This window comes from Carassius carassius, chromosome 23, assembly GCF_963082965.1.
Source record: "Carassius carassius chromosome 23, fCarCar2.1, whole genome shotgun sequence".
In the NCBI taxonomy this organism is placed as follows: Eukaryota; Metazoa; Chordata; class Actinopteri; order Cypriniformes; family Cyprinidae; genus Carassius; species Carassius carassius.
Genome location: NC_081777.1, coordinates 8,435,885 through 8,507,973, shown reverse-complemented (window position 1 = coordinate 8,507,973; position 72,089 = coordinate 8,435,885).

Here is a 72,089-nt window from a genome sequence, read left to right as displayed (position 1 = left end):
TTGTAGGGACATTTGGTTACCATAATTTAGGGAATACTAGGTATACACACACATATGCTCAGTCTGTACTGATTCAGTGACCGGGGGCTCATGAACATGTGATCTGTGTGTCCCAGATTGTGTTTGCAGAGGTCACCCACGGACAAAACATCCTCTCTCGTGAATTCCACTTTATGAACAGCTACTAAACCTTTATCTGGGTTGACCGTTGACTTCTGGGATGTGGAAGTTTTGAATGGATCTTTGTTATTTCAAGAATGTGACTTAATTAGCTTGTATGATAAAAGATATAAAGTATGCAGCTATGTTTTCTGACTTGTGCATTACACAGACATAATCATAAACACCACTGCAGAGTATTTTTAAATGTGTGAAAATGGCTCTGTTGCTGTCTTGCTGCACTGTTTGCGAGAGAGCTTAAGTGCATGCATGTTATACAGTATATGATAACAAGAATGACACTGAGAGGGAATGACAGTCATGTGCTGCAGCCTACAGCGCAGATCACCCTTGGTCTTTTGACACAGGGGATTCCTCTACACACACTGCATGACAAAGATACACATTAGGCCTCTGGTACATCAGTATTTCAGTAGCCTCTCCCGCTCTCCACTCATTTTGAATCATAATCTTTATCCAGTATCCATTGCTGGTAAATGCTATGTTGCACTCCAGGCTGTGTATGTGTGAAAAGCACAGTTTTCTTCTTTTGAAGAGTCTTCAGAGAAGAAGTATGAACATAAACATTAGATTTCTAATATTTTGCCTAATTCATTAAAATGTTAAAATGTTAAGATCAGTGCAAACATATTTGTTACTGACCCTCATCTGAAAAACGCAATCAGTTTGCTAATAACAATTTATACGCAGAGATGTCATAGTTCCCTTTTTGAACTCTCATGAAATGAACTCCTTGTTTAGTCTAAGTTCATCTCACTGAAGACATTAGTGAATGAACTCTATGATTGAGAGTAACTGTGATTAACTCCAGTCTGATTTAATCTCTCACAGTTGGTGTAGAGAAACCCATTTACACTAAACTCATGTGATCTACTGACCTACAGCACACAAAGCCACAGAGATCTGAGTGACTGTGGAGGTTTGGTGTGGTTTCTCTGTTCCTCTGAGATAGTGGATAAGTTGTTGGGTTGATGAAAAGCCTATTGTAAAGCACATTTTAACCCAATGATATTTGATGGTCTATCACACATCCGCTCTTACACTGTTTCTGCACTTGGTTTGATTTCCTTCTACAGGTCTATTTGGACTCTAACTCTGATTTCAGATGGCTTTCAAAACCAACCAAATGAACCAAACCCTTTATTGTTGGTCATTATTATTTTTTCTATGCCTGTGTGTCATCTAACAGAATTTTCAGAGGAGGAGAGAGTTATTATATTTCAATGACATTTTTATTTTCTTTTTAGAATATGATGCATTTAGACGATGCACAGAGTAAGACCAATAACATTTATTTATAGGTTGCATTTTTATTTCATGTTTATTTCAGACTAAACAGGTTTAATTATTGTGTATTGTGTATTTAATAATAGTCTTGTCAGAGCCAATTGATTCTCCCCAGCCGCCATATGACCGACCTTCAAATATGGTTGAAATAAGGTCAGTTCTTGTTTCAGTTTTGAAAAGAGGATCACCCTTATCTCATAACTCTCATCAAATCACAGGTCACATCAGCCTGATAAAGAAGTGCAATAATATGAGCGTACTCTTTCTCATTTTAGAAGTGCTTGTGGGAAAACAGATTGGCTGCCAGAGAAGTTTGCACTCTTATGCCCAATAAATACTTTCATGATTTAATTCATACCTAAAGAAGGGCTAATTCTTAATCCCTCAGAGTGACAAACACAGTCCACATTAAACCAGATATAACATTAACATTAACATTAACTGCTTCAGGTTTTGTAGCTGTTGTTTCCCATCACACACTCTGAATTATTCACAGGTTTATTATCAAACCTGCTGATGCGACTGGATTAGAACCATATGTCTCTACACAGAAATGCAATCAAATAAAACAATTCATTAGCCCTGCTCCAGGCATCACAGATGTGCTGCCAATGTGAAAACTGTTGCAAACAGACAGCTGCCTTGTACCTAATTTTGACCAAATTCTAAAGAATGGCAATGTTGCATGTGTAATTCATAAATAATACATTAATCACAAATAAGAATGCATTACAAAAATGTATATAATAGGGTGGATAGACTCAAGAAAAATTATGATTGTAAATAGGCTAGAATTGTTGAAGCTCTAAGACTGGCAAGAGTGGCTTCCTAATCTTCAATACTTATCTTGCTGGATCTGTCTGCTGCTTTTGACACGGTTAACCCCCATATTCTCCTGTCAACCCAATTGGCAAAGGGCATCTCAGGAGCTACACTCCAGTGGTTTGAGTCTTGCCTCTCAGATAGGTCCTTCAAATTATCTTTGAGGGGTGAGGTGTCCCAACATATTTCTACTGTTGTGCCTCAGGGCTCAGGTTTTGTACCACATCTCTTCTCTGTTGACATGGCATCACTACGTTCTGTCATTCAGGTACAAATACTTGTTAGGGGAGACCCAGAATAATCAGAAATGTGATGCATCTATAGGATGAAACTGATTCGTCTACAAGTCTCAACATTGAATATTCGCAGAGTTGTTATGTCTGATTAACTACTGGTTTTCTCTGAATAAGTTAATATACAACCTATTATAATGTAAATAAGATACTGTATAATGCTGTGAATAAGAATCTGAAAATAAAGAAATTTTAATAAATATATTTTAATAAATATTTGAACTTGTATGTATGTATATATATATATATATATATATATATATATATATATATATATATATATATATATATATATATATATATATATATATATATATATATATATATATATATATATATATATAGTACAGACCAAAAGTTTGGACACACCTTCTCATTCAAAGAGTTTTCTTTATTTTCATGACTATGAAAATTGTAGAGTCACACTGAAGGCATCAAGGGCTATTTGACCAAGAAGGAGAGTGATGGGGTGCTGCGCCAGATGACTTGGCCTCCACAGTCACCGGACCTGAACCCAATCGAGATGGTTTAGGGGTGAGCTGGACCGCAGGCAGAAGGCAAAAGGGCCAACAAGTGCAAAGCATCTCTCGGGGAACTCCTTCAAGACTGTTGGAAGACAGTTCATAGTCATTCATAGTTTCCCCAAGAGATGCTTAGCACTTGTTGGCCCTTTTGCCTTCTGTCTGCGGTCCAGCTCACCCCTAAACCATCTCGATTGGGTTCACGTCCGGTGACTGTGGAGGCCAGGTCATCTGGCGCAGCACCCCATCACTCTCCTTCTTGGTCAAATAAACCTTGATGCCTTCAGTGTGACTCAACAATTTTCATAGTCATGAAAATAAAGAAAACTCTTTGAATGAGAAGGTGTCCAAACTTTTGGTCTGTACTGTGTGTTTTGCTTTGGTACAGAGAACCATAAATTTTCACTGTTATCAGTACTAAATACAGACAATTTGGTACCGTGTCAACATTCTTGGTTAAACATTTTTTTGTTTGTTTGTTTGTTTCTGTTTTGCATGTTTAATAGACCACAGTTCAATAGTGTGTTCTCTGATTGGTGGATCACGCTTCAGGGATTATGGATATAGTTCTTCATTAGGAATTTGTCAAATGAACTCAATTCTTCAAAAAAAAAAAAAAAAAAAAAAAAAAAAAACGAAACGAAATCACACAAAGTATAAATTATTTTTGAGCTCATGGTGGGTCTATCATTAAAAGTTTACACGTTGTCATTAAAAATACATTTCTCAACTGAGAAAATAAATGTGTTTTTTGCTTACTAATGCTATTGTGAGTTGCTGACCATAAGCAGCATTTCGAAGCAGTCACATGAATGGCTACATGTCGACATGCACAGCAATCTACAGCCAGTCTTGCATGTCTGTGTATGGATTTGGCCTCATGCCTTCAGCTACTGAGATCTCCATTGACTGCTCCTCACTGACAGGTTTCTGGATAAGAGTTCCAACAGAGATCAGTGTTCTGTCATAATTACACTTTGCTTTTGCCGTTAATATGAGCTGTATTTTACAGCCAGCATGAAATGAAATTTTACTTGCTGTTTCTTTTTAAGAATTAATGAAATTTGCTTGTAAAGAATTGTTCCTGTAAAGAACATCTAAAGATTTTTAGTGTACATTTTAACTTAGTAATAGTACTGAACAAAATTTTTTAATAAAATACTTTTATTTCAAAGTATACTTTAAATCATTGTTTTATTAATTTTTTAATATGCTTTAAAAAGTACAGTAAACACTATACTAAAGACTTCGACACTGTAAAGCGCATGTAAAATATTTGATTATCATTTTAACAGTTTTTTTGTTGTTGTTGTTGTTGTTGTTATTAGTATAATTCGCTTGTACTAAATTGCAACTTCATCATTACACATGGAATTACAAATATGTTTAAATACAGTATGACATACAAGTTTTAAAATAAATGAAATTAAAGTATCCAGTTAAACCCAAAGGCCAGAATCCTGTAATTGTTTTAGTATCTGATCTTGTTGATCTGAGAGCAAACAAATCTGTGTGCACCCTAACTGTGCTGCAATTTAAACATTGCTCATAAGGTAAAAGTCCTCTGCTAAATGTCAAGGAACTAAGAAACAAATCATTCCTTTGTTCTTTGGACCACTCGGATCTTCAGTGCACCTCAAAATGCAAGATACTTAACTGTTACACAACAAAGACTACATGACACATTTCTGAACGCATCAAAATAAAATAAAAATCATGTGTGGAACGGAAAATAAAAACATACATTTTGTTCTGTTCCTCACACAATGGCTTCAGAAGACTAATATAGCAGACCATATTCCTCACACAATGGCTTCAGAACACTAGTATAAGCAGACCATAAAAGGTTCTCTAAAAGTACTAGATTGCCTACAATTTTTTCAGCTTCTATGACACATAATAAGCATTAAGTTGGAAGTCGTCCATCTGCAGGGTGTATGACCTAGATCTATGTTTAAAAGCAATGGTTCTAAGTGAGCTTTCTGTGTTAAGAGCCACTGAAAATGGAGTGAGACATCTCTTATATTTTATTTAGGTTCCTCTGTTGGGCAAACCACAAACCCCGAACCGTCAGCTCTCTGATGTACTGTATTACATTTAACAAATATGTTCTGTATGGTAGTTTTATCACTTTTCATTGACAATACATTTGTGTATGGGACAAGCCTGTACTAGATTCATCTTAAATACCTTCCAAACCTATATTACCCAAATTCTCACTGCTACTACGGACAAATGTCTTCATATATACTGTTATAATGCAGATAAGCATATCTAAAACCAGTGAAGTGCACCTTGACCATCTCATAGATTGCTTTACTCCCTGTTTGCCACCAGAGGGCGCCATGACACTGTTTATCACAAACACCCTCAGAGAGAGAGAGAGAGAGAGAGAGAGAGAGAGAGAGAGAGAGAGAGAGAGAGAGAGAGAGAATGATAAACAATATGATTAGAATAAAGAGTTTAATTATTTAAAGAATGGAATGGTTTATAAACTTAACAAATTAACTATGAACATTCTTTCTATAGCACTTATTAATCTTATTTAATGCTAATTTCTTCATTTGCTAACAAATGTCTGTTAACATTAGTTAATGCACTGTGAACTAACATGAACTAACCACGAACAACTGTTTTTTTTTTTTTTTTAAATACACTAATAAAGGTTAACACTTGTATTTGCTGCAAAAATATATCGGTCGTAGTTCATTTTAACATCAAGTATAACAAATGAGACCTAAATGAAACCTGTTACCATTAATAACTAGGCTATATCGTTTTGATGAATGATCAGTGTGTTGGTAAATGTTCAGTTGTTTATGAATGCTTAGCTGATTATCAATCATCAGTGTGTTTAATGACTGTTCAGTGTTATGGATTTATGTGTCGCCTGAACTCTGGCTAGAGAAATCCACACACACACACACACACACACACACACACACACACACACACACACACACACACACACACACACACAACAAGATTAAATTAACCTACCATATGCTACTGTGCATTTCTACATTTTACATATGCTGTTCTCTCTCTCTCCCTGGGTCAAAACAGCATTCTTAGGTTTAACTAATTTCACTTATTATAAACTTAATAATACATTTAAATTTTCTCATAAATAACATGTTATTACAGTTTTTTACAATCACTTTGCTACTATATTCAGAACCTTGATGTCATTTTTCAATACTCTAGACACAAAACTCAAAACGGTTATCACTTGTAACACAGGCTGTCTAATGTTCAAAACATTGCCTTGCGCATACACATCTTTAAAGAAATCTTGCACTTGCACAATCATTGGTTCAAAACACAAATTTACTGGCAAATACCATTGAAACATAACTATAGATCACCCACACACAAGCAACCGATAGTTTCACTGTGTCATTGTTTGTACAATCATTAAATATTGTAGAACAAAATAGGTGATACAGGTTTTATTATGGTACTACATGTACAGTAAATGCATCTCTGTAAAAGTACTGCAGTAGTAGAGAAAATACTACAGACACAGTGGAATCATTGAACAAAGTTTGTAATATATTGATGCAAAACACTACAGTACAATCACACCATAGGTTTATTTGAATCAAAGCAAAAATAGTTAGCTATGAAATAGAAAAGAAAAGACAGTACTGTAAAACATCAAATGCAGTGTTCCTCAACTTGCTTGCTTGTATTGTAAGAAACAAAACAGGAGTGATTACTGTACTTCTACATTGTCATCAACTCTGTGTTGTGGATTTGGCCACAGGTTCTCATCTACATCACAATGGATGTTTTCATTAGCCAAACATCTTGGAAAAAACATTCGGGCATGGCGAATCCAGGCCTGACACTGGTCTGCTGTGATGTCATTGCAGGCTGTTGCTGCCGCTGTCTTGGTCCGTGGCCTGGTCCTCTGCCACGTTCCCCCACACCTCTCAAACGAGGCCCACGACAACCTCTCAGAAGTGGTCCCTGTCCTCCGCCACGTTCCCCCACACCTCTCAAACGAGGCCCACGACCACCTCTCAGAAGGGGTGCCTGTCCTCCGCCACGTTCCCCCACACCTCTCAAACGAGGCCCACGACCACCTCTCAGAAGTGGTCCCTGTCCTCCGCCACGTTCCCCCACACCTCTCAAACGAGGCCCACGACCACCTCTCAGAAGGGGTGCCTGTCCTCCGCCACGTTCCCCCACACCTCTCAAACGAGGCCCACGACCACCTCTCAGAAGTGGTCCCTGTCCTCCGCCACGTTCCCCCACACCTCTCAAACGAGGCCCACGACCACCTCTCAGAAGTGGTCCCTGTCCTCCGCCACGTTCCCCCACACCTCTCAAACGAGGTCCACGACCACCTCTCAGAAGTGGTCCCTGTCCTCCGCCACGTTCCCCCACACCTCTCAAACGAGGCCCACGACCACCTCTCAGAAGGGGTGCCTGTCCTCCGCCACGTTCCCCCACACCTCTCAAACGAGGCCCACGACCACCTCTCAGAAGTGGTCCCTGTCCTCCGCCACGTTCCCCCACACCTCTCAAACGAGGCCCACGACCACCTCTCAGAAGTGGTCCCTGTCCTCCGCCACGTTCCCCCACACCTCTCAAACGAGGCCCACGACCACCTCTCAGAAGGGGTCCCTGTCCTCTGCCATTCCTTTGACCAACACGTCTTCCTCGTCTTCCTCCCACCACTGCTTGACCTCCATTGTGACCTGGATCACCTGCTGGCTCCATGTTACGTATCACCATGCTCTTGCAATTGGATCCCAATCAACTCTTCACTATATACTCATTCCACAATGCATCTATACAGTGCAGTACTGTCAATACTGTAAATAGTCTGAAAAGGTGGTACAGTATTTGGGGCCATAGACACAGTGTCTGATGAAGCATTATGATAAAATATTAGGCTACATCCATGGATATTGTAGTCTAATTGGTTCATGCTCCGCGCTAATTGGTGACAATGAATCTCGTTATCTTGAAACGTTCATGATTTACAGTAAACATGGAAGATTGTTTGTCTGTTTCCTTACAACTATGCATTAAGAGTAATGCAACAGTTACTTATCATTTTGAGCAGTTGTATCAATTGATAGTTAGAACATTGTAAGGAAATGAATAGACACTCATTTGAAATGTAATGTGTGAATTGCCTTTTAAAATATAGGAGCACTTTGATGTTAAGTTGTGTCATATTGAACAGGTGATTTTTGTTGAATGAACAAATGATCTAAGTTTTATGTGGATTGTATCCAAGCAATTGAGAAAAGGGTTAGAGTTTTGAAAAAAATTGCATTTTGATCATTGGTTGTGAGTTTTGTGTCTAGAGTTGTGAAAAATGACATCAAGGTTCTGAAAATAGTAACAAAGTGATTGTAAAAAACTGTAAGTGTCTGAAATATTACATTTATTTCACACTTAGATGCTATAGGTACACTCTTTAAAAAAAGGGTGCTTCAAAAGGTTCTTCAAGCCATACCAGAAGATCCATTTTTGGTTCCAGAAAGAACTATTAAGTCAAAGGTTCTTTAAGGAACCATCTCTTTCTTACCTTTTTTATAATCTGAAGAACCTTCTTTTGCCACAAAGAACCTTTTTGAAACATAAAGCTTCTACAGATGCGAAAGAATGTTTCTTTATGGAACCATTTATACAAAAAGGTTCTTCTATGGCATCTTGAAGCACCTTTATTTTTAAGAGTGTTTATTGTTTTAATAAACACTATTTTTTTAAAGTATTTTAAAGCATGACAAAAGATTAAAACAGTGTTTTAAAATTTACTCTAAAACATTTAATCTGACATTATTAAAAAGTCTCCTTTTAAAAGTATTTATGTGTGTTAAAACAGTCACATGTATTTATTTCAATAATATTATATTACCAACAAGTACCTATACTTTTAAGATTTGAAGTGCATTACATGGACATTCAATATAACTGTGTTTATTTTTGACATTGATATAATGTTTATTTAGATCGTGCTTGTTTAAAGTGGTTATTTTTAAGGTAATTGTTTTTATTTATTAAAATTATAGTTTTGGTCACTGAAATTTTACGATACTTCTGTTGGTTTTGATTAGGTTGTTAGTCTGTTTATAGAGACATGTGAAGGCATTTTAGTGAGCAACGTCATTTCAGTATTTAAATATGTGCTAGATCTCTCATTCCAGTAGAATGTGCACCCCTAAATCTTACCTACAAGATGGCTTATCTCTGCCCCACAGAATTCACACAATAGCAATAGAGAGACAGCAGAGATAAACGGGGCCCCAAGGCCTCTTTAGAGCCACGGGGTGGAATGCATACATTAACATTAAACAGCAATATATTACAGTGATAACAGCCACCGCGGTGACACTGGAATTTGTTTTGACTTGAAAAGAAATAAAGGCCTTGTCACAGCAATTCAGGTGGAGATGGAGGGATTTTCTGAAAACAAGAGAGAACTGGCTCCTTCAGTAATTTGGTATGTGCAGTGTTTCCATTCCAAAGTTACATTTCAGTAGCCGGTGGCACCTTATTGATCTCCAGTTTAAAAATGCCATGCCAACCATGAAGGATTGTGCAACTTTTGTGTTTTTAGCTGGTGTTTCATATGGAGATTAACGTGTATGGATGACAGATAGGGGGCAGCAAAACCCAACACAAGATATAAAATATAAAATATAAAATAATAATTCCTCCAAAAATAAAATTTAGTAATTGTTTCTTTACCCTCATGTCTTTCCAAATCCATATATTTTTTATTTTCTTTTTTGAGAAGTATAAAAGAGTGCATGCAACAAGTTTTCTAAGTTGTTATTTTTATTATGCTTAAAACGTAATCGTGTTTAATTGTTTAATGCAAGAAGACAACAGGTTTTGATAAATTTCTAATATGTTAATAATAATAATATAATAACTCTCAACCCTCTAGAAAACTGTCCACTGTATATATATACACACACTTACAAACACACATTGAATTACAAACTTGAACATTATTATAACCTCTTACTGCTGTTCATTAGTTGCTTGGTTAGTTTATTTGTTTATTCATTCAATGTGGTTATTTGATAATTAATTAATCAATCAGAAGTTTATAGACCAATTTAACACCTATTTGTCAGAGGGTAATAAAACACAGACACACAGCTCTTGTTTTCATTAGCTTGTTCTATCTGCCCAAATACGTTTTCACCTTGATTAGAGAAAGAGGGGGTCCTTTATGAGTCCTCCAGCTCTGTTTTATCCAGCACAACACAATGCACTTCACACTACTGGGTAAAAATAACCTCTCAGATCCTAAAGGCGGAACACATAATCAATCGCTCTGCTCCTGTTCTCATATCTGTTGTTTGTGAATATTGTGTGTTTGTAAACACTGAATCCAATCGCTGAATTGGCAACCCTGAATGTGGATTTTCATTTTGACAGTATCATTATTCATTTCTGCCTGTCTTCCTCTTTCCCTCAATCTATTGGAGGGGAGAATAAGGGGGAAAAACATTGAGGAGCGCGTTCAGAATTAACATGCACACAAATCCATCACAATAACAGTTCTGTCAAAGAGATAAAGAGCTCAGTGTGCATCTCTATTCATCTCACATTACTTGTCAATCTCTTGTCTCTAATAAACTCATGATTATATGATGGTTTTATGAAAACATGTACATTTATTTTTATTTTCCCTTGTTCGAAATAAGCTTCTAAGTGGACTAGACTCCATTTATTTACACATCATGAAGTTTGGCTGTATTTGGCTGTTAAGTTTTGGAGTTTTGGAGCAGAACTATGCTTGAAACTATGAAAGAACAATGAAAGAACAATTTCATAAGGTGCATCCCAAATTATGTATTATACACTTTGCACTTTTATTATGCACTATGATGTCCACAATGAGGTTATTTTGTAATTTAGCATCGCAGTTTGATAGAAGCCCCTTCCATTACATTAAGGTAAACTATGACATTTTAGTGCGTGAAGTGTCCAACATTTCTCACTTTGTGTTGGTTTAATAAGTAAATCATTAGATTGTTTAAAGTTCATTTATAATAAGAATTTATAATATGAAATGGCTTACAATAGTGCAAATTGGGATGCACCTATTGACATAGACTGTAGGAAAGACTTTACTTGTGATGAAGTGTGCTGAATTGTATTGAATGTGCATTTTATTTAAAATCTTAAAAGTATAGTATTAAAAGTATACTTGCAGATAATAATATTAATAAAAACAAAAGTTTGACTAGCATACAGTACTAAAGCACAAGTGCTTGATTTTATTTTATTACTGTAGTTTATTATTACTGTAGTAAAAATTTAAATTAAAAGTTAATTGTCACGGTCTGTGTGTGATTTCTCTTGATCTAGTTTTCCTGTATTGCCTTATTATGTCATTCTGTTCACCTGTGTCTGGTTATTTATCTCATTGGCCTCCTATCATTTAAACCCTGTGTTCTCCTGAGTTCCTTTGTCCTGTATTGATTTGAGTTGATGTGTTTGTGGTTGTATGTTTGCCTGATTATTCTCCTATCCATTGTGTTTAAGTTGGAATTATACTATTTCGGTTTACTCCATCGTAGTGTGCTTCTTTACAGTACAGCCACACTCCATTACAGAATACAGGACCCAAGACAAAGATGGACTCAAAACAAATGGGAGCAGAGGATCATCTTTTTTCATCCATCAGGACGGTCATGCTCTAGAGTAGTATGTTAAGGAGTTTACTGAACCTGGAGCCCTGGAGTGATGGCACATTGAAGACTCTTTTTTGGATTGGACCCGATGACTTCTTTTTTGTCAGGTAACTGCAGCTGATACCCTCATTCAGTATATAAACTATGTGTTGTGGCTGGGAGGTTCTTCCCTCAAAGTTACTGTGGTAGATGAAAACACCACCTCTACTCAATCACAGTTACCCCTGTGCATGTCTGTCCATGAGTTTGTTCCAGAGTCCACCCCAGCCCATGAATCAGCGCCAGAGTCCACTCCAGAAACTAAGACAGAGACTGTAAAAACTTCAGCCCAGAGGAGAAGGCTGAGAAAAAGGAAAAGATCCGCTCCTGTGTTTGCTCCAGCATGCCCTCCAGGGTCCGTTCCAGCATATGTCTCCGAACTTATTGAGTTGGCGCCCATGCCTGAGTTCTCTGCTCCAATGTGCCTCTTAGAACTTCTAGATATGGCGCTTCCTCTAGAGTTCTCTGCTCCTATCCTTTCGGGTCGGCACAGCTTAGTACGGCATGGCACAGCACGGCACGGCTCGGCATGGTTTGCATTCCACTGCAGTTCAGTACCGCTTTAGAGTGGGTGGGATTATTCATGTCATTATAGTTGCGATGCTTCTACTGCCATGAATGCCATGATGGCCCATCAAGGTCTCGCTGGATCTGCTCCTCTGCTATCAATGAGAGGAACGTCTGTACTTCCGCAACAGACAACAAAACTTTTTGGTTGTTAAAAAAAAATTTGCTCTCTTTTGCAGTTCTTTTGTGTTTGTGTCACAAGTTCAGTAAAGCAGGTAGTGACAATTCCCTCCGGCCAATGTGTGATCAGAGGAGTTTACACGTCACGTTTTGATAATGGTACGGTTCACTTGGAACCTCAACCGTGGTGGTACTAAAAAAGTACCAGGTACCAGGTACTGTATCCAGTGGAAACCCCCCCAAAAGTGAAACGTACTGAGCCGTACCGTGTCCTACCATGCAGTAGAAAAGCACCAATTGTGGCCGAGCCTGGAAACCAGGACAAAGCAAACCATCCTCCATGGCCTCCTGAATGGCCGGCACCTCCTTGGCTCTCTGAGCTGCTGGTGCCTCCTTGGCTCCCGGAGCTACCTCCTTCGCCATGGCCTTCTGAACTCCCTGATCCACCCTAGAGGCCTTTCTTTTTCTCAGCCCTGTTCCTGCCCTGCACCAGCCTCTGGGAACGGGGAGTTCTGTCACATTCTGTGTGTGTGTGTGTGTGTTTTCCCTTGACCTAGTTTTTCTGTGTTGCCTGATTATGTCATTCTGTTCACCTTTCTGTTTCCTCTCATTCCACCGGTTAGCTACTGGAACATACTTGATGCATGTGTTTCACTGTATATATGGGAGGGGAAATGCCCTTGTATTAAACTGACTACCTTGAATGAAGTAGATTACATGAAGGTCTTTCTTTCCCCAACTTTAGACTGTATGCTCATGCCTTTTCCCTCCGCCCTTTATCAGTTTGGTTTGATCCTGACGCTTCTGTGTCTTGAAGGGTAATTGAGGAATCTATTGTTTTACCGTATAAATGGAAGCATCTTGTTTTTTCGGGGGTTCCGCTTATTGTAAATCTCGGTTTGGTCCCATTGTAACCCACCTTCTCTCTACATGGAGGGATGTTGAAAGACGTTCACAACTAGTTACAATATGGCATAAGCATTCGCCTATTTTCCACAATAATATTTTTTTTTGTTAGGCATTACTCCATTTCATTGTCCGCAATGGACTCATAATAAAGTAGACACTCTGGGAGATATCTATGATGACAGTGGTTTACAATCCTTCCAGAATCTTAAAACTCAATATAATCTAACTTATTTCAGACAGGACCACTTTGGCAAGTTACTTGAGTTTATTGAACACAATTTATCTTTGGCGGTATGGTTCCTTAGACACTTAATAAATGTCTTTAAACAGTTTAACACACTTTTAAACAGTGGTAATCGTGTAGATGTGGCAGTGGGACGTCGATCCTGTTTGTTATGAGGATGAGTGTCTCTCAGTGGACCTCAGTGAGGTCCATGCCAACCGGGACTTGAAAGCCTTAGTGACCTCAAACAAAAAGACGACAACCAGAAGGTGCACGGTAATATGCTCATGCTTATAATGGGGAGGGAGGGAGGGTTGCGAGCCATTTGAGCATAGTTACCGAGCAGTAGTGTCACGTATATATGTCCCATGTCTAATAGGAGAATGGTAGTAAACGGAGCTATTTGACAGGTGACCGCATCAGCTGGTTGCAGCCTATGCCTTCGTGGCCTGACTGAACTAACGCTGCGCTCGATTTGTTGGATACTGAGATATGTTTGACTCCACACCATTTTTTTTCATGATTGACTTTTGGGACCTCACCTTGTCCGTCAAACAAAGATGTTTATTGTTAGCTGCTCTCACAGCAGCAAATAAGTTGCTAGTCAACCATTGGAATCCTCCGCACACAATGGACAGACGAACCTGGACTGTGTTGGACATTATCTTGATGGAACTCTCAACTTCTCGTATACATGGATCCAATGTAAAAACTGTAAATTTATGGCTTTCAGTTTTTAATGTTGTGTCATCTTTTTTAAAATATTTGTAAAAATATTTTATTGTTATTTATGTATTAATATTACTTAATTTGTTTTATAATTTATTTTCTTTACTTTGAAGTCTACCAGGGGGCGTGATGGGTTGGGATGGGTTCTAAATTTGCACAGTTGCTGTTTATTTTATACAACTGTTCCCAGAAGAAAATTTAACAGATGTTAATATAAATAAATAGATATTAATCAATATTATCAATATATTATCAATGGCTATTTTTTGTATTCATATGTTTTTTGTTAAATTGTTGTTGTTGCTTGAAACATTGATTTAAAGTGTCAGTTATTGCTTTATTTTTCAGCCAACCCTTTAAAACCCTTTGTTACCCCAAACTACATATAAAGGCTTGATCAGTGGCATAAAAGTAATCAATGCAGCTACTTAATCCTTTGCTACTCATAAACGCATGAACTTCTATTTGAAATAATGTGACGCTCTGCCCTCTATGTGAATGATGCAGTACCCATTAAGAGCTTGTTAGAAGTAATTTAATTGATTCAGTATTTCAACATCTCTGTAAGGATGCATTAAACTCGACAAAGCGGTTTAATAAAGGATGTATTGATCTTGTGAATTAGGAAATTTTACATTTTAAAAAAACAAAAAAAAAACAAAACAAAAAAAACAACCTTGTCTTGCCAAAGCACTGACAGAGCCAGTTGATCTAATGGTGTTGATGAGCGCTCCAAATGCACGCAACAATCAGGCAGCAATTGACAGTGCTCTGCTCCAATGGCATTTAGACATCATCAGTTTGACAGTACAGTCGTGGCCAAAAGTTTTGAGAATTACATAAATATTAGTTTTCAAAAAGTTTGCTGCTAAACTGCTTTTAGATCTTTGTTTCAGTTGTTTCTGTGATGTACTGAAATATAATTACAAGCACTTCATACGTTTCAAAGGCTTTTATCGACAATTACATGACATTTATGCAAAGAGTCAGTATTTGCAGTGTTGGCCCTTCTTTTTCAGGACCTCTGCAATTCGACTGGGCACGCTCTCAATCAACTTCTGGGCCAAATCCTGACTGATAGCAACCCATTCTTTCATAATCACTTCTTGGAGTTTGTCAGGATTAGTGGGTTTTTGTTTGTCCACCCGCCTTAAGATCTGGGGAGTTTCCAGGCTATGGACCCAAAATTTCAACATTCTGGTCCCCGAGCCACTAAGTTATCACTTTTGCCTTATGGCATGGTGCTCCATCGTGCTGGAAAAGGCATTGTTCTTCACCAAACTGTTGTTGGATTGTTGGAAGAAGTTGCTGTTGGAGGGTGTTTTGGTACCATTCTTTATTCATGGCTGTGTTTTTGGGCAGAATTGTGAGTGAGCCCACTCCCTTGGATGAGAAGCAACCCCACACATGAATGGTGTCAGGATGCTTTACTGTTGGCATGACACAGGACTGATGGTAGGGCTCACCTTTTTTTCTCCGGACAAGCCTTTTTCCAGATGCCCCAAACAATCGGAAAGGGGCTTCATCGGAGAATATGACTTTGCCCCAGTCCTCAGCAGTCCATTCACTATACTTTCTGCAGAAGATCAATCTGTCCCTGATGTTTTTTTTGGAGAGAAGTGGCTTCTTTGCTGCCCTTCTTGACACCAGGCCATCTTCCAAAAGTCTTCGCCTCACTGTGCGTGCTGATGCGCACACACCTGCCTGCTGCCATTCCTGAGCAAGCTCTGCACTGGTGGCACTCCGATCCCGCAGCTGAATCCTCTTTAGGAGACGATCCTGGCACTTGCTGGACTTTCTTGGATGCCCTGAAGCCTTCTTTACACGAATTGAACCTCTTTCCTTGAAGTTCTTGATGATCCTATAAATTGTTGATTTAGGTGCAATCTTAGTAGCCACAATATCCTTGCCTGTGAAGCCATTTTTATGCAACGCAATGATGGCTGCACGCGTTTCTTTGCAGGTCACCATGGTTAACAATGGAAGAACAATGATTTAAAGCATCACCCTCCTTTTAACATGTCAAGTCTGCCATTCTAACCCAATCAGCTTGACATAATGATATCCAGCCTTGTGCTCGTCAACATTCTCACCTGAGTTAACAAGACGATTACTGAAATGATCTCAGCACGTCCTTTAATGACAGCAATGAAATGCAGTGGAAAGGTTTTTTTGGGATTAAGTTAATTTTCACAGAAAAGAAGGACTATGCAATTCATCTGATCACTCTTCATAACATTCTGGAGTATATGCAAATTGCTATTATAAAAACTTAAGCAGCAACTTTTCCAATTTCCAATATTTATGTAATTTCTCAAAACTTTTGGCCACGACTGTACTCTAGCCCAATAATGATGGGGGATCCAGTGGGGGTAACAGTCATATTTTAGGGTGACCATGCCACTGTTTATCACAACCCTGCTGAAATGTAGCAATGTAGTACCAGTATGAGCGCTCATTGGCACCCCTTCAGCTGGTGGTGCCTTAGGCGATTGCCTAGCTCGCCTATGCCTAGAAACAGCACTGTATGCAAATCCGTGCCATAGTTGCAGTATATCCTGAAGTATGAGATTGCATTGTTTTTTTTTTAGGAGAAGCATGTGAGAAACAGGAGACTCCAAACCAGGGGCGTTGCTAGGGTCTTGATACATTGGGGGCTTAGCCCAGACCCCCCCCCACCCCCCCATCCACCAACCCCCCCCTCCCCCGCGCTTTTGGTAACTTGGAAGCGTTGAGCATTAAACACTTCTTTTACAGCATTCAGGTGCATTTTTTGTAGCATTTTAAATGATAGGTAAAAAGATAGAATGCTTTATTTGTAGAACTGTAACAGCTATTCACTGAAACACAAATAAATAATACATGAATATTAAAAAAATGAATATAAAACTATATATATAAATTTCAAAAGGCAATATCACCATTATAACCTAGATCCTGTAAATATTAATGCAACTGAATGTCCTTTCTTACACGGCCATGTTTACTGTTTACATATTGTCTGTGTACTTTTTGTTCTGTATTTGAATTTTACCCTTAAATTATATTATAACTGCCGGTCCTAATTTTTACTTTTCCACCAGATAGTGTTTATCTGTTTAATAACTCGTTTACATGGCTGCTCTTTCACCCTCGCCCACACCCACCTGTCAGAGTATTGTGTATGCGACTTTAAGAGCACTGTGTATCTGACTTTAAAGGAAGCCCTTTTAAGGTAAAAGCCATATATAACGTGAGCTCGCTGAGTAGCAGCACTTGTGTACTTGAACCTCTGTTCGTTATACCTTTTCTTATTAAATAAGAGAAAGAGTCATCGTCTCTGTCTCCTTCCTTGACACCACCTAATCTGTCATTTATTTTTGTTTTGATAATAAATGGAGCCAGCCTCCAAAAGTGAAACCTGTCCTGTGATTTTTTTTTCTTATACATTAAGTGTTTGTTGTCTTTACATTCAAATAATAATGTTTCAAATAATCTAGAATATATATGGAATAAATAGCATTCAATACAAAATGAGTATATCTCTCATATATTAAAATCATAAAGAGTTTTTTATGTGAAAGATTTGCTTTGTTGTGCATTAGAACCACACGAGGCATTTTAGTCATATTACAAAATAATTTATTGAGGCCAAACATAATATAACATTATAAACTGTGTCACTTCACCACGTGACAGCAGCAAGCAGGCTCCTGTGCATTCATTGACATTAAACATAAAAATCACTCGCGCCTGACGCGCTATTCGCGTCCGGTGTGAACGCACCATAGTCACCTGACTTAAAGTTCAATGATAGGAATGAAACAATGAATGAGTTGTTGTTAATTCTCCATTTTCACTGTATGTTTCATTAAAAAAACGGCAGCAAAACAGCGATTAAAAGCCATTTAGCTCGCGTCTCGCGAGATGAGAAAAGTGACATCGGTTGCTATAGGTAGCCTATCAGACAGAAAAGTTGATGCTAGCGATGTTAGGATTTCCTAACCTGAAATAAAAAGAATGAAGCAAGATATGATTCCTAAAGTTATTTAGTATTTGCTTCTGTAATACCAATTGGGGAAAATCCTATCTTAGACTCTTTCTGTAATACGGCCCCTGGTATTCTAGCTAGCTATCCATCTGAGGGGAATAACGTTAATTTACACATCGTGTTTCAATCGCCAAATCAGATGTATAGGCTACTTCATCTACATTCTTCACGAGAAACGGATTATGGCTCACAAAATGGATTAGTTATAGGCGAAATAGTAAGGTCCCACGTACTTTATATATACAGTACATGTTGTTCTGCATTAATACCACAGTAAGTACAGGGCTAGGTACGTTAGACCAGGGTTTGCTAAAGAGCCTTCACCGGCCTGAGCTTAATGGTGAGGGAACGGCGCCAGTAGATAACTCTTCTTGCCTCCTTATTTTACTTTTTAAAAAGTGTCTAATGTCCATAGCTACCACCAGAAGCCACAAACAACAATGACAGTAAAGCCCAAAGCTCTTTCTCCTCAGGCGCGCACTCTAAGCTGTAACCATAGTAACTTTGATCTGCTTGAACACATTTTAATACATCTTTGATACATGATTGATTCCGAAGGATAGATTAAAAGACCCGGTCATTTTTTTTTAAATAAATACAAATTATAAAAAAAAAATAATAATTATCAATAAATTAAATTTTTTGAGATCCGGGGCTATAAAAAAAACATCCGGGGCTGAAGCCCCGGATGCCCATGTCTAACGACGCGCCTGCTCCAAACCTAGGTTATGTATCAGTACAATTCCCATGCTCACAGCACAATAACACCTGCTTAAATATCTTCACCCTCCCACATCCATACTGTTACAAATGTATATGCTGGCGTGGGAATCAAAACGCACAAGGAATATATAAATCAAAAGAGTTCTTTAATTATCACAGGAGACCAGGGCATAATCAACACAAATCTTCAAACATAAGATATAACATTCCATTAACATTATAAGAAGTAACATGGTTAATCGTGGACCAGGAGGAACTAAACAGACAGGGTTTTAAACACAAGGGAGGTAATCAGGGGAATGGAAAACAGGTGGGGATTAATCAATAAACCAAACGAGAAACAGGACATGACCAAAATAGGGAAACACAAAAGGAACAGAAAGTCCACGATCGTAACACATACAGCTCTTTTACACCTCGGCTTTCATGAACACGTGGCTGCAGAAAGGGGTTTGTATCATACAGAGCAGTTTGTCTCTGTCAGACTGCTGCATTGATTTGCTTTGTTGGGGACGTGATTAGATAGATGTCCATAAACGCTGCCATACACTGAGAAGGACATCAGATAGCTGCCTCTGAGCTCATTTCCATATTAATACACAAAAGCCCAGGGTCACTTCCTCTTTACCTGCTTTAATAAGAGTCAGCTCTGAGGTCAGAGAGGACATATTAGCCGTGACAAAACAATGCTGACATTTCCCCCTCTCTGCAAAAGTGCTCTTTAAGAGCAGAGCTAAAGAGCTCTCAGAAAAACTGTTGGATTTTAATTAATATGAATTCAAAAAGTGGCCTCTGCAATTCATAATGATATATAAAACTAATGTTACACTCATGTGATATACATAATAAATGTTTAATGTCTGAATAGATTACACAATATGTCTGTATTAATATAGTATATGTTGTCATGGTGTTTGTCTGCTGTGGTTTGTAATAGGTGTAATCTGTATGATGAAACGCAGGTCATAGTCGAACATCATGAAAATGTCATGACGACCAGAGAGCTGAAACTAACTATGTGGAAGGATTGCATCAGGATTGTATAAAAAGAATAGTACACACACACACACACACACACATTATATATGTAATAGAAAGTGTCTATGTGTATATTGCAGCAGGATTGACAGCAGTCAAGTAACGATATACTTCAGTTCTTGTTAAATTTGAATATGCATAATCCAAGGTTATTTTTGCATTTGTGGGGTTTGTTTTCATTTACAAGTTTTTTATAGACATTTGTTTTCCATTTCAGAATCAGTTTATTTTTCCAATAATATTTAAGTATTTTTTTATAAATATTTTTATAGCTATTTGTTTTTTTTACATATTTAATTTTCAGTTTTCGTAAGGACCTCTAAAACATGACGCTCCCTGTTCCTAACCCTACGTAGTTTTGACCCTATTGAATGTAATAGCGTATTAAAAAAAATTAAAAACATTTTTTTAATAAAATAAGTTTCTGATAAATAGCTAATAGCAAATTAATGGCTGAATTTGCAAACCTTTACCATGTCATTACTACAACTTTTAAATTCTTTAAAATTCCAAATTACAGACAAAAATAAAATAAAACAGGAAAAACAAAAAACTATATTTATTAGATTTTATAGTAGTATAACATCATATTACATAATATTACTATAAAACAAAATTAACTTCAGAAGAAAATTCTGTCCTAAAAGTGTGTGAGGGATATTTTACAATGCTCAGTTTATACCCTTGAGGCCCAAAATGTGGCAAGAAAATACCATTACACCACCACCAGCAGCCTGAACCACTGATGCAAAGCAGAATGGATCCATGCTTTAATGTTGTTTATGCCAAATTCTGACCCCACTATCCGAAAGTTGCAGCAGAAATTGAGACTAATCAGACCAGGCAACTTTTTCCAGTCTTCTATTGTCCAATTTTGGTGAGCCCGTGAAAATTGTAACCTAAGTTTCCTGTTCTTAGCTGACAGGAGAGGCACATATTGTGTGTTTTCTGCTGTCCATCTGCTTTAAGGCTCGAGGTGTTGGCCATTCAGAAAAGCTCTTCTGTATATGTGATGGGAGTGAACTATTGAGACCCTTACGAAAGGAAAATATATTTACCAATATATTACTTAAAATATATTGTGATATATTGTAATATATTATTTTCCCTTTTTATTTTCTAATATATTATATATTTGAATACATTTAATAATATATTAATGATACATATATTATATAATATATTGCAAAATATACAAATGATTGCTGCTTTCAATATATTGCAATATATTGGAAAAAATAAATATATATAAGAATATATGCCTAATATATTACATGATATTTTCCAATATACTGCAATATATTTTTGTTTCATAAGGGGGTGCTGGCATCTGAGAATGAACACAAGAGCAGTGATAACTGAACATTTTACGGCTGTGCAGAAAACTGTGATTTGAAGTGTTGTGTAGATGCCGACGTAGAGCAATCACGGGTGCAGCTCTTGGAGACGAGTGAGTCAGCGTGTGTTCAGAGTCGAGTGCATCAGCGGTTGGTGAGCACAACGGTGATTAGCAGAGTAACCACGTTTGTACAACTGTTTGGAGACAAGCAATTAAGTGCGTGCTGTTTGGAGACGAGTGGGACGGCGACGGAGGGTTTGTGCAACGCTGGAAATTGACTAGACTGGGTAGTGGGCACTGCTACCCAGTCATATTGTGAGTACAACCCCAGTTTGAAGATCATTTGATGGATGTTATTGTGACCATTTTCGGCATCTAATTCCTAATTAATAGACACTAAGAACTAATTGCCAGTATACTAGCCATAGCTCTTAGTTTTCCTCTTTGTAGTGGTGTGACTTATTTGGTTGCAGTGTATATTGGTTGGTGTGGGTATTGGTATGCACAAGTGAGAGTGGTAGTAGGCTACGTTAGCTCTTGCTAACATTGGACTGGAGATACTGGTAGTTGTTTCTTATTTCTCTCTAGTACACGACTGGCTGGATCTGTGGAGACCTATGTGTGGTGGGACCAACCCAGGACATTCATTTGGTTGACCATAAAGACATCATATCGGACTGTGCTGAGGACTGCATCTTTTTAATACTTGTTTTAATATCTAGATCATCCTGATTTTATGGTAATAAAATATTTTGTAATTCAATCTACTACTGTTTAGTGTCAATCGTGCCCAGCCCTCAGTTAATAATTGAATTGGGTGAACTTGGGTCCTGGGTTTTCGTAAACAACCTAGGTGGCGTAGTCGGCTACTTTTATGTAAGTGGGGGTTAATACCAACAGTGTTGCTGGTTGGTGGTAGAAGGTATTATAAGAACAGCCCTTGAACCATCCCCCTTCGTGCCACGCCACATCTGGCGTAGTCGGCAGGGTTATCTGTGAACCTGTGTGAGGGACTGAGGACGTTTTGACACTCATGTGGTAGATTGAACTAGGGTAAAAATGTTGATGCCAGTTTTCCCTAGGGCTCCTTGGGTTCCCAAATTTAGTGGGACAGGTGATGGTTTGAGTTATGGTGATTGGAAGGAGCAAATGCAAGGACTTTTAGAGGCCCAAGAAATGAATGAAGCAAAGAAAGTAAAGATTTTATTAGGTGCTTTGGGTGGGAACGCAAAACGAGGGATAAGCGTTTTGGCAGAGGAAGAACGTGATAAGTTGACCAAGATTTTTGAACAGTTAGATGCTCTGTATGTTGGAGAAACCCCCTTGCCTGTTCTCCGGTCACAATTTTTTAGCTGCAGACAGAAGTCAGATGAGTCTTTTAAAGCTTTTGTTTTACGGTTGCGAGAACCCTTTCGGAGGTTACAGCAGCGCAGCCCAGAGGGAACCCTGGTGGAAGATCAGCTGAAGGAACAGCTATTGCTGGGAATGGAGGATGGGCCGATGCAGAGAGCCTTAAAGATGTATGCCTGCCATCACGCAGAAGGGACCTTTGCTGAGCTGCACCAAGAGGCGTTATTGCTGGAGGTTGAGTATGGCCATGGGAGGTATGAGACTGCGTGTGCTGCCATAAGTCAGCTTGATACACCGAATCCACGTCCATATAGGCCTGACTGGAAAGCTGACTTAAAGCGTGAAATTTTGGAGGAAGTCAAGGGCCAGATTCAAGAGTTGACTCAAGAGGTGGTAAGAGAGTTGAGGACTTCTAATCGTGCAGCCCCTGGAAATCCTGCATCCGTGCAACAGCCGGCTTTTTTGTGCCTAGGAGAGAATATCAGTCAATTAACTGATGGGACCCTGATGGTAGACCCATTTGTCGACGCTGCCAGCAACCAGGTCATGTGGCCCGTCATTGTAGAGAGAACAGAAAGCCCAGACAAGCTTTAAACGAGAATGCCCTGTTGTAGAGGTCCAGACAACAGGGTTACGTGCTCCAATCGATAATCAAGAGGCCTATTCTTTTATTGATAACCACTCCTTTATTGCTAATTGTCCTATAGTGGATGTTGTGATTCAGAACGTTCCTTGTAAAGGCCTGTTAGACACGGGGTCGCAGGTAACTTTAATGCAGCAGAGTATGCTAGAAGAGACTTTTCCTAACTATAGATGTGATACCCCTCTGTTGACACTGAGAGCTGCAAATGGTCTAGAGATCCCTTATGTGGGGTATGCATTATTGGACTTTGAAGTGGCAGGCATCCAACTTCAGGGAAGGGGTGTTGTGATTGTGAAGGACGAATATCCACTAATCCCTTAATTATTGGAATGAATGTTATCTCCTCATGTTGGAATGCTCTTTTCCAGGGCTCTGCCCAGTCTTTGTCATTTCAGAACCCTACAGAACAGCAGGTGTGGAAACAGGCCATGGCAACATGTCAACGTGTTGCTGCTTGGGCTCAAGATGATGGGTTCCTGGGCTATGTGTGGCCAGCTAGTCGTCGCAGAAGATGGATCCCACCCCAGAGCGAGGTCATCATGTGGGGCCGTGTCCGAATGGGCCGACAGAACCGCAGTTACTTTGGATTGGTGGAGCCCCTGTCAGAGCTGGACTGGTTGGCCGCTGCCCGGACTGTGGCTATCGTTAAGGATGGTAGGATTCCTATCAGATTGTGTAATTTGCAGCCTTATAAAGCGTCTGTAGGCCGGTACCAGAAGCTTGGTCGGCAGTATGAAATGTCTGCCGTGGACCTTTATGGCCAAAGAGATCTTGAGTTGACTTCGAGCACAGATGGGGTCATCGATATTCGTGTGGTGGAAGCTGGAATCCCGGACGTGGAGGTAACTGTTGATGGGGTGAGTCCATTGATGCTTGGATCTGAATTAACTGATCAACAACGTCAAGTTTTTGATGCACTTGTGAGGAAGTGGAGTGTTTTCTAAGAATGAGGATGATCTGGGGTTTAATGAGACTGTCCAGCATAGGATCTATACTGGCACTGCACCTCCTGTCCGAGAAAATTTTCGCCCTTTACCCCCAATGATCTATAAGGAGATGAAACTACTGCTGGCAGGTATGTTGGAAAGAGGTGTAATTTCTGAGAGTAAGAGTCCATGGGCAGCCCCAATAGTCATGGTCAAGAAGAAGGATGGAAGTTGGCGCTTCTGTGTTGACAACAGAAAGTTGAATGCCATTACCCATAAGGATGCATTCCCTATTCCCCAGATAGAAGAAACATTGACCACCTTAACTCAAGCTGAATGGTTTAGTACCCTTGACTTGGCGAGTGGCTATTGGCAAGTGGGGGTGCATGTGGACGATCGCCAAAACACTGCTTTTACAACTCCGCTGGGGCTATTTGAATTCCAACGTTTGCCTTTTGGCCTTTGCAATGGACCAGCTACATTCCAGCGATTAATGCAGCACTGTTTAAGTGACTATATTGTAGACTTTCTGTTGGTCTATTTGGATGATGTCATTGTATATTCCATAGATTTTGACACCCATCTTCATCATTTGGAGCGAGTATTCCAGCGGCTGGCACAGTATGGACTGAAGTTGAGGCTGGACAAGTGTCAGTTCCTGCAGCAACAAGTGAAATTCCTGGGGCATGTAGTGGACAAGACCGGCATCAGCCCAGATCCTGGTAAAACCGTGGCGGTACAAGAGTGGCCTGTTCCAACCACAGTTCGAGAGGTGAGGGCATTCTTGGGCCTAGCTGGCTATTATAGACGGTTTATCGCCAATTTTGCTCGGCTGGCAAAGCCATTAAATGCCCTGTTAGTGGGAGTTCCAGTCAACAAGAAGTCAAATAATCATAGGATCGAGTGGACTGCGGAGTGTCAAGCTGCATTTGAAAAATTAAAGATGTCTCACTCAGGCTCCTATCCTAGCATTTGCGGCTTTCTCTCTGCCATTTGTTCTTTACACTGATGCTAGTCACCAGGGGCTGGGAGCAGTATTATCTCAGGTCCAAGATGGGCAAGAGCGAGTGATCGCGTACGCAAGTCGCAGCCTCCATCCTGCGGAACGGAATGATGCTAATTATAGCTCTTTTAAGTTGGAGTTGCTAGCTTTAAAATGGGCTATGACAGATAAATTTAAGGACTATCTGACTGGAGCAAAATGTACTGTGGTTACAGATAATAATCCGGTGGCCCACCTGCAGACCGCGAGACTTGGAGCGGTGGAACAGCGCTGGGCAGCCCAACTGGCTAATTTTGACTTCACAGTGAAATATCGAACTGGGCGTGAGAATGCTAATGCTGATAGTCTGTCCAGGTTCCCAGTAGATCGAATGGCTCCTATTGAGGCACGACGAGTTGAGGCAACAGAAGATGCCTGTCAGCCAGTAACTGACCTCCCAGATGTTGAAGAGTGGCATAAGAGCCAAGGTGAAGATGAGGAACTTCAACAGGTATGGAAGTATGTGGAGTCAAGTAGTGTACCTTCGACCATGGAGCGAGCCAATATGTCTCTAACGGTGAAACAACTACTTCGACAGAGCGTTAAGCTTGCGATTCAAGATGGGGTTTTGTATAAGAGAATGACTGACCCCTGTACCCATGAGTTGCATCTACAGATTATCTGTCCGGCATCTAGACGTGAGAAACTATGGCGACGATACCATGATGCGTCTGCACATGCAGGAGTTTCACGGACCCTTTCAAGGGTCAGACACCACTTTTTCTGGCCGAAGATGGAGGAAACTGTCAAGGGGTACCACCTGGGTTGTGTCGCTTGTGGCCTACAGAAAGGTAAAAATGAGAAGGCCCCCCTTAATCCAATCCTGGTATCATTCCCCTTAGAAGTGGTGTCATTAGACTTCTTGACATTAGGCCGTCCAGCCGATTCATGTCAAAACATTTTAGTCATTGTTGATTTGTTTACTCGTTATGCATGGGCTATCCCTACGAGCGATCAAACTGCTAAGGTGACAGTCAGGGCTTTGTGGGAACAGGTCGTCCAGACTTTTGGTTGTCCCTTAAGATTCCATTCTGATTTGGGCCCAAATTATGAATCCGTATTGATGAAAGAATTTTGCTATTTGTATGGTACAGTTAAGAGCCGAACAACCCCTTACCACCCGGCTGGGAATGGTAGTGTAGAGAGGGTGAACGAGACATTTGAATGCTGCGTACGTTAGAGAGCGATAAGCAGGATAGGTGGCCAGAATTTCTCCCCGAGTTGATGCAGGCGTATAATAATACCATACATGGGGCTACGGGGTTTACACCTTCGTATTTGATGTTTGGTCATTCCTTGCAGACCCCTGTGGATATGAGCCTTGGAGTGGGAGTAGGAAAAACTAGAAAGGATTTGAATGGGTGGGTACAAGAGCACCATGAAAAATTGAGTTGGGTTTATGAGTTAGCAAATAGAGCCATGGATAAGACTGCAACAATATCTAAATGGATCTATGATCGTGGGGCCAAAGCTACCCCAGTGTTGGCGGGTCAGCGTGTTTGGGTTTGGGACCGAAATAGACAGGGACGCGGGAAGTTGTGCAGTTGGTGGGATCCTACACCCTATGTTGTACTAGGGACTTTGGGAAATACGGGACTGGTGTATCAGGTGAGACCAGAACAAGGGGTAAAAGAGAGAAATTTGCCTCGAAATGCTCTTAAGCTGTGTTCTACTCCAGAATTAAGATAACCACAACCTGTAGTGCCTGAAGAGACGAGGCGACAGTTGGATCCCATGCCTTATAGCATGTGGGTTGCCTCAGAGCCTGATCATGTGAATGAAGAGAATCAAGTTAGACGTTCTGTACGTCCGAATTTAGGGCAACGTCCTCTGCGGTATAGATGAAGGGTTTTAAGTAATTGCAGGGACTGCTGACATTTTAGTTTGGGGGATGTGATGGGAGTGAACTATTGAGATGAATGCATTTTTGATCTACATTTTAATGTATATGATTGGTCCATTGATCATGTGATTTGTATCATGCTTGTTCTTTTAACACGTCTGTTGATAGACTAATCAGTGACCTAGTGTCATAGGTTGGTTACAAAAAGAGGTGGAGACTGTTGCCCTTTAAGACCATGCTTGAGAGACTGACAGTGTCTCGTTTGGATTGCATCACTTGCATGGAAGGTGACGCCCTGTCAAGAGTTGTGTGCCGGTGCTGGCATCTGAGAAGGAACACAAGAGCAGTGATAACTGAACATTTTACGGCTGTGCAGAAAACCTTGATTTGAAGTGTTATGAAGATGTCGATGTAGAGCAATCACGGACGCAGCTCTTGGAGACGAGTGAGTCAGCGTGTGTTCGGAGTCGAGTGCATCAGCGGTTGGTGAGCACGACGGTGACTAGCAGAGTAACCACGTTTGTACAACTGTTTGGAGACAAGCAATTCAGTGCGTGCTGTTTGGAGACGAGTGGGACTGCGATGGAGGGTTTGTGCAACGCTGGAAATTGACAAGACTGGGTAGTGGGCACTGCTACCCAGTCATATTGTGAGTACAACCCCAGTTTGAAGATCGTTTGATGGATGTTATTGTGACCATTTTCGACATCTAATTCCTAATTAATAGAGACTAAGAACTAATTGCCAGTATACTAGCCATAGCTCTTAGTTTTCCTTTTTGTGGTGGTGTGACTTATTTGGTTGCAGTGTATATTGGTTGGTGTGGGTATTTGTGTGCACAAGTGAGAGTGGTAGTAGGCTACGTTAGCTCTTGCTAACATTGGACTGAAGATACTGGTAGTTGTTTCTTATTTCTCTCTAGTACACGACTGGCTGGATCTGTGGAGACCTATGTGTGGTGGGACCAACCCAGGACATTCATTTGGTTGACCATAAAGACATCATATCAGACTGTGCTGAGGACTGCATCTTTTTAATACTTGTTTTAATATCTAGATCATCCTGATTTTATGGTAATAAAATATTTTGTAATTCAATCTACTACTGTTTAGTGTCAATTGTGCCCAGCCCTCAGTCAATAATTGAATTGTGTGAACTTGGGTCCTGGGTTTTCGTAAACAACCTAGGTGGCGTAGTTGCCTACTTTTATGTAAGTGGGGGTTAATACCAACGGTGTTGCTGGTTGGTGGTAGAAGGTATTATAAGAACAGCCCTTGAACCATCCCCCTTCGTGCCACGCCACATATACCTTGTGAACGAGTGGTTATTTGTGTGATTTCGAGTTACTATGACCAGTCTAGTCATCCTCCTAGCCATCCTAGATCAATCTTTTTAAACAAAATCCCAGTAGATCACCAGTTTCTGATATATTCAGACCAGCCTGTAGACACACAATATGTTCAAAGTCACTTAAATGATCTTTTTCCCCATTCTGATGCTCCGTTTGAAATTCAGCAAATTGTATTGACCATGTCTAAATGTTGCTGTCATGTGATTGGCTGATTAGATATTTGCATTAACAAACAGGTGTACCTAAAAGAGTGGCTTAGAATCCAAAAATGAGTTAATAAACCAACAGAACATTTTCAGTGTTCTATACCAGAGATCTATAATCAGTGAATATCTCTGAGGAAAGAAGCCACATCTGCAACACATCTGTACTGTATATCTGCCATATATTTATTTCTTTTATTTATTTATTCTGATTTTTTTTATTTGTTTTTCATTTTTATGCCTGTCATGGCAAAGTTTAATGCCGTTCTTAAAATGAACAGAAGCTGCATCACAAGACTTATTACAAGACTTATTTTCCTGTTCAGAAATGACTTCTGACTTAAAATCAGTTAAAGCCCTAATGAAAAGTTGGAAAAAATCAGCCTAATGTTATTTTGAGGTTTAAGTCAAACCTATTTTGGACTCGTCCAAAACAAACACAAAATATGATGCAAGAACCCACGCACATCTGGCAATACTTTCAGCATCGCCCCTCACTCTATCTCACGGTCTACCTGCTCTTTTCCCAGTTGCTTCTGAATTATTCCGTCTCATTAAGACCTGGTAAGGGCCATGGGATCTCAGGCTTTGACTCAAATCAAATATTTAACACCGGCTAAACAGCTCAAGAATCAATGATGCGGTCCAAAGCTCAAACCTGTCGGCCTCATCCAGCGCCTCCGTGAGTTAGACTATCACAGTAATGTGTAACAGAACAGATATGATGAGGAATAGTTGATAGTGATATTCCTGTCAAACTGACAAATATCCCATCATGCCCGGGTGGGGCGACTGTCTGTCAGTAACCCGCTGATGTAGTGTATATCAGTTCTTTCCATAGCTATATAAATCAACAGAGACACATTGAACCTCACCCTGTCAGACAGCTCATACTGTATCAAAGATTCACATGGACACACTGAACCTCACAAAGATAAGCTTCAGAATCAATACTGAGGCAGATCAACTGAACACAGGCACAATGAAATTACATCAAATGGAAAATGAAAGAAAGAAAATCAGTTAAGACAGTTAAAGATGCAGAGTGTGATTTCGATATAGGATGTTTTTTTAGGTTCAGGACGTATAGTATTCTGACTGGGTTTTAGTGCAATTAAGATTGTATCAGTGGTTGCTTATCAGGTGTTGCTTACCTGTCCATCTAAAAAGTGTCCCACACTCATTGGTTGAGTTGACATGTCTTCGTGTTAGCTTAAAAATAAATAAAGCACAAAAATCATTTACCTCCACTCATCATTAAAGATATCAATAAAAAAGTTCTAATTTAACTAAACAGCATTCTCAGTTTGATAACTGAATACATTAATTTAGCCAAATGAATGTGCTTTGTATTTAATGCTTAGAGCAATTTGTTATTAGCTTAGCAACATATTACCATCAAATTCTATTGGGATCTGTTGTGCTGTGTTCCTGAGCAGTTTTCTTAAAGACTACACTACTGTTTTTGTGCTGTGTAAAGATTTTATATTTCAAATGGAATGTTGCATCTACATTTACACAGAACACAGTTTTACTGTTTTTCACTTAGAAAAATGTCTTCTGCAATGTGCAGATTTTTTCCTTAATTTGTATGCTAATTTGCTCATTAATTTGTTTAAACAGTGGAGATGAATCACAGACTTTTTTTTTTTATTATTATTATTATTTGTATTTTTTGGAAGTTGTAAATGTGTAATTTCCACCACATTACAGATGCGTTTGTGTGTATAAGACATTTTAACATTAACAGTTTCGGATAAAAAACAACAACAAAACAAAACAAACAAAAAACTCCCTTGTTTTGTTAAGGTTATTTTCATATCTAGCATATTAGATTTTTTTCTTCTTCTTCTTCTTCTTCTTATTTTTTAAGTGTTTGTTTGGAAATGACACAGAACAATTCTGTGATATTTAGTTTTCTTTTTTTTCTTCACACTTCCTAAGTCTCATAGTGGAGATGTTTATTTCTCAAACATCTCTTCAATAACACTTCGGTCTCCTTGTCAAACAAGTACATTATAAAAATATCACAATAGAGGCAGAATTTCAAAGATCCACTGAAATTATATATATATATATATATATATATATATATATATATATATATAAATCAAAGGACACGTTTTTCCAAAGTCAAAGAAACCCATACACATTACACAGAAATCAAACCAGCACAGTTAATTATAAGTAAGTCAAAATTTCTGGTAATGGAAATCTCATATTGCATTATCTTTCTTTCCTTGTTGCAAAATGATGTATCAAGCGGATAAAAAATAAATAAATAAATAAAAAGTCTCTTAAACTGATAGCCAAACCACTTGCACACAATAGGACACAGAAAGTGAGGAAATCGTGAAGAAATAGTTGGAGTGAATAAAAGAGTGTCTTGTGTTTCTTGTCGTTTGAGGGGATTGATCCCTGAGAGGCATTATCTGGATCAGAGACTCTTCAGATAATTATAGAGCTTCTGATAGCATGTGACACAGTCTTAAACCTCACAGCGGTGATATGGATGAGAGAACAGCCTCATCCCTGGTGTCACTGAAGAATGAACATCAAACAGTTCTCTCAAACACAGATCCGATCCAACGCCTCTGTTTTGGTTTGAGATAAATCCCTTTTCTAAAGCCATTAACACACCGGAATCAAGCGCTCCAAAATATCACTCATATTCTTCAGGAGAGCTCAAGCATTAAACGTGACAAGTGTTAATCGTGTTCAGGAGAAACAGCTCGAACGGTTTGTTCAGGTGTAAGAATGGCGCCCCCTGAGGGCCACGCTGCAACAATGTCACGCAGACACAGATGATCCTTGTTAAGTGTTTCTTCTTCAAAGGGGACAATTCAGCCGAAATTCAAATAAAAAAAAAAAAAAAGTTTAAATTGATTAATTGTAAAAAATTGGTACTTGGGTCAAATAAAACAAATAAGGGTGCACTAACTAGCATAATTCAATACAAATGTAGTAAAAACACATATATACAGATCAACCTGTAAATTTGAGTTTAAAACGGCAATTTGGCAAATAAATGAATAAATAACCAGTAAATCCAACTGTCATTTTCTGCTGAATCAATGTAAGCAGAGGTTAATATAGAAGGTTTCATACACACAAATACAAAACACCATCATGGTAAAGCACACAAAGCAATAAAGTAATGCAATAAATATGACATATACATAACTGAATATATATATATATATATATATATATTGACTTGTAATAATAAATAAATGTTTTTACACAATTAAACAGCTAAATATTCAATATTTCACTGTAAATTATTATGTAACATTGGTCAAATTTAATAAACGTAATGTCAGATTTTCTTTTTCTTTTCTTTTTTTGCCTAATGGATAATAGGTTTTTACTTGAGGTTGGGTATGTGAAAATGTATGTGCCAAATTATCTTTAAATTCATGTTTATATATATATTTTATTAATTGAATTTTTTTTTTATATTTTACCAGGAAAAGATATGAACGTGAACATCATGTCATTGATGCACAAAGGATTAGTAACAATGCCAGTTATGCGCTATTTCAGGAGTGATCTGGACATCAGCCAGACAAAAATCAGTCAGATCATCACTTAGAAAAGTAATTGCACACCTCACCTCAAAAAGCTGCATAATTTGAGGCAACACAAACAGTAAATCTGAGCAATAGTGATAGTGATGCTTATTTTATTACACACCACAAATCTCTGTAAATGGCACAATGCCTGGGGTCACCAGGCCGGCCCACTCTCAGGACCCTTGTTTCACACTAATTGAATTCTACTTGCTTATTCTATTGCAGGATCCCATTATTTTAACACCACTGACGTTGTAGTAAACACACACACTGTGACTATTTTTAAAAGGGATTAGAGGTGCAGTTGGGGGCATGACGGGTGGTTGGGTGCTGTGGGGGGGTTAATACTTATTGCCAGGTAAGTCAGGGTCATTCTCTGCTTTACATTAACCTGCTGCCTCTGGCCAAACACTCTATAATTACACTTTTTATAACTATTTCCAAACAAAACCCTATTTCTAAAGCCTCAAAAAAAAAAAAAAAAGAAAAAAAAAAGGAAATCAAGATTTGCTGCAGTTCTATTAAATCAGCCCCTGTAGACTATGACCAACAGTTTCACCAACTGTTATTGTTAAAACAATCATCTGTTATGAGGCTTTTAAACTGGGCCATAAATCACTGTTTCCGTCCAGATAATAATGATTATAAAAAAGCAAAATGACCATGAAAGCAAATGTAGCAAAAAACAAAAAAAACATGGTTGACTTTTTATGATATATAGCTGTTTTCCCAAAACTTTATTTTAAAGACATCCTTATTAATATATTGTAAAATAAATGAATAAAAATAAGTGTGTGTGTGTGTGTGTGTATATACTTGTTTATGCTACAATGTGGGGACCTAATTTCCCCACAAGGATAGTAAAACCTGAAATTATATTGTGGGCACCGGCCTGCATTCCCCACAAGGGGAAAAAATATATAAAAAATAGTAAATGATGTTTATCTAAAAGTGTAACAATGCAAACAGGTTTCCTGTAAGGGAAAGGTTTAGGGTTAGTGTTTGGTTTGTGGATAGAAAATATTGTTTGGTCCTTATAAAAAATAATAGAACTCTATAGAAAGCCCCCACATTTCACAGAAACAAACACGAATGTCTGCGTGTGTGATTTACTTTTCACTCTTGGGCGTGTTAGGACATGGATCATTAAAAAAATAAAAAAATACAAATAAAAATAAACTTTTTAAAAATCACAGTTTTATATACAACTTGTGTACCTTTTAAGTCATATTTCAACACAGAAATATGAAGCACAGAACAACGTTTAAGTTATTTAACTCTAAATTTTGCCCAGGCCTGTAACATAGACACAAACACATACTCACAGGTAGTGCAAAGACATTCAGTCACATAAACTTAAAGACAGCCATATGCTCAACCACAACATTACTTCATTAATCCTCTGTGAATCTGCCAATAAAACTGTATGACCCAGAGGAATTCTAAAACACATTTAAATTAGTGGCAGTAAATAAATACTGTAAAAATTAAGTATACAGCATACAGCTGGAAACAGTTATGAAGGACACATTCCTGAGAGAGAGAGAGAGAGAGCAACTTGATCTCATGAGAATACGTGTGTATTTTTACGTTAAATGTGGTTCTACCACACGTACATTTACTTACGTTTTCATGCACATAAAAACGTACAACTTAGACGTATTTATAGCAGTAAAACGTACAAATACTTACGTGTTAGCAGCTAAAAAACGTAAATAATCTAACGTAAAGTGTGAATTTATATGAATTCCCATGTATTAATATTAAAATCGTGGCTTTAATGATTTTAATCTGTTGTATTTAATTGTCATATCAGTAAATGTTTTATTGAATTCATTAAAAGCAGTTTACTCATCTACTTAATAGGAAATAACATTTCTGTGCATGCTGCAAACACAAAAGATACACAAAAGCACAGCATAAAATTACAAATCACATCCATTTTATTCGTTTGCTGTACTCCATATCTTTAGAATCCAGATGTTTGCAAGGAACATATCCATATCAATCAATCTTCATCTTCATTCTCAGCAACAGCGGCCGTCAGTCAAAGCCCATGCTCGTTATGTTTCGAATTTGAAAATAGCGCCAGTGCGCCACAGGAACGTTACGACATGGTTTACGGCACGTATGATTGCGGCAGATTGCGACATGTCGTGTTTCAGTTGATAAGACATTTGAAATCAGTACTGCGCCAGTGCGCCTTCACGGAGAGAAGACAGATTCATAATTTCACGGATTAATAAATTACATTCTGCTCTGTACCCTATAAAAACTATTACCTCCAGAGAGGACTGCGACTGGAACTCATTATCATTTGAACTACTTTTGGTACCACTTTTGATATTTTTTCGCAAAAAATAAATGATTAACATTATGTTTGTTTGTCTGTTATTTGTTTATTTATAACAGTAAAGTTATGTAGTTTTAAGAAATGGTTATGGGTAGGTTTAGGGGTAGGTGTAAGATTAACGTTAGTGGCTCAAAATAACGTTTTAATGTTATATTTTTACTAAAATTGTGTTTTATTATGTTTTATTCTTTTAACATTCTGTATAAAATGGGTAGGCTCGGGTGAGGTATAGGAATCTTACATTTATCAAAAAAAAAATTATAAAAAGGGAAAATATACATAAATATTAATTAATCCGATACGCATTGAAAAGCAGCTTCATGAGCAAATTTCTATGGATAACTGACTGGTCAGACAACACGTTCTAGCTCTACGTATTTGAGGTTGTTTTTACGTAAATTTCGATACGTATCGAACCTGTAATTACGTCCAGATAATACGTAAATGACACTGTAAATACGTAAAGGCACATACGAATTGGGCAGTTTTAATTTACGTCTAAATATGTACGTTTTGATTGTGAGATCAGGCTGGAGAGAGAGATAATAGCTCAGAACTGTCTGATCACTTATCACCGATCAGCATGAATATCTGGTGCACACACAGCATACCTGTGAAAATTAATTATCATTAAAAATATTTACTACATATCATAAATACAGGTGATCTGGGCATACAAGCCTGCTATGTTTAGATTAAAAAATATATATACTACAACATGAGGTGAACTACTTCATGCTTTTTCACAGAAACGTCCTTGCCAGGATCTCCAAATTACCTATAAAGCTTTGACTTTGTTTTCTTACTGACATGCTTTCTACAGTCATACGTTATTTGTAAACAGGAATGTCACTCATCTACTTGTTATCCAGTCAAACGAAACACATCTCAATACCAGTTGTAAGCAGGGTCTATAAAAAGGACGTACTTTGGGGAGCTACACTTCGAAGAATAACTTGTTATTCATCTAACGGACATGTTGGAACCAAGGTGCTTTTTATTACTTAAAGTGGAAAGCAAACAACCACTCAGAATTATTCAGCACAACTGCACAGCAAGGTCTGAGGAATAAAGGTTTTAGATAAAAAATAAATAAAAAAATAAAAAAAAACTAACAAAAGTAAAGAAAACCATCTCAACCAAGCACTTTTTGGTACTTATTCCTCAGGGTCAGGCAGCTAGGTGGAAAATAGAAAAATAGCCCATCTGCAATATTCATCAAAATAGTTTTGAGTCTCATGCGAGGTCAAGGGGTAAACAGTCACCCTATGCATAGGTGCATATGTCATTTAATCTCCGTGTGTCCACTCGCAGCCTTCGTGTCAGGACCCAATAAGCAGTGGCCCGGGACCCGTCCTGGAGCGACGCTATGCATGTATGCACATGTAACAGCAGAGCTGTGCACATCATTTAATTTCATGAATAAGAGATGTGCTGGGGAACCACGCGTTCAATCATTTATGATGCTGAGTATCCAGGAAAGTGCGTCTGACGTAGCAAGCTGTAATTTCACTCTTCCCTGTAATAACTTGGTAGCAGCATGTGGAAAGGCGTTCAAGCGCTATCATTTTATTACTAGAATGAATCTCGTGCTAGCCGCATGTCTCTGCGTCTTCAAGTTCCACGCTAATGTATGAAGGTTAAAATTTAATCAACAACTTTTCTTAACAAAATGCTCCTCAGAAGAAACCATTAAAGTTTGATACCCTCAGTGAGAGGTAGAGAAATGCTTAAGACCATAGATTGTACCTTTCAAAGCAAAACTTGACTAGCAAAACAAACCCAAAGACATAAAACTGTAAGTGACATACTGGATTATATAGCTATTGGTTATTTGTTGATTTGTAATATTTTGATTTCCTTTGTCTGCAAAATGATTTGAATGCAGTTAACTATCGAATGAGCTCCTGTCTGATGAGATTTTTTTTTTCTTTTTTTTTCCGTTGCACTTGTAAAAAAAACAAAAACAAAAGTGCTTCATTGTATTGAATGTGCTCTTGTAATGTAGGCCTACTACAGATATTAAAAGTGTATTTTAAAACATTGTATTTGCAGATAAAATGAGTTCAGTGAAATTAAAGGCCTATTTAATTAAAAAGAGTATACTTTCTTGACTATGTAAGTACATTTTTAAAAAAGAGCACTTTGTAATAATGCCAAAATATAACTTTATTTATTTGTTTATTTTATTTTTTAAATGGGAGGAATATACCCTTAAGAATAATATGTATTAGTATTCATACTTTAATATTTTAGTCATATTTTAATATTTATTTATTTAAGTGTCTATTAAAGAAACTATCCTATTCAAAACTGTGTTTTGACAATTATTCAGATAACTGAATAACAAATGACAGACAAAGCAGAAACCAGGGCAAACTAAAAACTAAACTAAACTAAAATTAACTTTTTAGTTCCCATATTTGAATCGAAGACATCATAATTACAACAATTCAAGTCAATGAGTTTGAATTAAAAAGCAAAGATGTCCGAAATGTACATCTACTGTAATTCAATGAAACACTGGATAATAACCCTATGAATTACTAACATTTAAAAATGATAACACTAGTAATGACATGACACTCTGTGCAAATCTATATTTTTTACTCCACAAATCCAAAGACATTTATTTCAACAAAATCCTCATTAATAAGTGCAACAAACTTTGATATTCAATATATTTCAGTTTCATAGATTACTACGGGTATCTTACTCAATTGTACCCTATTATAAGTTACTGTTTTAATAAGCTTAAATCATGATTAAAGTATATTTTTTTGAGTTGACTAATCTAAGTGCTGTGTTTGGTGCTACAGATCATGACGTACGTATAGATCATTTACAAAACTATCGTCAAAAGCAGGCTTTAAGATGGTTTAGATCCTACATGTCTGACCGTTATCATGTTGTTAATGCCAATAAAGTATGGAGTGTCACAAGGATCTGTCTTAGGCCCTCTGCTATTTTCAGTAAAACATGTTTTAAATATACACAGTCACCACTGATAAGCTACTCCTAAATATAATATAGAAACTTAAAATTTCTGTTAATCTACTTTGCAATGATTCGTCAGTGTGTGACTGAAGTAACAGATTTTTTTTTGTCTAGTCCAAAAATGAAAGAAAGAAAGAAAGAAAGAAAGAGAACATTTTGTATGAAATGTGTATTGGCTGACTTCAAGCAACCTTTCAAAAACATTTACACTTTAAAGTGTGTTCACTTTAAGTGTCACTATAATCATGACACTATAGCTTGAGTTTATTGAACTGCTTAGTGTGTATGCAGGACCACAGCTGCTGTCTGTGAGATGAATGAATGTATTTTGGATTTCCTCTCTAGTGATCCTGAGCATCGGTGCAGAATCCATAGATAATCACATCCGATCATTTTTTAACAGGAGCATACACGTGTGAAATTAAACACTCATACGTGTAGGCCTATTGGGATGGCATCTTATTAGTGTTTGATCGGTGTGAGATGGGTCCTGTGTCCTTAAGGGTGTGTGTGTGTGTGTCCTGCTGCTAAATAATGCTGTTGGGTTTTTTACATGCACACAGCATTCAAACACACACACATACACACATGCGGGCGCACACACGCACGCACGTACACAAACATACACACACATATATCTACATATTCATGAGGAAGGGCTATACAAAAAGCAGCATGTCATATTAGATTAAGGAGAATGACCTTTACTCGTCCTCGGAAACTTGTGAGTGCTTCTGAATGTATGCAACCAAGAATGTAAGATTTGTTTCTCTGTGTTTGCAAGAATTTAAGGCATTATCTTTCTGTCCGTGTCACTGTCACCATGAACAAAACATTATGCGATTAGGATTCATGAAATGCCTGACACAGTTCAGTTTAGTGTGTGGTAGAGTTGTGAAGTATCATGCCATGCATTTGTGTAACAGAAGCATTTGTAGCCATCAATAATGAGAACAGGGTAAAATAATTTCAAGTAAAAAAATTGTGGTAAGTGATAATACTTAATTTTGATGGTTCACTGTAGACATTCTACTAAGCAATTTTGCAACTACATTGCAATTACCAGCCTTATTAGGCTTACAATTTCTAATTATTCTATTGATATCATATGAGATTTAGATAAGAACAGTAAAATTAAAGTTAGTAAAATTATTATAAAGAATAAGGATTATTAATAGTAATGTAGTGCAAGCACAAAACACTGAAACGCCATGATACATTTGAAACATATGACTCTGTACTGCTTACTACTGGCATATTTCATTTCATGATTCAGTTTAGATGCAAATCTCAGATTTTCATTTCTGTTGCTGAAGAATGTGCAAACTCAGCAGAATTTGGAAGATTGGAGGCGATAAACTAACACAACAATCCCAATCTGCTAATTCTCTGTAAACAAAAGAAAACATGGAATATTTATAGAATATGATTTTATGTAAATATTTTTCCTCTCTATGGACAAATATATTACATAAGATTAGCATATCTCCTCTGCTTCTTTAAAGGGGTAAACAGCATTTGTCTTGTTATTTATGAAAAAAAGAGATCTCTTTCATTTAGAAATCAAAGCTTCCACTTGGGTGACTGCAAAAATGGTTTGTTGTGATAATAACATCAATGAAGAGTCCCATGAATGGTTTGAATGTCCTATTGAAAAAAGAAGTTAGAGCATGATAAATCAGGAAATAGGTGGAATTTTGGATAAAGGAAATGTTTTTGAAACAAAATTTTGAGTATATTTTTCATTTGTCACTGGGGATGAGGAAGAGTTTTAGCTCTTCATCTCTGCTGTGGTTTCTCATGACTCCCAGATCAATATTTATTCCTGTTTAGAATGAGGAGACAAAAGGGAGGATGGAGAACGGGGTGGATGTCTTTGCGTTTCGTAGCTCCTGAGGGATGTTTTGCTATGTGTCTTGACATTTGGCTCCTTTACATCTGGAGATCTGGAGACGCCAGGCAACTGAATTCACTAGGACGGAGAGAAGACGATAGATCACTATTTTTGTCTCCCTGATGTGTGTCTTTCATCAGCTCTCTACCCCCACCAATCAGTCCCTCACAAAATTGTGTGTGTGTCTCTGTCTGAGGGTCTGTCGAGAGGCAGGTAAAAAGCAGATATCAGAGCTAAGCAGACAGACAGACTGGCGGGTGATATGCAGACACTGCAGAGAAGAACAAAAAACAATCATTAATCTAATTACCCTCTAATGAAGGTTGAAGAACCAAGAGGAGGGGTGATGATACCCCATGCTCCTTCTGCTATTGACATCTTGCTCTTTTAGGAACATAGACTTAGCTTATATTATGGAATTAAGGCAGTAATATATTAATAATTTTCATGTGACGTCATGTTCATTATAGGAACTTCTGTCTGATGGGCAAAACAAAGTGCCAACCAGTTATTTTACCAGAAAGTGCACAGTTTGGCATGTTGTATTTCTATTCAGGGCTCATCTGCTTCCCGGTGTATAGAATGGATAAATACTAAAACATTATTTGGCCTCACATGCAAGGAAATAGCTACAAAGAATATTGCACCTGAAAGAACCATTTTACCAGATCATCAAGAACTTCAAGGAGAGAGGTTTGACTGCAGTGAAGAAGTCTTCAGGATGTCCCAGAGTGTTCAGCAAGTGCCAGGACCGTCTCCTCCTGAGGAGGCAGCAGTGCACCAGCAGTGCAGAGCTTGGTTAGGAATAGCAGCAGATTGGTGTGAGAGCATCTGCATGCACAGTGAGGCAAAGACTTTTGGACAACGGCCTGGTGTCAAAAGGGCATCAAAGAAGCCACTTCTCTCCAAGAAAAACATCAAGGACAGGCTGAAATTCTGCATAAAGTACAAGGATTGGACAGCAGAAGACTGGTGAAAGTTAATTTCTGATTAATCTCCCTTCCAACTGTTTGGGACATCTGGAAAATAGATTTTTCGGAGAGGAAAAGGTGAAAGCTGTCATGGTGTCATGGCAACAGTGAAGCATCCTGAGACCATCCACGTGTGGGGTTGCTTTTCAACTAAGGTAGTGGGCTCTCTCATAGTTCTGCTCAAAAACACTGCCATGGATAAAGAATGGTATCAAAACATCCTGCAAGAGTGACTTCGACTAACAATCCAGAAACAATTTGGTGATGATCCGTGCATTTTCCAGCATGATGGAGCTCCATGTCACAAAGCAAGAGTGATAAAGAAGTTGCTCGAAGATCATTACATTGGAATTTTGAATCCGTGGCCAGGTAACTTTCCAGATCTCAACCCCAGAAGCCCAAAAATTGTGATCGCCTACTAGAACTAATAAGGCAAGAATGAATTGTCATCAGTCAGGATTTGGCCCAGAAGCTAATACCAAGCATGCCAGACTGAATTGCAGAGGTTATGATGAACAAGGGTCAACACTGTCAATACTGACTCATAATGTATACATTATTTTTCCAATAAAAGCCTTTAAAACTTATGATTTGTCTATCATTGATTTTTTAGTATACCATAGAAACACAGGAAGAATAATCTACAAATACTGAAGCAGCAAATTTTGCAAAACACAAAATTTATGTCACTGTCAAAACCTTTGGCCATGACTGTAGATCAAAAGGCATTTTAAGTCATAAGCTGCATTTCCATCACCCTGTTTTTATGCACATTTTGAAGTGCTGAAAGAGAAACAAGTGATGGAATTGCCAAATTTTGATTAAAAATTCCTTATTTCATAAAAATGTTTTTACGCCCATTTGGTGGTTTTTGACCTGTGCTAAAAAAAGGGTTAATGTGAATAATGGGAGATGGAAATGCATTTGCCAAGTAAATTCCTCCATGGGCATTAAAAAAGTCATGTGACTTTGCACTATGGGATGGCAAAACCTGAATAATCAGTGGACAGATCTTGTTCCACAGCATCTTAAATGTTGTTATGGTCATTTTGAAATGCCAGAGTAAAGTCTCTCATCATTGTTTTTCCTCCCAGAACTGTTACACAACTGTGTTCCCAAACAGTAGGCATCCACCTCAGAAAGCAATGACCACATTTATTTTGTTTTGTCTGCTTGCTCTTATGTGCAAACAATTTATTATATATGAACATTTTATATTCTGTGGCTTATCCCAATATTATTAATGATATATAATGCCAGTTCTACCAGGAAGTGATGATTTTGTTCTCTTTGACTCGTTGGATGGAAACAGTGCTTACCCACCAATATTGTATGCAATATTTCAAATGTGTGCATAAATTAAATTCACAACTTTGGATGAAAACCCGGCTATAGTTGTATTGACCAGAATCAGCTGTTATGCTTTTTAACAGCCTGTTGAAACCAAATACTAAATTAATGTGTTTTCTTGTTATAAATGCTCTCTCTCATCCACACACACACATAATCTCATGTATGTGTGAATGACCAGACTAATAATAATTAAAAAAAAACCTGCCACAGCAGTCTGAGTCTGTAATTTTGATAAACTGAGTTTATTTCTTTCACTGCCGCGGTTGACAGCTGTGAGTGAATGTTAATGGCTGCACTCGACTGACGTCAGTGCTAATGTCTCTGCTGGCCAGATAAGACTCAGATTGCCGTACCTGCTAATTAAAAACAACACGCACACATAGAGATGAGCGCCACAAAAACTAACTTCATAATTGTATCCCCTCTCATTCATATCAGAGTGTAAACAAAAGGCTTGTCAATCATTCAGGACTAGCGTTAATGCTAACTCATCGTGCTAATGACTTGTACTCGCTGTAAATTGGAAAATAAGGCACATTACCAAACGTGGGGATAAACAGTGTTTTGTAGGAGTGAAAGCCAGATGTTTTCTAAGTGGATAAACTGAACAAACACGTTATTTAAAGATACTAGAATAATAATAAAAAAGTGTTTCTTTACTAAAACTCAAAATTCTTTAAAACATCCTGTTTGTGTTCGATAATGAAAGACAGGCATATAGGTTTGAAATGACATGAGATCGAATAAATACAATAGGCTTGTAAAGCTCTGTACAGCATTAACACAATCAGTTTACTAAAAGTTTTGAATAATAGTTGGATTGGAGCTATTATATAACCCTCTGGAGTCTTAGGGTATTTTTGGGGCCTGGAGAAGTTTTGTCATGCCCTGATATTTGTGCTTTTTTCAGTTTTTATAAACATCTAAATGGCTAAAGTTTAATCTCACTGTAATCAGCACAAACTGGGCTATAATAATATGTGAGCAGCATGTATGTACATGATTGTGTTTTTGAGAAAAAAATGTTATGTGTGGTTAGTGAATATCTAAAAAACTGACTGGCCACTAACCATGACAATTAACAATATTACTATCCCAGCTCAGTGACGCCAGGGTGGCATCACAATGCTAGGATAGGAAATAAATAAAAAACAAGTATATATATACTATATCAGTGATGCGCAGGTCAATGTATAAACAACCCGCACCCGACCAATGTTTTCAACTAACCCGCCCGCAACTCGGACCACAAAAAAAGTAAAAGAAAAATTGTACCCGACCTGCTTCCTGACCCCCATTCTTTAAAAGTAGTAAATGCGTCGCCCTTTTATATTAATTTAATTACTTAAATAGGCTATAGTCTACAGGATAAGAAGCGTTATTCTTCTTAGCTATTTCAGAATCCGGAAAAACTAATGTGGCTAACTTGTTACTGCAGTCGGTAGAGCGATATGAATTTGTGTGATGTACGGCATGATTAATGCTCGTCACTTCTGCTGCCCAAACTTTGTCAGCCTGTGGGTCATTTGGTTTATTGAAAAACGATTGCACTGATTTGCATGTTTCTTGATGATGTGCTTTTTGTCTGTGGTACTGACATGCTTCACGTCATATTCTCCACCATGTCCCACAGAAAAACTGTTTTTGCATAAAATGCAAAAAGCTCTCTCTGCTTCACCATCTACGGTTCTTATCCAAGAGTGTGTCGCGGTCCATTCGCTATTAAAAGTGTATCTCCTCTTTTTCGTGGCCACACTGGCCATGGCTGCTTAACCTGACCGAACAGCGCACGCGCTCTGCAATTTGACGTACAACTCAGCCTATCGACTAACGCTTTTATTGCTCTCCTCTGAACTATTAGACATAAGTTAACAGTACGCCTATGAACGTATCCGTGTATTTATTAGGCAGAATGGAAAGGAAAAGCAGGACAAGCTCAGTTTGTGTGAGGCGGGACAAAGGGTAAAATTGCTCTACTGTACAACGTAAAGTGGGACAGGTGGTCACTCTATTCGTGCCAGTTATTCAGCCAATAAAATGTAGGCCTATGTATTTCAAAATTGTGTCTAGTACTATATAAATTACAAAGGTTTAATTGGCATCTTTATTTTAAATGACCCGACCGCGACCCAAATATCATTAAAATATTTTTGGATGACTCGTAACCGCAGGTAACCGCGGGTGACCGGTTATATATACATATATATATATATATATATATATATATATATATATATATCAGAAGTACACTTTGGCATACTTTTAATAAGACTGTAGGGAAGTTAGGACTACAGTATATGTGCTGATGAAGAGATTGTGTTCACCCCAGGGTGTCAGTAAAAACACAGCACAGGATTCAGAACATTTTGACTTTACTATTGTAAGTGTGTGGTCTGAAATAAACAAATAAATAACATATTACAATAAAATAATTATAACATACATTATATTTTACATCTTATACAATTCTTAGTTAACTGCAATACTTATATTGCCCTTTAGATTTTGCACGTATAACAGTGATTTGCAAATTATTCTATTCTTGTCTTGTCTAATCTATTATTGTCACACAGGAGTACATGAACAACAATAGTCTTTAATCCAAAATATCCAGGAAGTAACACTTGGCAGAAGGGAACACAGGAAACACAGTAGTTGACTTTTAATCTCTGACAAACACAAACTGAAAGGACTGGGGCTTTTAAACACAGGATAATGGGGAAGAATGTAACACACCTGGGAATCAAATTAACAATCAGGGGTGCATGGAAAGATTAGTTTACAGGGACACGGAACATATGGGGAGCAAAACCACAACAAAATCAGTCCAGGGGGTGTGACATTACTCGCTCATACAACAGAAGGTGGGGGGGTGGGGGGAGGCACGGGTGGATGAGGATGAATGGCCGCCGACTCCAGGGGGCCGACCAGGGGAAGCAGGTGGTGGAGGAGCCCGAGGCGGAGACTGAGAGCTGATGAGCCTGGGCAGCGGGGAGGATCTGGAGGTCAGGTCCTAGGCAGAGCAAAGCGCGGCAACCGATGTTGGATGTGGATCCGGGAGGTGGAGCCGGAGTGACAGAGGACTGAGGTGGAGCTGAGGGGATGAAGGAGCCTGATGGAGCCAGAGGGATGAGGCATCAGTGGTTCAACTGTAACATTATGAAGTGATGAGAATACTTTTGTAGACTCTTCTGAGGCAGCCACACCACAAGGTTGTGCTGTTTTCTTTCAAATCAAAGTGTAAATATACATTAAAAAAGTATCCTTGTGGCACCGCTGATACAGAATTGCTTACGCTGCCTGAAATCAGCTCATAATCTCCAAGATGGCGCTACGTTGAAGTGGAGAGAAACAGAGGAGAGGAATTGTTTAATAAAGTAATTATTTTTGTTTTCAAAAAGTATTCTCGTTGCTTCATAATGTTACGGTTGAACAACTGATGGCAGGTGGACTGTTCTGACAACGTCTTTAATACTTTTCTGGACTTTGACAGTGTAACTTACTTGGCAGTCTATGAGACAGTCTGAAGCCTCCCGGTTTTCATCCAAAAAATCTTAATTCGTGTTCCAAAGACAAACGAAGCTTTTATGGGTTAGGAACAAGATGGGGGTGAGTGATTAATTACAAAATTTTCATTTTGGGGTGGAGTATCCCTTTAACAATCAGGGGAGCACATGTGCATGGAAAGGCTAGTTAACAGGGACATGGAACACATGGGGAACAAAACTACAACAAAAACAGCCCAGGGGCATGACAATTATAAAGTGCTGAGTCATCATCATAAAAGAGCGGGATAATGGAGAATATGATAAAAATCCATATCTAAACACTTATTAACTGAGTTATGTGGCACCAAAGCAATGATACATAAGGAACAATGCAAATAAGTAACTTCATATGCACAATCTATTATATTTATGAAAACGCGAAAAGCGTGTGAATTTGGAGAATTATGAGAAGACAAACAACTCGCTAATGTTTTGTAAAAATAAAGCTGTAACATGCCAGGATAACTATATAAAATATCACAAAGAAGTATATAGACTTACATTTTCACATGAACGCACACAAATTAGGCAAACTTCAAAGATTAAGATCAGGAACTCAGGAACATGCATTCATTCTCTTTTTCCGCTCGCTGACAGGAGAGGTCGGGAAGTTTCTAGCTCGCCACCTTTCGTCCTTTTCCAACGCCACTAATAAAGTGGTCTCTGATTGGTTAGATATCCTTAACATTGCTGCCCCCAAATAAGCAGAGCGTATTTGTTTCTGAATCTAAGTTAAGAGACTGCTGGTATCAGCAATCTCTGGTAGGTTAATGAGACGGGTAATAGGCCATGCATATAGTTGACCCTTAATGTTGACCTCTACAGACCTTACTTGTCCATCTGCTCCAGTGAATGTCCTGACCACTCTCCCAATTAACCAGAGGGTCAACCAACATTATGACAGATCCAACTGCAATGTTTTAAGTCTCTGCATTCCATTTGTGTTGCAACTGGAGCTAGTGTCTCACTAAGCTTGACCAGAAATGATCAGTGAGGACTTGGCTCTGTCTTCATCGGCACTGTCCTATGAGCTCATTAGCAGGGTATGCCACTTGAGGTAGAGAGCTGTCTGGCAGCCCCATGAGCAGTAGATTTGGGGTAACTGGATTTGAGTCAGCTACGTTGGAGGAGACATATCCTATGGTCTTACTACAGAGAATTTCCTTTCTTAATAAGCACTGATTGCAGCACTTCCTCTGTCACTGTTTGTGCACCTCACACTGTATGGAGGTCATTTTTAAGGGATTGGATTTCTTTCTCAGATGCCACCAAAGTGGGGAGCATTAGGAGTGTTGAAGAGGAATGAGATTTTTTGTTTGGCGAGATCATGTTGAAGCTCTTGGCTACAATTTATTAAGGCCTCTCTTAGCTCTCTCTCCACCCTGGAAGTTAGTGCCCTTGTCAGACAGCAGTTCAGAGGGGTTGCCTTGCATGCAATAAATCTTCTCAGAGCCATAAGGAAGGAATCTGTGTCTATAGATGTGAGGAGCTCAATGTGTACACATTGAGTCGTGAGACACTTGAAGATTATACCCCATCTTTTTTCACAGCATTTGCCTATCTTGAATTAGAAGGGCCCAAAACAATCCATACCAGTGCTGTGAAAGGGAGTCTTGTTGAGTCTCAGATGTGCTGGAGGCAAATCACCCATGTTTGCGACCTCATGTTTAGCATTCCACTTATGACATTCTATGCAGTTGTGTTGGGATTTTCAAACTGCCTCACGACCTCTTAGTATCCACATATTTCTCCCCATATTTTAGCAAATACCTGTTCCGGTCCTGGGTGACACAGTTTACTGTTATAATCCTGTTTGAGTAGTTTGGTTGCTGGATAGTGAGGATCCAGAACTACTGGGAGAATTGTCTGGAGTTTTAGACCTTCAGCACAACGTAGATGTCCTCCGACCCGTTTAAGCTGACTGGATTCATCAAACTCTGGGGCTAAAGTGAGTAAGCGGCTTCTAGTGGATACAGGCTTACCAGCTTTTAGTTGTTCATATTCCTCCAGAAATCTGTCTTGTTGGATATTTTGGAAGATGAAACATTCTTCCGTCACGTAGTCTTTAGGAGTAGGTGAACTGGATTGGTTTGAGTCACTTTGACTTTTGTACTGTCGCTTGAACCAGGTTTTTTCCAGGAACTGTACTTACTGGGGTCTAAGGGTTTTGACAATTTGAAATTCTAGTGACACCACAGAATACACCTTTTCCACTCAGTTGATTTCAATGGTGAGTTTGTTTTCAAGCAGCTTTAATAGTTGGGCACCAATAAGAGCTGCATAGATTTTGAATTTGAATTTGTCTTGTGACACTGGGTTTGTCCATATCTGCTAAAGTGTAACTTCAGAATGGATGGGGAGCTCATTCTCCAACTTGTTCCAGGCTTTCAATAAGTTTATTGGCAACATGGGGTCATCCCAATCTCTTTGCTTGTTCCACAACTGTTGGATCAGAATTTTTGCACAGGTGGTGAAAGGGAGAATGAATCCCACAGAGTCATACTGGCTTGCTGTTACCTTGTAAATGTGTCACATAGTGGGTGTGGTTTTTTGGTACTGAGCAGTGTTTGTAATCAATGATGTGTGTGTCATAGTTCCATCACAAGCCAAAGGTGGATTCTTGGTTTGACTCTGTCATGTGATAGCCAAAGCTCAATTCTGTCTGAATGAGTCTCTTTAGGAAGGTGATCAATGGCATTTGGCATGTTGCAGGTTCATTGATGAATCTCAAACCCGCAACTGCTAAGAAGGGCACGCAAACCATCCTAACTTTTTGGCATAGTCTGGGAACCTTAAGAACTTGAAGCAGTTGTCTAAGTAAAAGTTCTGTTCAACTGTTGATCTGAGGGTGTCATCTGGTTGCTTGTTGTGAAAGCATGGTGCTGTAGACCATAAATGGCACAGCAGGGGCTGCAGGTTGTGCCAAAAGGGCAACACTTGCCACTCATAAATGGTGGGAGGGTTACTGGGTTCAAGATCATGCCAGACAAAGCAGAGGAGATGTTGGTCGTCAGGCGGTACGTGGACCTGATGAAACATACCCTTTATTTCTCCACATTCTGCAACAGTATGCTCCCTGAAACGTAACAGTACTCCCAAAAGGGAAGGGCTGAGTGCAGGTCCAGAAAGGAGGTAGTGGTTCAGTGTGACGAGTGGGGCGGGGCCGAGGGACATGGGAGCGAGGCCGGGGGAGTGATTGGAGATGAACTACACCTGTTCGTCCCACCGGTCTCGAGGCCCATGGAGGAGATGGAAGGATATAAAACTGGAGCGACGACAGTGAAGGACGAGAGAGGACCAGGCCTGGGCTTTTAGTTGTGTTTTGGTTTTTATTTTATGCGCACCAGTCGTCCGTGAGGGGCTGGTGTGCTGTTTTGTGTTTATTTTGTTATTAAAATGTTTTTGATTGTCCGCCGGTTCCCGCCTCCTTCTTCCGGATGAATATGAAGGTTGATATCGTTACAGTGGTGCCGAAACCCGGGAGAAGGAGGGACGCGCTGCTGAAGATCCCTCGCCGCTGTGGTGAATCCGCGGTGCCATCGAGCTGGCGAGGAGTGTGCCGCCATGGACGCTCGAGGCGGTGAACTGGAGCGAGTTGCCGGGGACGGGCGAGCTCGCTACCGGCCGCCCACGATGTGGAGAGACGGCTGCCGTCCGTGAGGGAGCGGAGGAGTCGGCGCCGTTCGCCAGGTGGCCGGAGCCTGCTGCCTCCGCCGGAACGGGGAGGAGCAGGGAACGGGGGACTCCTGCCGGCTGCCCAAAACCGGAGGAGCCGTTGCCGTCCACCGGGCGGCGGAGGAGTGTCGTGCCGTCCGCCGAGGGCCGTCCAGTGCCACCGCCAGGCACCGCGGAGGAGATCACCCAGCTGGTGGAGGGCCGAGCAGCGGTGCGTCTGGGAACCGGAATTTTTTTTTTTTTTTTTTTCCTCTCTCCCCTCTCTCGTCTCTGTCGCTCCTCCTTCCATCTCCTTTTCTCTCGCCTCGCCTGTCCTACCCCCAGGTTCCCGCAGGTCCCCGGGAGCGGCCCCCCCGGAGGGAGGGGGGGGGGGGGGAGTAGAGCGCAGTCTCGGGAGTACCCCCCGGCCTGCGAGGGGCGATGGGGGTATGTGACGAGTGGGGCGGGGCCGAGGGACATGGGAGCGAGGCCGGGGGAGTGATTGGAGATGAACTACACCTGTTCGTCCCACCGGTCTCGAGGCCCATGGAGGAGATGGAAGGATATAAAACTGGAGCGACGACAGTGAAGGACGAGAGAGGACCAGGCCTGGGCTTTTAGTTGTGTTTTGGTTTTTATTTTATGCGCACCAGTCGTCCGTGAGGGGCTGGTGCGCTGTTTTGTGTTTATTTTGTTATTAAAATGTTTTGATTGTCCGCCGGTTCCCGCCTCCTTCTTCCGGATGAATATGAAGGTTGATATCGTTACATTCAGATTTTGACCCTTGTATTCAAAGGAACAGGGAAACACCACTCGGTTTTACCATTATGTTGAATGAAACGGTGGGGAATAAACCACGATTCTCCTCCAGCATTCACAGAATCCATGGTGAGCTTAACTAACTAGCCAGAGTTCTCTAGTTTCTTCATCCTTTCATTGTTTGTAGCTGCCTTTATGGGATCCATTGCCAGTCATTGTTCTGTGCTTCTCAAGTTGGGCATGATGGAGTCCTTCGTTGCATAGAGGTGAGGCATATCAGCTTTTCTTAGCAGTGGTGTTGCATAGCGGTTTACTCCATCTACCATGACTCTGTTGGTTCTGGGTTGTAACAAGATCATTGCCATTTGATCTTATTTTGATTGTATGGCTAATCTCTCATTTATTTGTGGGATGGCATCACCTTGCCAAATTACCTCTAAATTCTTGTTAAGTTTCTCCCATTTGAGGCTTGACAGAGATATGCAAACATTGCTGAGGTTAGAGCTGTGGCTGTAGAAAGCGTGTTTGCCCTTGTAATTTCCAGTTTGGCAATTTCTGCTGGAGCATTGCGATGGGGTAGGAGTGCTAAGACAAAAGTGCTGAGAGGTAAAGGCATTCTAGATTTGGTAGCTCTATTGAGGCTATTGATAGTACCCTAAAGGACACAGAGGCTCCAATGAGTTTCTTGACATCTTGTCAAATTGTTCTTAATGCTAGGTCCTCTGTCTGTTCCTTAAACTCTAGTTTCTGAACTACTGCCGGGACTTTCAGCAGAGCATGCTTGGAAACTTCAGGCCTGTCCAGGTACAGGGTTTCATTTGTGGAGCTCACCAAGCAGGTGCCCTCTGTCTGTGAATGGTCATTCACCTCATGAAGGATTTGAAGGTGTTTCCCATTACATAAGCGACAGGGAGTGGGAGGAATGAGTTTGCAATTAGGCGGGCCTCTTTAAAATTCAAATGATCTAAAAGGACATTATACTTGAATAGTTCAGCCGCATTATCAGGAAGCAGATTGTTAAGGGCCAACTTTAGACAAGCAAACTCACTGGGGTCACGAAAGGGTAAAACATGGAATTGTTGGTTGTGGCCCCCTGTAGGAAGTCTTTGGACATGCTCTGAGGCTATGCCGTGGGAGAAGAATATGGCAGATTATGGGCAGTAGCTGGCTGTGGTCTGGACCTGCAGGCATATATGTCTGCACCAGGCTTAAAGGAACTCTCCCTAGGTGGTGCCTGGGGTCTATGTGGAGTAGGCTGTGGGATGTAGGGCACTGGACAAGGACCATCTGAGCTTGACATAGTTGCATATTCTCCCTTTTCAGATGTTGAACCTCAAACTTGTGTCTAATAGATGTGAATGAAGACTCATCCTCTTGTATCAAATGCTCCTATGAATGCTGCATGGTGCTGTCAATTACTGGTTCAGTTCATTGCATAAGATATTGTACCTCATACCTTAGATAGGCTGAAAGCTGGGTTCTGCATCGTCGGCACACACTCTTAAAAGAAAGTTTGATCCTGTCTCTGTGGTAAGTACACATGTATTGGAATCTTCCGATAAGTGTTTGTTAAAATCGGTATCGGCCCCCAAGAATTATATTGGTGCATCCCTACTTTAAAGTATTATTATTTTTTTTTTTATTATTTTTTTTGGCTTTATTGCAAAGTCATTAAAACTGTAATAATAACATTCATCATCACCACCATCCCCACCATCACTATCAACATAAACTAAAAATCTCTTCAATTAAAAGTTTGACTAAAGTTTATACTAAAACTATCTATCATTTCCATCAGTTTGCTGTATAGTTTTTAAACATTTTGCAAGAAATTAACCATGTTTACCATAGAAATAATTAGAGATAATAGGTGTTGTGATGGACAGAGCACATTGAAACATCTAAAATTAAATTACATTTTTGTACTGAAATCACAAAATCCTGAAAGTAGAACCTGACTCAGCTAGTTATGAAACTCACTAAATCTGTTTAAAATGCACACCATCCCCTGATGAATCCAGCATAAACATCCCTCAGACCATCAAATGAACACATTGGAAAAATGAAACCCAAAGAAAAAACCTAATTAAACTGCTTCAGGACCATGAAAAAGGGAATATGAATCAGCAGACCATTTCATTAGCGTCAGACAAAGACAAATTGCCACAAAATACAGTCATCGACTGAAAAATACATACAGAAAAACAACAGTGCTGGATAAGACAGGATCTAGGGGTGCTGTACTGCAAACTGTATTTTACTAAAACTTTCATAATTTTAAGGTTATCAGTATTTACATTGCCGTGGTACACAGTATCCATCTATCTATCTATCTATCTATCTATCTATCTATCTATCTATCTATCTATCTATCTATCTATCTATCTATCTATCTATCTATCTATCTATCTATCTATCAACCACCATTATACTTGCATGTATTTATTTTATGTCCTAGGTTTTTGTTCATATATTTTATGTAATGCCTTTTAGTTTGGTTTCCGTCATGTGTTCAGTCATGGTTTCAGTTTTCCAACATGAAATACCAGGGACAGTGTAAATGTAAATACATTTCTTGTAGTGAAGGTAAGGTTGTTTGTTTTTCGCACTTAGTTCCATTTTAATCAAATGTTGATTTAATTAGTTACACAGTTGTCCATGTCCAAACACATTTAGTATTTTTTTTTTATATATATATATATATATAGGTTGGTAAATAACTTCCTTCATGTAAATAAGTAATTTCCTTCATGTACTTGTGGCAGTGTATTTTGATAGATAAAGACAGACCGTCTGGTTGCTGTACTCTTCCTTCCGTCGATGATTAAAGCTGTAGACAGTGACATTCAGAAGGATATCCGGCCCCTCACGCAAGCCGTGCATGGCCAACTTCAGTGATAGAGCAAAAAGGTAGCCTTTTCTCCTTTAGAAAAAAGATCTGACATTTAACTACCATTTTCCATCTTTGCTGCTGACAGAGAGGGCTCAGGAAATGCCAGGCCCAACAGTGCCCCCCGTCTGGAGGTGGGATTTAGTCTTCTGTGAGGTCAGCTCACATGGAGAAGAGGTCAGGGCAGATTTTACCACTCTCTTTGATGGGGATGTTGTCTTCTTTGAAGTTTTATCAAAGACGGCATGACTTTAACCGCTTTTCTGGTAACAATAGAACAATAGCAGGGCTGGGCTCTTATCTGTATGCATGCTGTGAAGCACAAAGAGAACACGATGCTGTCAACAGAGCATGTTACACAAAGGCCTCTAAATAAATACAACATAATTCACCACCACAAACACAGTCTCTTGGTCATTTCTGGTCGTCATTGAGGGAAGTTCCTCTCCAATTACTGATAATTTATCTGCAGAAACAGCACAGGTCAGCACAGGTTATTTATTTATCTTTATGAGGCCGTTTGGATGAAGTCAACTGCACACATTCAGAACCAGCTATAGTGGGGCTTCTGTAGACCATAATTACTACTTTAAACCATTTTATACAGTGATTTCTGAGCAGTTAGACTCTGGGCAGGAATTCCTTGTTACTTCTAGTTAATAAGTGAAAATGCAAACTATAAGAATGCATTTTATTTGATTTAGTCCTGTAATCAAGTTTCTTTAATTATATCTATGGCAAGAATGGACAAAGATTTATGCTTTCATTATCAAAACCCTACTTTTTTTCTGCTGTACCCAAACTTTTGGAGAAAACTGTGCATGGAGATTATTAAAGTATTGCGATATTAAATGTGCTCTTATAGTACAACTAAAAGGACTTAAAACTAACACAACTAAACAAAACATACTGGCAGATAATATATTAATGAAAGAAAATACAATAATTGCATCAAGAAACATTCAAGTGTACTCTAAGTAAAAAGCAATTTTTGTATTAAAGTTTAAAGTAATTTTTTAAGTGTATTTTACTAATACTTTTTACTTTAAATAATTGTAGTAATCTCTTTACGTTCACTTAATTTTGATATTTTGACCAATATAATGTGAGATACTTGATTGTAATTTGTTGTTTTATATAATTCATAGCGAGTTATACCCTAGACCAAACCCTCATCCTAACCCTAACCATTTAGTAACATATAGTTAACTGATATTACTCAGTACTTAAAGGTATAATTACACTGTAACAAGGATACCTTAAAATAAAGTGCAACCTTAATTTATTTGAAATGTATTAATTTGCCGTGTCAACATCACAACTGTGTAATTAGAACAGACTTGAAAGTATCTTTTAATTTACCATAAATTTTGAGTATATTAACAATTTATCAAAGGCAATAGAAGTAATATGCATTTGCAAATAAATGCAAAGGCAAAATCTTAAAATATAAGCCACTTTATATGCTTTTTCCATCTTTCAGTATTGCTTCAGTGTATTTCTTGAGAAAATGTACAAATCTAGCTTAGCAATTTAGCACTGGCATTAGCCTTATAGCAACAAAGTTGCCGTGTAGGAAAATTAATTCTTTCTAAGCTGTATGCTTGTTGTTTTTGATATAAAAATGTCTGATATATGTGTAGTATCTTGCCATAAAATCCACTCATTCATTGTGTTACATTTCGAAAATGTTCACAAAAGTAATTTGATATATCTTTGTTTAATTTCTGGAGCTTACACCTGGAGCATTGTGAACAGGCAAAGGTGTTCACTTAGAAGCATTCAAAGGAAGCAAAAATGTTTACATTGCAAATGAAATGGAACATAAAATCTCTCAAAACAAATAATCATAAGTGGATAAAATAATTACAGTCAGAGCTAGTAATGTGCGTAATGTGGCTCATTAAATAAATAATGCAGAAAATAGCTTGACTAAAAGCAGCTAGGCCTACGTAAGGTATTCTGTTTATTAGTGACCAGAACAGACACACTCAATATTTGGAAGATAGCCATCAAGGTTATTAATAATGTTAATTTAACACCAGAGAGCATTTGATTGTGTTTAAAGTGTTGAGCACCAAATGTAACAAAGTGTGATATAACATACAAATCAATTAAACTACCTTTCTGGCTTTTGCTAGATTAAATTAGCATTTTTTCTAAATGTATATTTCAAACTATAGCGTTTAGATTTCTATTTATTTATTAAAATTTTGATTTAATATTTAATTTTAACATTTAAATTGATATTTTGCATACAGTATATTATAATATTAAAATATATAAAATATGATAAATGTGAAAACTGCATTATTTACTAACATGCTATCCAATACTAAAATTGTGTGAGTTTTGTTTCTATATTGTTTAAAAAAGTAATTGATTTGTAAAACAATAAAGCAACTCACTTTTGCTAGATGTTCTCTAAATATAACGTTTAGATTTTAATTTAACTTTTGCATTTACATATCAACATTTAGATTACTATTTCAATCTGTTTCAAAGATTTTATTTTTAAATAGTAAATTCATATTTCATAATTGTATGTTCTATTTCCTTGGCTGCAGACCATGACAGAGTGGACAATCTTCATATCCTTCCCTTTGTCAAGAACCTAATATAAAAGCTGTCACCTCATGACCTTAGTGATATGTCTATCTATAAATACTTGCTTACACGTCATTACTTCCTTTTTCGTCTTCTTGTCTGAGAACCTGAGAACACATTGTTTATAAGGTGAGCGTGGAATTTCCGAACCGCCTGTGGGAATGTGAATTATTTGCATTAAAAAAGACATTGTGGGAGTACTGGTATTTCCATTTACCTTCCTGATTCTGTGGTCTAAAAATATGTCTGCACAGTGTTCCTCTTGCCAGGAGCAGGTTGGACCTGATGATGGACATGACCAGTGTCCGAGCTGCCTAGGCGTTGAGCATCTTAGGGAAGCTCTGGAAGATCTGGTTGATGCATCCATTGCAACATGATGCCCTTAACAGGGAGGTAAAAAGAAAGGCTTCAGCTTTACGCTCCTTTCCCAAAGTAAAAGAAAGGAAAAAAAGAACTTGCTCGTAGAGTTAATGCATTGGCTGGTGGAATAGGACATATTCTGGAGTTTCTAACCAAACTGCAACCACCACCAACTTCTGAAGTTTTAGAATCAGGCAGCAAGGAGAACAATATTCCATCCTTCTCTGATACTCTCTTCCAGAGACTCGCTGTTCTCGAAAGAACAATCCATTTCAGTTAAGGAACCAGGAATGATTAACAGTGATGATATGGTGGATGGTCAGAGTAAGGGATCGCTTGTGTCTGATGATCTAGTAAACAAAGTGATCTATTTTTAAAAAATCACAATTTCAGTGCAAGGCCTGCCAACAAATAGATCTTATAAGATTCAGCAATCCCGGCCAGATATCGTCCACCAAGACCATATCATCATTCGAGACATGTGATGGCGTCCCCTGATAATCATCAACCCCAAAGATCGTCAAGAGCATTGATTCACTAAGGTCTGTGAAGAACATGTTTTCAACATCACAAATTAATTTTTGCCATTCAGTAATGACAAATCAATGGATTTTAAAAACAATTTTGCAAGGTCTACAATTTTGTCGCCGGTGTGACGATCGTGCACCAGAGAGAGATCCAATAGCAGATAGATCCAATAGCAGATGTCTTTATTAAGGGATAATCCAAATCGAGGTCAAAACAATCCAAGGTCAAAACTAAATCAGTCCAAAACAACCAACAAATAAACAAAGGAGGGAACTGGAAAAGGAAAGGAACGGGAACTCGGAGGACGAGAAGACAATGAAAAAACTCGGAATACGAGAAGGCTGGATACACGAAGGGTAAGGACTCCATACAAACAACAGGAAAAGACTGGTATTTATAGGGAGGCTAATTAACAATAAAGTGACTGCACCTGGTGCAATTAACAGGAGTGCAATTACTGTGATGACAGGACAAGACTAGAGGAATTCTAGTGCCTACGGTAAAGTGCCTAAGGGGAAGTGAGCCCACTAGTGGACACCCAGGGAAACAGAGGCTAGACAGCGTGACAGCCGGCCCCATGTAAACACTGGGATTCGTCCTTCCATTAAAATGAGTAATGAGAAACAGAAATATTTCCATGGGAATTCAGACTCTACTGTAAAAAAGATATAGAGGAAATTAAACCATCTGCTGTTACACAGGTTTTTTTTTTTTTTTTTGCTTCATCATTCCAAATAAAAGACTTCTGTCTGATATTGGATTTGAGATATCTAAACAAAATACTAAAATACCTGCCTTTTCGTATGCTTCGAATTTCAAATGTCATGCGAGCAATCAAGCCTCAAGATTGAATGGTAACGTGGATTTAAAGGACACATTTTCCCACATCTGTCTTACTGCATCACATCCTGGTCACAAACCTCCCCGTCCACAGTCAAGCCGGCTGTTTCAGTGTACAAGCAGGCAGTCAAGGTATTTGCCAGAAAACCTATGAGATCGCATCACTGTGACATTATTCATAGACATAATCTTTTTACTTTTGAAAACTTTATACATTTTAGTACTCTGAAATTGGTTCCTCTTCAGGAACTCGAGCTGCGTCAAGAACGTTTGGGGAATGCGTCCAGCGTGACGTCTCTGAATAATGTGTATAATCAGTCCAAAGGAAGGGCGAGATGTCATAGGTGGGTGACGTCAGAGACCAGGAAGCATAAAGCATGAGCGGTGAAGCCGGAAACCAGCCTTGTGTCTTCAGCAAGCGCTCTGTGTGTGTGAGTCAGTCGCTATCTGTTTGTGAGTCTTATTTAGTGTCGTTTGTCCACTGATAAACTCCATTATCAAAGCTTCAATCAAGAGAAGTTTTGGGCGAGAGCAGGCAGCGTTCAGACTGTGTGTTTTCCCTGCCAAAAAAAAAAAAAAGGTAGGGACACACGCAGCTCGTGTGTTGTCTGCTTGAGAGTGAAGCGCGCAGTGTCAGCTCTCGAGGGAGTTGACGGCTGCGATGCGAGCCTTTGCTTCACTCTCAGAAGGCTCTCTTTGAGGAGAGAGCTTTCACTGGCATTTCTCGCGGTGCCAGCCCCGCTTTTGTCGATGAAAAAACGGAGCGGTGGTTGTGCTCGCGGGATTCGATTTCGGATCTGCTGGAAGGAATGTAAGACGGGCAGCACTCCCTATCTTCTTTCTTAGCCACCAGATCCGGCGCCGCTCTCGGTGGTTCGGAAGCTCGCGTTTGCGGTACTGTCGCGCTGGCACGGCGGCGACCGCGTTCGCAGGAATCGCACATGATCTGGCGAACGGGTTGGAGACGGCTCGTCCTATCTCCACCCATGTTTACTAGATATAAAACCTTGGTGGAGCAGGGAGTTTCTTATGCAGGGGGTTCCTATGGATCCACTGCCTGCAAGAAGGGAGATCATTACTACAGATGTCAGACAGCAAGGCTGGGCAGGTGTCTGGGAACAAATGGGTGTGAAGGGAACTTGGGGACAAATGCTCCAGTTCCAACACATCAGAACTGAAAAGAAGTATCCCTAACGGGGCTGTAATAATGTAAAAACTTTATGCAGGAAGGATGCAGGAAGGAGGGGGGAAGTGGCAGACAAAAAAAAAATAGTTCCGGTTCCCAGACCCACTGCCGCTCGGCCCTCCACCAACCGGGGCAAACTCCTCTGTAGTGCCTGGCGGTGGCACTGGATGGCCCTCTGTGGATGGCACTACACTCCTCCTTCCAATCTCCTCCGTGGGACGCGTGACCGGTGAGTTGAGCAGGTGTTGCTCATTTCCAATCACTCCATCGGCCTCGCTCCATTCTCACGGCTCTCGGCCCCGCCCCACTCGTCACAGGGGCGTTCACACCAGACGCGACTTGCGTGAACAAATCATGCTATTCGCGTGTACTTGGATGCTTGAACATTTTGAGTTTACTTGCTTCATTCACACCTGAAACTCTCTTCACAACAGACGCAAATTCACATCATGGGAGGGGTTTCTGCCAATTGAGTTCACGCAGCATTGTGATTTTAACCACCATTTATTCTGATAATTTTCAAAATATAACTGTTATCATGTCATGAAATTTAGTTTTGAAAGTATTTCGGGTGAGAATGTAGTTTTACATTCAAATCAACAACAAAACACAAGGCCAGGAGAGAAATGAATGTCCAGGGGCCCAGGGCCGAGCCGACAGGGCAGGAATCCAGGGTGGAGCAAGGTGGAACTGGAGCCATGCAGTCGAGACAGAAACCCACCAGGGCGGCGCAGAAGACCACCACATCCGTGCGGTCGAGACCGAAGCCCACCAGAGCGGTGCAGAAGACCACCACATCCGTGCGGTCGAGACAGAAGCCCACCAGGGCGGCGCAGAAGACCACCACAGTCGTGCGGTTGAGACAGAAGCCCACCAGGGCGGCGCAGAACACCACCACAGCCATGCGGTTGAGACAGGAGCCCACCAGGGCGGCGCAGAAGACCACCACATCCGTGCGGTCGAGACCGAAGCCCACCAGAGTGGCGCGGAAGACCACCACATCCGTGCGGTCGAGACAGAAGCCCACCAGGGCGGCGCAGAAGACCACCACAGCCGTGGGGTCGAGACAGAAGCCCACCAGGGCGGCGCAGAAGACCACCACAGCCATGCAGTCGAGAAGGAAGCCCACCAGGGCTGAAACAGAGAACATGAACAGGTTAAGGGTGGCGTCCGTGGCCACGACAGGATAAGTCGAGCGCTCAGAGAGTTCGGCTGAGACGTGACGAGACTCTGGAAGTTCCGCAGAGATGAGGAGAGGCTCTGGTAGTTCAGCAGAGACGTGGAGAGGCTCTGGCAGTTCAGCAGAGACGTGGAGAGGCTCTGGTAGTTCAGCAGAGATGTGGAGAGACTCTGGTAGTTCAGCAGAGACGTGGAGAGACTCTGGTAGTTCAGCAGAGACGTGGAGAGGCTCTGGTAGTTCAGCAGAGATGTGGAGAGATTCTGGTGGATCAGTGGTGTTTAGACTGGATTCAGGAAGATCAATGGTGACTTGACTCTGCTCATGAAGATCATTGGTGACCTGACTTTGCTCATGAAGATCATTGGTGACCTGACCTGACTTTGCTCATGAAGATCAATGGTGACTTGCATTTGCTCATGAAGATCAATGGTGACTTGCCTTTGCCCATGAAGATAGTTGGTGGCTTGACTTTGCCCATGAAGAACACTGGTGACTTGACTTTCCCCTTGAAGAACACTGGTGACTTGACTTGACTCCCGAGGTCTAACTGTGGTAGTGCTTAACTCATGAGTGTCAACGGTGACTTGACCTGACTCTGGAGTGTCAACGGTGACTTGACCTGACTCTGGAGTGTCAACGGTGACCTAACCCGAGTCTGGAGGGTAAACACGTACCTGACTCGACCCTGGAGTGTCAACAGGAACCTGACCCGACTCTGGAGGGTCAACGGGAACCTGACTCGACTATGGAGGGTCAACTGTGGCTGTCATCTTGTGCAGAGGCGATGGACAGGCGGCCATCTTATGCAGTGGCGCTGGGCCGGCGGCCAACTTGTGCTGTGGCGCTGGGCTTGCGGCCATCTTGCACTGTGGCGCTGGGCTGGCGGCCATCTTGCGCTAAGGCGCTGGGCTGGTGGCCATCTTGTGCTGTGGCACTGGGCTGGCGGTCCTCCTGTCTGCAGACCCCGGTCTAGAGTCGGCCATTCCACCGGGAGAGACAGGTGTGGCTGGGGTATCCCACGGAGGCTGATGTTGTAGGTAAAAAATGAATTCCCAAAAATCAAAAGCGTCCAGCCGATCCATTTCCTTTTCTGGCACCGGGTCATCCAGACCGGCATTGCAAATGTCTTTCAGGGCCGCATCATTATATCCCATTCCACCCGCCAGGGTCCAGAACACTTGTGACACAACCACCTACCTCATTCCCCTCTTGGCGGAGGGTGGTTAATTTGATGAATCTCGCCCTCCGCTCCACCATACTGGCTAGGGAACGGGTATGAAGTCCCACACCGCTGGATCTAGATATGATGGAGTCCTTCTGTAACGATCGGGAACACAGGGACACAGGAGACGAGAGATCCAAAAGCAGTGTGAGTTTAAATGAGTAATCCAATATCAGAATCCAACAAGCAGGGGGTCAAAACCAAAATTCAATCCAAAACACAAATAAACAAACAAACAGAAACAGGAACAGGAACTCGAAACTAGGAACGTGAGGACACTGAGTGACGGAAAGTAAGGACTCCATGACACAAACAGAAACAGACCGGTTTAAATAGGCAGGATAATGACTATGAAGTGAAGACACCAGAGTGCAATTAACAGGAGTGCAATTACTGTGATGAAGGGACAAGGCCTTGTGGGAATTGTAGTGCCTGCGGTGAGGTGCCTTTGGGGAAGTGAGACCACTAGTGGAGACCCAAGGAAACACAGAACAGACACCGTGACACTCAGCTAGTCTTTCTGACATTTGCCACTGGCTCTGATGTCTTTTTTTTTGGTTAAACATAAAATATAATTTCTCCATTGTTGTTTCGGATTTTGCCTCGACTTGCCGTCGTTGCTTGTCATAATCACGTCACTGCTAGAGCAAGCTCCTGATTGGTTAATGCGTCGCAAATTTTAGCCGAAGTTCAGATTTTTCACCTCGCCCGAAATGCTCAATTCGCACCACGTCATTCGCACTGCAGGATGTCTATACACATGTTTGCTTTGACTTAATATGTAAATCAATCGTGCTTAACGCTTCATTCGTGTCTCGTGTGAACGCACCATTACATTAAGTAATTTTATGAACCAGTTGTTTTTGTTGAAATTGAGAGTTTGAATAAAATAAATAAAATAAAATAAATTCCATCTCATATGTTTGTATGCTGTTTTTCTTTTGCAAATCTTGAATTTAGTGGTTTTCACTTCTGCACAGAGTCACATTGTCTTTATTGGTTACTGTGTAGTTATGTCATAAAGGGACATGCATGCTGACAAGCCCCTCGTGACAGATTTGATATTCATCTTCCAGTCTGTTATGCCCTCTGGCAATCTGCAGCCAAGGAAATAGAACGTTGGTTACATATGAAACTGTGGTTCTTTGACTGGAGGAAGACCGCCAGAGCCTCTGGTCACTCGGGTCAACAGGAAGACTCTGAGGAAGTGATGACGTGTAAACAGGTACAGTATTTATAGACAGACACGTCATTAAGGTCACAAGGTGACAGCTTTTTTATTAGATTCTCGACAAAGGGAAGGACAGGAAGATTTTCCACTCTGTTACGCCCTCTAACGGTCTTCCCCAGTCATAGAACCATGGTTACATATGTAACCAATGTTTTCAAAATTAAACGTAAAAAATAAAAATAAAAATACAAAATTATCAGCTAACATGCTATTTTAGAAAGCTACTTAATTTATGTGGGTTTTGTCGCATACATACAGAGAATCTAAATTGTGTTACTCTCAGACCCCGGTGCATACAGATAAAATTAACATTAAAGCCTAAAAATCTAGATCAAATATAAAATGTAGATACAACTATTCAATAATGGAATGTAAATATATATATATATATATATATATATATAAAATGTTCTTTTCAATGTAATTTAAAAATTCAATATATATTTAAAAATGATGACCTATTTCAAAGATTTTATTTTTAAATAGTAACTTATTTAACAATTTTGTATATTTACATTTCTTTTAAACTACACTATTTGCTAAGATGATAATATAGACAAATCTACTAAAACGCTGTTGTTTTGTTGTTAAATATTGGAGAAAAAGCAGGTAATTGCTGAATAAACCCATCTTTGGGGAAAAGTGAAGTGTGCAGGGCAGCAGTGGGGTTCGAGTAGAGATTTATGGGAATAAACCACATAAAGATGTTTTCATTTCTCATTCTGAATTAGAGCGAGAGAGAGAGAGAGTCCGAGATGTCTGTTTGATGGAGTGGGCTCAGCCCTGCGTTTCGATGCTAACAGCATTAGCTTTATCTTACCTTGGTAAAGAATCTGCAGTGGCGACTGTTTCACTCAGTCAGTCGGCTCCTCATTAGCTGCCATGGCAACCTGCCAGTTTAAACCAGTACAGAGAATGTTAAAAGTGAAGCCTGGTGGGACGGCACACTGCCACTTAGATAAATGGCCATGATCAATCTCTTCTCCGGCCTGGTGATGTAAGAAGGGTTGTATCTCTCTAAAGTGCTGCTGAGCGGCATTGATCTGGTCTCAGCTGAAACAGAACAGGATGATCTACTGTTTTGACCACCATACACATCGGAAAAGCAGCATAAAGCTCACATAGAAGTAATTTTCAAACCAAGCAGCTTTCCATTGGTTAACACAGCAAATTTGTTTGACCAACTGAAATCGAGCAAAATCTGCACAGGGAAATTTTCATATGACTGGATTAAATAACTGGATTTTGAACATGAACACAAACTTCTGACTATTAATTAATTAATTTTATATATATATATATATATATATATATATATATATATATATATATAAATAAATAACACAACACTAAATGTTTTGAGATGCTTCCTTTACACCCAAGTTTTTGCCAGTACAACGAAGGTTAGCGTCACAGCTCTCAGTGCTAATTATCCTATTCTCCTGTCAAGACTTGTCGACCTCTCCACATTCACAGGGGTCAAGGTTAAAACCTCTAATGCATTCCAGGGGCTGTGTATGACGATGTGTGTGTGTGTATGTGTGTTTGTTTGTGAGAGAGAGAGAGAGAGAGAGAGAGAGAGAGAGAGAGAGAGAGAGAGAGAGTCTGTCTGTCATTACAGAGCACTCAGACAGCGAGTGCGCATTGATTACAAGAAAGACTGCTGAAAGATCATCCATCATCTGACCCACCTCTGCGCAAACAAGAGCCAGGAACAGAGAGAGATATTAATGTTCATCTTTAATCATGTCATATATTTTTAACAGTTTTATTGAGCTGAATTACTGTGTGCTATTTCTTAATTTATTATTGTGCTTTATTATTTTATTTGGCTATATTGTTATTTAATTTTTTTTATTTTCTGCAGCTAAGCAACAAACACTTCTGTAATAAAATCTGTAATATATATATATATATATATATATATATATATATATATATATATATATATATATATATATATATATATATATATATATATATATGTATTTGCCAATAAACTATAGTAAACTGGAATTAAAACACAGAGAGAGAGATAGAGAGAGAGAGAGAGATAGATAGAGAGAGAGAGAGAGAGAGAGAGAGAGAGAGAGAGAGAGAGAGCAGGAGGGTCAACATCTGGGTCTACTTGCAAACAGAAGCTTCACACACACACACACACACACACACACACACACACGTTTGTTTTTGTGAAAAGTGGGGACATCCCATAGACGTTATGGTTTTTATACTGTACAAACTGTATATTCTATGGCCCTGCACCTACCCTACACCTAACCCTAACCCTCACAGGAAACTTTGTGCATTTTTACTTTCTCAAAAAAAAAACTCATTCTGTATGATTTATAAGCGTTTTGAAAAATGGGGACACATGGGTTATGTCCTCATAAGTCACCCTCTCCTTGTAATACCTGTGTCATATCCATGTCATTATACAGAGTTGAGTCCTGATATGTCACAAAAATAAGAGCACACACACACATTGCCATGCAACATTACAGGCAAACTTGATTTTCCTTGATTTCCCTTGATCTTTTCTATAAAAAAAAAATAAAAAAAATATTAAATTGTATTGCTCAACCAAAGCCATTCACCATGCCAAGGAGTTTATTTTGGTTGCCAGGGTGTTGTTCCTGTTTATTGCTTACTGGCCCAAATCTAAAATGTCCATGCTCTAAAAATTATTATTTGGGATTAGATTCAAACTAGTGTGCAATAGTGATAGTGCTTCTTTTGCTACTGAGAAAAACACGTGCAATATATTTTGATACTTTGAATGGAAAGTGCTAAATGTCTACAGCAGTTTCTGTTCCATCTCTGTCCTGTCAGTGAGCAGTTTTCAGTCATATTAAGTTGTCCTGAGAGATTTCATTGAGACGGGCCTCCAGAGGTCAGGATGAGGTCACCACCTTATGACCACAACATTAGTCCTTCACATCCACATAGGAAATCTGACATGACAATCTAGAGCCTTTCAGAGCTAAACCAGACATGAGAGAGGAAAAGAGAAAGGTGATATCATTATACAAGGAAGAAAATAATCGTTTGGATCAACTTGATACTGAATACTCTATTTAGTTACAGTGAAATGTCTTTTTTTTCTTCTTTCTTGCATATAGCACTAGTTGATATGTCAATTCAGATTAATCCATTTCTCTTAGAAAATCAGTCACAAAAACAGGCGGTGACACATTGCGATTTAGAATTAATTTTTTTTGCCAAATGTACAGGTGCATTTCAATAAATTAGAATGTCATGGAAAAAACTCATTTATTTCATTTATTTATTTAATTGTGAAACTTGTGTATTAAATAAATTCAATAAACACAGACTGAAATAGTTTCAGTCTTTGGTTCTTTTACTTGTGATGAGTTTGGCTCACATTTAACAGAAACCCACCATCTCAATCTCAACAAATTAGAATACTTCATTAGACCAAAAAAATAAAAATAATATAGTAAAAAAATAAATTAGTGAATTGTTGGCCTTCTGGAAAGTATGTTCATCTACATGGAGGCTGGATGTGGCATGGAGGTGATCAGTTTTTGGCACTGCCAAGGTGGTATGGAAGCCCAGGTTTCTTTTTGACAGTGGCCTTCAGCTCATCTGCATTTTTTGGTCTCTTGTTTCTCATTTTCCTCTTGACAATACCCCATAGATTCTCTATGGAGTTCAGGTCTGGTGAGTTTGCTGGCACACCAACACCATGGTCATTTAACCAACTTTTGGTGCTTTTGGCAGTGTGGGCAGGTGCCAAATCCTGCTGGAAAATGAAATCAGCATCTTCAAAAAGCTGGTCAGCAGAAGGAAACATGAAGTGATCCAAAATTTCTCAGTAAACGGGTGCAGTGACTTTGGTTTTCAAAAAACACAATGGACCAACACCAGCAGATGAAATTGCACCCCAAATCATCACAGACTGTGGAAACTTAACACTGGATTTCAAGCAACTTGGGCTATGAAATTCTTCACCCTTCCTCCAGACTCTAGGATCTTGGTTTCCAAATGAAATACAAAACTTGCTCTGATCTGAAAAGAGGACTTTGCACCATTGGGCAACAGTCAAGTTCTTCTTCTCCTTAGCCCAGGTAAGACGCCTCTGATGTTGTCTGTGGTTCAGCAAATTCCTTAACACGTCTCTGTGTGGTGGCTTTTGATGCCTTGACCCCCACCTCAGTCCATTCCTTGTGAAGTTCACTCAAATTTTTTAATAAATTTTGCTTGACAATCCACACAAGGCTGTGGTTCTCTCGGTTGGTTGTGCATCTTTTTCTTCCACACTTTTTCCTTCCACTCAACCTTCTGTTAACATGCTTGGATACAGCACTTTATGAACAACCATCTTCTTTGGCAATGAATGTTTGTGGCTTACCCTCCTTGTGAAGGGTGTCAATGATTGTCTTCTGGACAACTGTCTGATCAGCAGTCTTCCCCATGCTTGTGTAGCCTAGTGAACCAAACTGAGAGAACATTTTGAAGGCCCAGGAAAACTTTGCAGGTGTTTTGATTTGATTAGATGATTGGCATGTCACCATATTCTAATTTGTTGAGATCGTGAATTGGTTGGTTTTTGATAAATGTGAGCCAAAATTATCACAATTAAAAGAACCAAAGACTTAAACTACTTCAGTCTGTGTGCACCAAATTTATTTAATACACAAGTTTCACAATATGAGTTGAATTACTGAAATAAATGAATATTTCCATGACATTCTAATTTATTGAGATGCACTTAATTTTTGCCCCAATTCTACTTATTCTTCTTCTTTTTTACTTCTCGCTTGACAAGTGTTCATTTTAGATCTCTAAATTTTAAACAGTTACATTCCATTGCCGATGCATGGTAGATGATGTGGATAAAGAAACAAAAATGCTGATTCAACCATTAGCTTTGCTGTTGTTCCATAGTCAACAAAGATGTTTCTCTAGCAATAAACAATAGCAGTAATGATGATATGCTATGCCACATTTTTTTTTATGCAGGTGTGCAATCATCAACAAAGAATATTTATTATGTTTTACACACCTGCCTCTGTAAAAATTTATGTTTATCATGAACTAAATTACTTCTCCCTGGGTCCTGCCATGTTTTGGCAAAATCCAAGTTGTGGGTTTCCACAGAAGCTTCCAATCTGAAACTCAAAATTCTGATTGCACAGTATTTCAATTATATAGAAGGTTGGATATCGTCAGGACAGTAACGGAGTACATTTACTTGAGTACAGTACTTAAGTACAATTTTGAGGGATCTGTACTTTACTCGAGTATCATTTTTGGGGAGTACTCATGACTTTACTCAAGTACATTTGAGAGGCAAATATTGTACTCTTTACTCCACTACATTTCTATCCATAACTGTAAGTACCCGTTACTTCTTCGGCCCCGTCCACACGGAGACGGAGCTTACCCCAATCCGATCTTTTTTTTCCTCTCCTCAAGAAATATCCGCATCCACACGAAACCGCAAAACGATGTAGTATACATGCCAGACCAGCATGTGGCGCTGTAATTCTGCCACAGAGATACACTTAAAACGGAGAAGAAGACATGGACTTGCTCTGTTGCTCATAAACCTTGCGTGTGATACACAAACGAACATGGAACAATACATTTATTAATCCGTGTTAATGTTAGTTAATAAAAAATACAATCATTCAGTGTTTGTTCATGTTTTTTTTCTTTTATGTGACGTAGTGCTGTTTGACTAGGGGTGAGACGTGGGCTGATGACATCATATTTTCAGAAAATGTACGGATTCGCCGTCCAGACGAAAATGCAAAGGCAGCGTTTTCAAATTTAGCCACTCTCGGAGCCGGTTTCAAAAAACATCGGTTTCACTCTTCCAAAACGCCAGATCCGTGTGGACGAAAATGCCTATCCACAAAAAAATGAGCGACGAAAAAAAAAGGAATAAAGAAAAATTCTCGGAAACCCTCTCAAACGTGATTGGATTGTGCAGGTTCCTCTGATTGGGAAAGCATATCAGCAATCACCTTCAGCTTTCCGCCAAAGACTTCATGACATTTGATTGAAGTACAGTACACACACACACAGAGAGTTGTCACACGTAGATTGTGTGTGTGTAAGAATGGTGTTATTCAGCTGAAAGTATTTTCTCCTGCCTTTGTCTGTATGTCAATGTGAGAGGAAGGGGCTTAATATTGTCAATTAAATGAGCTGAATTTTATTTTTCCTTTCTTTGTACACTGACCTAAACACAGCTGATTAGCTGATTTTCTTTAATCATTATTATTTTCTCTTCTATGCTGCGTGTATAACACGGTCAGGTTCAGAGATGAGTCAGAACATTGCAATATTGCTTTCTTTGCTGGTTTAGGTTTATTGATTTGATTAATGAAAAAAACAGAAAATCACATGTACACACAATTGTTAGCTGAATTTTCTTTTCTGATATTACACATTAATGTAAGCTGAGCATTTTCTTTGATGTTCTTGAGTATGCGGTGTGTTTAACACAGTCTGGTTCAAATGTGGGTGCAAAAAAAATCCATTGAAACTCTAGCAGAGGTTTGTAAGAGCGTTGCCATTGTGCTATTGCCTTGTGGGCAAATGAGAAATGTTAAATAAAACAAAATGGTTAAAAAGATGAAAATGACTTGATTTTACTTTCGATTCCTTTTACATTCTCCAAGGTATTAACATTAACATTTTTTATAACTCCATGTAGGACGTTTCTGTACATAAATGTAAGCACTGTGGCAGTAGTAATGCAATATTTAGAAAAATTTACTCTTGCACTCTTGATACTCAAGTACTTTTAAAAACAAGTACTTCGGTACTTTTACTTAAGTAGACATCTGACTGTAGTACTTTTACTTGTACTTGAGTAAAATTTTGCAAGGGGTATCTGTACTTTTACTCAAGTAATGAAACTGTGTACTCTGTCTGCCTCTGGATATAGTGACCAGATTTTTTGTAAGATACATTACATTTCCGACACACACTATTGAATGACTAATAACAAATTGATTGGGCCAGCTGTCCAATTAAAACAGACTGAAAATACGGACTTAAAAGACATGGGAAACAAAAAAAGATTGTTCCTGGCTGAGGGTTAAAATAGGTGCTGCATTAATGTTATGTTAATGTTAAATAAAATTATGAACTTTTCGATGAGTGTAAAATTTATATTTTAAAATCAACCATTTAAAGAGGGGTTGAAATCTGCTTTTCTATATCCACTGCAAATATAGTGTATTGTATTGTGATTAACAAAAGAAAATAGAAAAAAAAGTGAAATGGAAATTATACTGTATGTGATGATATTATTTGAAACAAGCATGTACAAACAAATATCGCGAGCGTCCTTGGAAAAGCAGGAACATCTGGACACCTTATGTTGTGCCCTTTGAATTTATATGTGCACCATTTGTGAATGTACATCAGTGGACAAACGATACTAATGTGAATGTAAATGCCTTCATCCAATTACATTTTTGTCCAGTACACATCGCTGGTATATTTAGATGAAACAGAGAGGAAGTGAGTGGAAAACAGAGTGAGAGAGAGGCATATGGCATCATTTTCACTTCTCAGCCTGCATATCTTTGCATAATTAATTCTGTTGCTTTCCAAAACCTCATAAACTTCGAAGATCATTTTAGGAGCTCTAGAGAACAAAACAAAAGAGACTAATGTGATTTCAGAGAGAGCAATAGAGCGTTTTCACCCCTTCAAATCCATCAGCAGAATCTTGGAGGTGAAATTCATTAGCTCGCAGTCTTCATTTATCTCTAAGTGAGTCTAGATGACTGTGTATCTGTGATGGATCTCTTTTTTTTGCTATCTCATTCTCTTCCTCTCTCTCAGGGGTCTGAGCAAAACAAAAAGCCTCATTAACAGTCTGTAGGCCACCTGTGCAGCAGGTGAGCATTGATGACCTGTTAAGACTTCTCCCGCCGTCTCTTCTCAGGCTGGATCGGTCGCGTACGTCCCACAGCAGAAGCAAACGCTTCCCCCCTGCAGTGCAGTCAAATGGTCTTTTCCTCCCTACAGCCTTGCAGTCTAATAATGTGCAGCTTCCCTCCGTGGTGGAGCGATTTTAACGATTGCTGACGCCCCCGCTCTCTCCACCGCCCCACATGCTCCCTGTTTTTACAGTAATTCAAGAGCTAAAGGAGCCGTTACAGCGGAAACGTGTATGACCAATTAAAATTGGATCGTGGGGTGACTTCCTGCTGCCTGGTTATTACCGCCTCTCATAGTTCAAGAAGTTCCCAGCTTATTTTCTGACAAAACAGAAACACAAACTTCAGATTTGAGTTAATAATAACATTGAAGTGATGGTTTCACTTTCTTCTGTCTATAAAGTGATTGTGGGGAATGATAAGCAGTAAATATACCTTGCAAAATGTTCTGTTCATTTGATAAAACATTAGTATGCAATCTGAGCACACTGTGTGTGATACCATATCCCACAATGCAATGTAATTCGATCCTTTAGGTCCAGTGTGACATTTGACAATTTAACATAAAATTGGATTAATAAAGCAGAATTACCATTTATATTTCATTATCAAATACAATTTTAAAAAATGTATGAGGATTATGGCATTACCACAGAGCCCCAGACATGACGTGGGGAAGATATTTATTTCAAGGCCACAAATTAACAATTCTTTCCCACTACTTACTAATTCATCACCTTTTTTAAAGTAAATTTTGAGCATGATTTACAAATTTGTTACCTCGTTTTAAGTTAATCGTTTTGAGCAAGATTTTGTAATTCACTGCCTCATTTTAAATAAATCATTGTGTTTTAAGTACATACTGTACATTGAGACCACGGTTTACTAATTTGTTACCTCATTTAAAGTACATAGTTAGCACAATTTATTAATTTGCCACCTCATTTAAAATTGTGAACACGATTTACTAATTCATTATCTTGTTCTAGGGACATTGTGAGCAAAAATGACATTATAGGAATAATGAAGTCACAGTTGTTGTTGTTTTATTAAATAATAAGTGAAAGTGAAAGTGAAAGTGAAGTGACATTCAGCCAAGTATGGTGACCCATACTCAGAATTTGTGCTCTGCATTTAACCCATCCGAAATGCACACACACAGAGCAGTGAACACACACACACACTGTGAGCACACACCCGGAGCAGTGGGCAGCCATTTATGCTGCGGCGCCTGGGGAGCAGTTGGGGGTTCGATGCCTTGCTCAAGGGCACCTAAGTCGTGGTATTGAAGGTGGAGAGAGAACTGTACATGCACTCCCCCCACCCACAATTCCTGCCGGCCCAGGACTCGAACTCACAACCTTTCGATTGGGAGTCTGACTCTCTAACCATTAGGCCACGACTTCCCCGTTTATTATTAATAATAATAAAAAAAAAATTATTCCTTTAATGCAAAGATGAATTACTCCAGTCTTCAATGTCACATGATCTTTCAGAAATCATTCTAATATTTGGTAAAACAGTAGCACTATGCTGTGCAGTTATCATATGACCTCATCACACAGAGTGTTTAATTCCAGTTAGTACAGTACCAATCAAGTGAGTCAAGATTGCATCTGAAATATCTTCCAGTTCATCCATCACATTGGAAATGGAAGTTGAAGTTGATCACACTGCATTTTTGGATACAGTATTTAATGCAACATGCATCTTTTAGCAAGTGTCGAAGATCATTTGGTCATTTTGTGCATTCAGAAATTTGCATAATGTGTAAAGTATGATAATATGATTTGCCAAACCTAGCCTGTGTCTTAAGATCTCCGAGATAAATTTTACCATTGTGTTTCAGTACTCACAGCTGGTGGTGTATCCATCTTGGAGAGGTGAGCGAAATAACTCTGGACCTCTTAAAATCCTGTAAGGCAAACACCCATCTAGGGTTTTGTGCTTTTAGAGTATGAAGTCACTGGTGTGTGTGAGGAAGGGCATGGTGTGCCACTTTAAGTGCATATTCAGTTTGGTCAGTAGGAGTTTAAGCTGGTGAAAAGCAGTAAATGGGGTCTGTAATTTAGCTGAGTGCCTTTCTCTGCGGCCCACCACCATCACAGCTGATTTATGACACCACACTGTCTGCTGTATGTGGTTCACTGTGTCCAT